The sequence below is a fragment of the Mustelus asterias genome, chromosome 8 (assembly GCF_964213995.1).
Source record: "Mustelus asterias chromosome 8, sMusAst1.hap1.1, whole genome shotgun sequence".
Classification (NCBI taxonomy): Eukaryota; Metazoa; Chordata; class Chondrichthyes; order Carcharhiniformes; family Triakidae; genus Mustelus; species Mustelus asterias.
In genome coordinates this window covers 7,347,462-7,419,550 of record NC_135808.1, presented here as the reverse complement: position 1 = coordinate 7,419,550, position 72,089 = coordinate 7,347,462, and the positions used below count along the sequence as shown (strand labels likewise).

The 72,089-nt window shown below is 43.9% G+C and overlaps 2 protein-coding genes across 2 annotated transcripts in view; both read left to right on the top strand.

Moving 5' to 3' along the window:
* The window catches only part of LOC144497821 (uncharacterized), a 12,049-nt gene extending 2,500 nt beyond the window's left edge, over positions 1-9,549 (top strand). The window contains exons 3-7 of the mRNA XM_078219259.1: positions 1,505-1,624; positions 3,047-3,065; positions 3,155-3,183; positions 3,375-3,403; positions 8,820-9,549. Of these exons, the coding sequence (XP_078075385.1) occupies positions 1,505-1,624; positions 3,047-3,065; positions 3,155-3,183; positions 3,375-3,403; positions 8,820-8,939 (317 nt within the window). The 3' untranslated portion in view covers positions 8,940-9,549. The remainder of the gene's footprint in view (positions 1-1,504; positions 1,625-3,046; positions 3,066-3,154; positions 3,184-3,374; positions 3,404-8,819) is intronic.
* A 22,233-nt stretch (positions 9,550-31,782) lies between these two features.
* LOC144497820 (uncharacterized) lies at positions 31,783-64,396 on the top strand. The gene is made up of 9 exons (XM_078219258.1): positions 31,783-31,969; positions 32,095-32,208; positions 46,456-46,528; positions 51,124-51,450; positions 51,771-51,905; positions 55,019-55,037; positions 55,151-55,185; positions 62,072-62,124; positions 64,025-64,396. The coding sequence occupies exons 3-9, from the start codon at positions 46,468-46,470 to the stop codon at positions 64,109-64,111; spliced, it is 717 nt and encodes a 238-aa protein (XP_078075384.1). The 5' UTR covers positions 31,783-31,969; positions 32,095-32,208; positions 46,456-46,467; the 3' UTR covers positions 64,112-64,396.
* The last annotated feature ends 7,693 nt before the right edge of the window (positions 64,397-72,089 follow it).

Below are 72,089 nucleotides of genomic sequence, written 5' to 3'. Positions count from 1 at the left end.
CTCGGTGTTGAGCATTGCCCATTTGGGAATTACCAGTGACACCAGAACTCATGAAGTGTCAATGCAGAGAGTAGAGACGAAATACGGGAGGGCGGGGGGGGGGGGGGGGGGGGGGGAGGGGGGGGAGGGGGGGGGGCGGGGGGGGGGGGGCTGGGTCATAGAATCCCTACAGTGCAGCAGGAGGCCATTTGGCCCACTAAGCTTGCACCGACAACAATCCGACCCAGGTCGTATTCCCATAACCCCACATATTTACTCTGCTAGTCCCCCTGACACTAAGGGGAAATTTAGCATGACCAATCCATCTAGCACATATTTTCTCCGGGTCACCCGGAGGAATCCCACGCAGAAACGAGGAGAACGTGCCAACTCCACACAGACAGTGACCCAAGCCGGGAATCGAACCCGGGTCCCTGGTGCTGTCAGGCAGTAGTGCTAATCACTATGCCACCGTTCCGCCCCAAAATGTAGGGCGAGCAGACAGCAATGTCTAGAGGTAGAAGGAGGCATCTAGATATCGCCCTTTCATTGAATTGCTCCTAGAAGCGCACTACAGTCGCAATTATCCAGATTCCATTTCTATTTTGGTCGTTATAGCCCGAGCCCAGGACACATTATTTTACTTGATTTATTTTTGTCACATGTATTGTGATACAATGAAAAGTATTTTTTCTTGCGCGCTATATAAACAAAATATACCGTTAGTAGAGTATATAGTGGAGAAGGAAAGGAGAGGATGCAGAATATAGTGTTAGAGTCATAGCGAGGGTATAGAGAAAGATCAGCTTAGTATATGATAGAACCATTCAAAAGTCTGATGGCAGCAGAGAAGAAGCTGTTCTTGAGTCAGTTGGTACGTGTTCTCAGACTTTTGTCTCTTTTTCCGGACGGAAAAAGGTTGAAGAAGTATGTCCGGTGTGCATGGAGTCCTTGATTATGCTGGCTGCTTACCTGAGACAGCGGGAAGTGTAGATGGAGTCAATGGATGGGGGGGCCGGTTTGCGGACTACGTTCACGACCCTTTGTGGTTTCGTGCGGTCTTGGTCAAAGCAGGAGCCATAAGCACAACAATCCAGGTTGGCTCTCCAGTGCCTATTGGAGGGAGTGCTGCACTGTTCGAGGTGACGACTATTGGACGTAACGTTGAACCTAGTGAATGTAAAAAGTCCCATGGCAATTTCAAGACAGATACCTCCCATGTCCTGGCCAATAGCTGCCCCTAAATCGCCATCTTAAAACAAAAACAAATTATCTTCTGAGTTTCGCATTGCTATTTGTGTGAGCTTACTGTACGCAAATCGGTTGCGTTTCCTACATTGCAAAAGTGGATGCACTTCCAAAGTATTCACCCGGCTGTAAAGTGAATTGGGATGTACCGAGGTCGCGCAAGGCGCTATTTATGTTTTCATTTATGTATATATGTTTAAAATCGTGCCTTTCCAATAATGCAAAACAACATCTTCAGATCAAAATTTAAAATTTTAGTTTCATCTCCTTATTTCAGCCAAGACTCCAGAGAAAAATAACAGGAATCCTTCCCTGATATTTGGACTGGGAGGTGCTTCAGTTTTGCTGAGTATAACCGTCACTTTTCTGATATGTGGACTGTCCTGGCAAAACAAAGGTGTGTGTCCCTGTCAAACCTGCTTTAGTAATATGTTTTTGCTATAGTACGGGGCAATTGCTCTTGCTTCTATGAGATCCAACCAGGTTAATTCTTCCAATGAATTTGTCACTTTTTCTAGTGTGATCGGAAACCCGATTAGTATGAGCAATTATTTTAAAACACACTTAGGTATTTCCTTCAGAATTACACAATTGTTCCAATTTAGAAAGGCACCACTCGGCCCGTCGTGTCTGCGCCGGCTTCCCGTAGGAACAATTAACCTATTGTCACTCGTTGACCTTCTCCCCATTTTCAGCTAATAATCCAAATCAATCTTGGAAACCTTGAGTAAATCTGATTCACTCACAATCTCAGGCAGTGTATTCCAGATCCTAACCACTCGAGTGATAAAATATTTTCCTCCTGTCGCCATTGGTTTTTAGCTACATCACTTAGATTTGCCAATCATTTAAATCTGTCCCTCTTGTTCTCGATCCTCCACTAAAGGTGCCATCGTCACTATCTACTCCTGCCAGGGCCCTCGAGATTTTGAATACATGAAAAATCTCATCATAGCCTTCTCGTCTCCAAAGACAACCGTCCACCTTCCTTACTCACTATGAAATGCCTAGCCCAATACATGAAAAAGGAAATATCATCATAGAAACAGACAAGACGATGGCCTAGTGGTACTGTCCCCAGATTATTAATCCAGAAACTCAGCTAATGTTCTGGGAATCCCGGTACCAATCCCGCCCGGCAGATGTAGAATTCGAATTCAATAAAAGATATCTGGAATTAAGAATCTACTGACCATGAAACAATTGTCAGAAAAGAACGTCTGGTTTACTGATGACCTTTAGGGAAGGAAATCTCCCGTCGTTGCCTGGTCTGGCCTACATGTGGCTCCAGAGCCACAGCAATATGGTTGACTCTCAGCTGCCCTCGGGTAACTATGGATGGCAATAAATGCTGGCCACCCAGTGACACCCGTGACCCAAGCACAAAAAAACCATGCAGAAGGAGGCATTCGGCCTATCGAGTCCACACCGACTCTCCGACAAAGTGCTCTACCCCATAACCTCACATATTTACTACGCTAATCACCATAACCCACGTATCCTGGGACACTAAGGGGAAATTTAACATAGCCAATCCCCCTAGCCCGGACATCTTTGGTTTCTGGAAGGAAATAGGAGCACCCGGAGGAAACCCACACAGACACGGGGAGAATATACCAACTCCACATGGACAGTAACCCAAGGCTGGAATTGAACATGGGTCCCTGGCGCTGTGAGTCAGCACCATACCCATGCACTCATCCGTGCATATGTATCACAATCAGTTTCTCTATGTTAGTGTTAAAGATCAATTTTATGATGTTTTAACAAGAAGCAGATTCAAACAGTTATATTAACATCTACATTATTTTTCTTTCAGTTATCCTGAGACTGAGAAGGTAAAAAATATCAAATCTTATCAAATTGGTGATTATTCAGACCATAATGTGCAGAATTTTAAATTTAAACATCATTTTGCTTCTTGCAGACAGCACGGTGAAATCGATGCAATACCTGGTACGTTAAATTTATGTATTTTGCATTAATTACTATTCCTAGCTAATTGAAAACAAATCTAAACTAAAAAATACATTTACAAATAGTTTCATTCGAATGAATTCAATCTCTGTTGCTACGTGTGCCTATGTACGTCTGTTATGTTTGTGGCACTGTATGTCTCTGACCCTCTCTGAATGCTATTCCCACAGCATCAGCCGATCTACAGCCAGCGACACAGGTAAGAACGATTGGATAACAGCATGTTTGGTATGTGCAATTAGATGGTTCTGATAAGCAATGTCTTTCTGCTACTTTACTATACTTTATCTCCTGCGATTGATATGCTCTATCCCTTCTCCGCTTTAATATCCTGAATATGCTTGTGAAGTTTTGATTCCACAGATGTGCGGGTTAGGTGGATTGGCCATGCTAAATTGCCCCTGAGCGTCAGAGGGATTAGCTGGGTAAATAAGTGAGGTTATGCGGATAGGGCCTGGGTTGGATTGTGGACGGTGCAGACTCGATGGGCCGAATGGCCTCCTTCTGCAGTGTATGATTCTATTCTATGACTCTGTTACATATGTGCAGCAAAATGGGAGGAATGCTTATACATTCCTATTGAAGTGGCAATTTCTTTACGATGGTTGCCAAACTTCTTGAAAACTTAAAATCACTTTTAGAAAACTCGCAAAGGCAAGGTCTCTATTCAAAAGACATAACTGAAATTTATGCAAAGCACAAAAATCATACGAGACAAACAAACATTAACCTAAGGCCATGGGAAGCCTTCCGATGGTCGAATAGCTCTGGTTCAGTGGTACAAGATCCCTCCAAAGATCTGAGGCACTGAGCCAAAATACAGTACGATTACACCTTCTGTTATCTAAGATACACGTTCTAATTAGCTTAGATTCAATTTCATTCCGTGTTAACATGTCAGTCCAGTACAAGGCAGGTTACCTCAGCCAATTGCGATATGCTTCTTGACATAATGATATTCTATTTGTCCGTTTCATACCGGACATCTTCCCTTTGGCAAAGCCCACTTCCTGGTTGCTGTGTTGTTAAGGACGCTTCCACTGCTATTCCTTTCCCATAAGTGCATTGCCAAGACAATCAGATAAGCATCACTCCGGGCCCATAAGAAATATACTTTTTCATGTCTGGATAATAGATGCATCTACTCAATACATTATATTTCAATAAGTGCTCGAGGATTTGAAAATAATAATGTTCATTCTGCTGACAAATGGATTTCTGGCTGTTGAACTTTTGAATCTTATTATTTCTGCAGCATTTGCATTTTTGACTCACGTGAACAAATACATTTAAATATTAAAATACATTTAATATATTAAATACAGAGTCACTTAATTTTCCAATATGGACTTTAAGATCATATTTATTTCCTTTCAATACTCTTATTACATTCATATATGAGCAAACTGTTAACATTGTCTTGTTAGAATCATAGAATTATCGAATACCTACAGGACAGAAGGGGACCATTCTGCCCATTGAGCGTGCACCTTGGCCCTATCCCCAAAACCCCATATGTTTACCCTGCTAATCCCCCTGACACTAAGGGGCAATTTAGCATGGCCGATCAACCTAACCAGCACATCTTTCAGTCAGTGGGAGGAAACCGGAGCACCAGGAGGAAACCTATGCAGACACGGGGAGAATATGCAAACTCCACACAGAGAGTGACCCAAGCCCGGAATTGAACCCGGGTCCCTGGCACTGTGAGGTAGCAGTGCTAACCACTGTGCCACCGTGCTGCCCCTGGTGGAATCATTTTAATCCTTCCCCACTACATTGTCACTATAAACTAAAGATCTGCCTGTGGATCTGCTAGCTGACTTAAAGCCCTTTCCACACGGTGGCACAGGGGTTAGCGCTGCTGCTTCACAGAGCCAGGGACCCGGGTTCGATTCCCGGCTTGGGTCACTGTCTGTGTGGAGTCTGCACGTTCTCCCCGTGTCTGCATGGGTTCCCTCCGGGTGCTCCGGTTTCCTCCCACAGTCCAAAGATGTGTGGGTTAGGTGGACTGGCCGTGCTAAATTGACCCTTAGTGTTAGGGGGACTAGTTAGGGTAAATGTATGGGGTTACGGGGATAAGGCCTGGGTGGGATTGTGGTCGGGTGCAGACTCGATGGGCCGAATGGCCTCCTTCTGCACTGTAGGATTCTATCGATAAATCTATGGATATAAAATTAAACCAGATGTAACCACGATCAATAATGATGCTTAGAAGATGGGTCGCTCATTAACTCCAGCCCATCTAGTGGGCTGAAAGGCTCCTCTCCGTTTTGGTTCTAAGGATTGATATCTTCCCAATGGACATTGACCCACAACATTCAAACCGCCCCCAAAACGTCCAGGACTATATTGAATTGCTAAGCTCAGTCACAGAAGTCGCAAGGTCTGAAATGAGATAAGAAGACTTTTCTAAGTAAAGATCTTTCCAGAGTTTTATGTGCCAGGTTGTTGGTCAAGTAGTTCGGACAAAAGCAATGCCCCTCTTTGCTTTCTACTTGTGGTAACTGACAGAATTTCCATGTGTGGTCCAAAAATGGTAGTTAATGGACAATGGTCCTTCAACAATGTGAATTTCTCCCATGCAGGAATTTATGGAATTTCTTTACTCCAAAAAGGAATTTATGGAATTTCTTTACTCCAAAAAGGATTCATAATGCTTCCCTTTCAATCTGGGAAGAGTTACTTTCAGGTTTTCTCAAGGTTCAAGAAGCAAAAGCAATGGGTCATTCTTCACCTGATGGCATATTGCTCCTAAATACTCCTAAACCATAAGGAGATGGATTGCAAATTAACTGTAAGGATCAAAGTGCGTGAGAGCTTCAGATTTAAGCAACTCTCAGTCCATTCAGGATCTGATCCATTGCTATTCGAAATAATGCAGGAGTTAATCCGATGCCAAACGACCATAAGGCTGGAAGAAGCCCTTATGAGTCAGGATTGTCAGACGTTCCTGTGGCTTCTTGCCCACATTTATCTGTAAGTAAACTTGGCTCAGATCAATTTTGCTGAAACCTGGATTCTCAGGTTGACCGCAACTACGCTCAGGGGAGTGGGCTCCAAAATATCTTCAGCTATTTTGATTGCTGGTGCAAAACAGTCAATGTGCTCAGTATAAAAGCTTCATGGCTCTACACTTTTATCAGAATCCGACGACTCGAAAATCCCTGCTTTTTTCTCCTGATATATGTTTCCCCTGTGCGCACTTTGCAACTGTGTTTTAGCAGCTACCTTGATTCCCACACACACAAGCTTCAGCCTCTCATTTATCACAGAGAGCTGGACAATATGCTTTCATAGAGTCATAGAGGTTTACAGCATGGAAACAGGCCCTTAGGCCCAACCTGTCCACGCAGTCCTTTTTTTTAAAACCCCGAAGCTAATCCCAATTGCCCGCTTTTCGCACATATCCCTCTATACCCATCATACCCATGTACCTATCTAAATGCTTTTTAAAAGATAAAATTGTACCCGGCTCTACTACTACCTCTGGCAGCTTGTTCCAGACACTCACCACCCTCTGTGTGAAAAAATTACCCCTCTGGACACTTTTGTATCTCTCCCCTTAAACCTATGGCCTCTAGTTTTAGACCCCCTACTTTTGGGAAAAGATATTGACTATCTACCTTGTCTATGCCCCTCATTATTTTATAGACCTCAACAAGGTCACCCCTCAGCCTCCTACGCTCCAGAGAAAAAAGTCCCAGTCTATTCAGCCTCTCCATATAACTCAATCCATCAAGTGCTGGTCGCATCCTAGTAAATCTTTTCTGCACTCTTTCTAGTTTAATAATATCCTTTCTACAATAGGGTTACCAGAATTGCACACAGTATTCCAAGTGTGGCCTTACCAATGTCTTGTACAACTGCAACAAGACGTCCCAACTCCTGTATTCAATGTTCTGACCGATGAAACCAAACATGCCGAATGCCTTTTTCACCACTCTGTCCGCCTGTGACTCCACTTTCAGGGAGATATGAACATGTACCCCTAGACCTCTTTGTTCTGTAACTCTCCCTAACGCCCTACACTTAACTGAGTAAGTAGTGCCCTGGTTCAATCTACCAAAATGCATCACCTCGCATTTGTCTAAATTAAACTACATCTGCCATTCGTCAGCCCACTAGCCCAATTGATCAAGATCCTGTTGCAATTGAAGAGAACTTTCTTCACTGTCCACTCTGCCACCAATCTTGGTGTCGTCTGCAAACTTACTAACCATGCCCCCTATATTCTCATCCAAATCATTAATATAAATGACAAATAACAGTGGGCCCAGCACTGATCCCTGAGGCACACCGCTGGTCACAGGCCTCCAGTTTGAAAAACAACTCTCTAGAATCACCCTCTAGCTTCTGTCAGGAAGCTAATTTTGTATCCAATTAGATACCTCACCCTGGATCCCGTAAGATTTAACCTTATGCAACAACCTACCATGCGGTACTTTGTCAAAGGCTAGGTTTTGTGGGCAGATTATCGTTAATCACGTGTACCTAGCCCGTTGGTTCTCTTGAGCACATGTTTCGCGGGAGAAACATTTTCCTTTCTAACTTTTATTTTATCCAACTGTTTGCAGTAAAATTCTTCTTCCCGAGTGGCTAGCCAGCATATGTTCCTAGTCCTCGTCGCCAGGTTTAATGTTGTATTTTGGACGTAGGATATTAGGGAGAAGGAAGGTTTAAAACAACCGAGGTTTATTTACCATGTCTGATCTCTTACATAACTGTTCGCCTCTCTGTTTCCCGTTCCAGGATGTATGGCGTCACTTCCGAAGAATACATTCAATCAACAGAGATTCAGTTTAAGTTTAAGTTTATTTATTAATGTCACAACGAGGCTTACATTAACACTGCAATGGAGTTACTGTGAAAATCCCCGAGTCGCCACTGTCCGGCGCCTGTTCGGGTACACTGAGGGAAACTTTAGCATGGCCAATGCACCTAACAAGCACGTCTTTCAGACTGTGGGAGGAAACCAGAGCACTAGGAGGAAACCCACGCAGACACGGGGAGTACTTGCGTTCATTCTTATTGGCTCTAGCTCCCGAGAGCTAGAGCCAATAAGAATGAACGCAAGTACATGACAATATGGGGAAAAGTCTTTTACATGAGGTGTGCTTAAAATCTGGGAGGCACTGACTGAGAGTGGCATGGAGGGAAATTCAATTGTGTCTTCAAAGATTGGAGATGGGAAAGTTCTCAAAAGACGATATATTTGGAGGGTAACAAATTGTGGGACAGTTATTGATTGAGTTGTTCTTGTAGATCCGACATGGACACAATGAGACAAATATGTCCTTCTGTGTTGTCGACAAAGCGCCACCAATCAATTCTCAAAGGGGAGAGTAGCCTACGGTCCTCTGGGACTATGGCGACGTTTACACACTATTTACATGTCTCAACTCATCTACCCCAGCCTGGGCCACTACTGGCGATTTTAAACTCTTTCTCCATCTTAACTCTACATCTTATCTTTTCCTGATTACATATTACGCAAATTCCTTTGAATTTTTTTCTAACGTAAGGATGCTGCAAACATCTGAACTGACATGGCTAAAGTTATGTGCACTGGCAATTAAATCTATTTCTTCTTATTTCATTGCGATGATTATTAGGTGCACTCTAATCGTGGCAGTGTTTCCCTGCATTACGCCAAAGTGAACATAAAACAAGAGAAGAAGGCAAGGAAAATGAACAATGACACAGATCATGACGAATACGCAACCATCCGCTGAAGCTGTGGGAAGAAAGTTGAAATGCTGCAATATCCAGATCTTCCATAAACCCTGCCTCGCACTGAGCCGTATCTAACATACCGATTGCCTTGTTCTCTATTACATTGCCAATAATTAAACGTGTTCAATGTTAACTGTGAATATGTGTGAATATGCAGTTGTTCCTAATTTCCCAATTGTTGAATATATCAACCTTGAAATTATTCAACTTGTCGAGACGCTGCGCCTCTTCAAGAATCGGATCTTCGTTCTCATGATCACATTGTACATTTTACCAGCATTGGGAAATAGAACAATGAAGGGAATGAGATGCACTGGGTCACGACTCGTAGGAAATGTATAAATCAATCAGTGAAAATATCATTACGTGAATATTCCTGCTAAATTCACGAGAAAGGTTATTTGCTGTCTCCCTTGGTATCTGATTCAAGTGATCTTCCCAATGTGATTACATTATTGACAACAAATAGCAATCCAAGTATTTTCCCACAATGTAAATGTATGAGGTACAGTTAACTGCTTTCGGTTTCTTATGAAAATTAAAGTACTTGGTCATCTTAACTCTGTGTTGCAGATCATAGTATTCCATTAAATTTGTAAGGAATCCTGCAATTCTGTGCTTGATATTTTCTCAGATTCATTGTCTCGAGTCACGCATGTAAGGGGACGAAGGGCTCAGTATGATTTGGAGTAAATAGTTTCCGATAATATATCAAAGGGAAAAAAGGGAAATGAGTGGATATCATAAACTTTGAAGTCTGTCCGATAATGAATACAATCATTTTATATTTTTATATCATTCTGTAAATCTGTAGTTCCATTGCATGCACCTGACTTGGCCCCATATTCCTTGATAGCCATTGGTATTCAAAGTATCAGTCCTTCTCAAATTGTTTTCAATAAATTATATTTTATGAGAGACATTTTGACATACTATAATATCATGAGCTCCATGAATGGGAGAGTGGACTAGTTGGGCTGCATAGCCTACTTCTACTCCTATGGTCTTACTGCACCGGTTATTGCATGAAGTACTTCACAACCTCTCTTCTGAATTAACTAGATCTGTTTTTAAAGCTACGTCCCCTTTTCTTTCATACCCTCAGTAGTGTAAACATTTTCTCTCTATCCACACGAAGAAATCCTATTAAAATCATTAAAGAAACACATTCAAGTCAATTCATGAACTTCTATTTTCCAAGGAGCACAAACTAAATTTATCTAATCTCTCCTTGGGGCCAATCCTTGGAACTATCCTAAAATTCAGCTGCTGCTCTGTCCCTCATCCATCTCTCTGGTAACTATAGACTTGACTGTTGAAGATATTATTGGACTGGTGAGGGGGGAAGAAAAGTGGCAAATAGAGTATTCCACTTAGAGACGAATAAGGTGGTTTACATGAGCAAGTCAAACAAGGCAAAGGATTGCACAATAAATCGGCGGATATTGAGGAAGTGAGTGACCTTGGAGCAAATGTCTCAGATTCCTGACGGTAGCAGGACAGGCCGATAAGGTGGTTATGAAGGCATATGAAACCCTGTCCTTTATTAGCCAAGGTAAGGGATATAAGAACAGAAAGATTTCTGCTACAACACTATAAACCAATAGTTTAAACCAATAGTATAAACCAACCTTCTTCCGTCGGGAAAAAGATACAAAATTCTGAGGTCGCATACCAACTGACTCAAGAACAGTTTCTACCCTGCTGCTATCAGACTTTTGAACGGACTACCTTGCATTATGTTGATCTTTCTCTACACCCAAGCTATGACTGTAACACTACATTATGCACTCTCCCCTTTTCTTCTCTATGAACTGGATGCATTGTCTGTATAGCGCGCAAGAAACAATACTTTTCACTGTATACTAATACATGTAACAATAATAAATCAAATCAAATGAAATCAAAGTTAGACCACAGCTTGTGTTATCATATGCAGCACTGACGACCTCATTAGATAAAGAATTCAATTGCACGGAAGAGCTTACAGAAGAGATTTCTGAGGATGTTGCCAGGGCCGGAAGATTGTAGCTATGAGGAAAGATTTGCTAGACTGGGGTTGTTCCCATTGGAATAGAGAAGGGTGAGGGGAGACTTGATTAGGATGTAGAAAATGGTGAGCGGCCCGGATAGAGTGGATGCTTAATTTAGCAGAGGGGTCAGCAACCACGAGGCATGGGAGTGACTGATAGAGAGGTTAGAGAGGCGGTGAGGGAACAATTCTTCACCCAAACGTTTATAGGTGGCTGTAACTCACTACCTGAAAGGGTTATAGAGTAAAAAACCTTTAACAAATTTAAAGACTGGATATTCACCTCAAGCGCGGTAACCTGCAGAGCTACGGGTAAATGCTGGAAAGTGGGATCAAGCTGGATGGCCTCTTTTTCAGCTGTCGCATTGACAATGGGCCAATGTGGCCGTAAACATTCTATGATTCTATAGTTGCTGGTCCCACATTTCCCTTTTAAGGGAATATACCTTGATCGTGCCAGAAGCATCTCTTCTATGAAGGTAGTTCACTGTCCCCTCATTGTGAGCTATTCTTTTCCTACCAACCTTTGGCTTCACTTTATTTGGTCCGGATCCATTCTTACCCCATTCAAGTTGTCTTTCACCCCGTTAATTATTCTTATTCTGGATTGTTTATTGTCATTTTCCAAAGTCATTTTAAACCTTATTATACAATTATCACTATCCCTAAATGTTCTCCCAATGACACTTGACCTACAAGGCCCACCTTACTCCTGAAAATCTAGCCCAGCAATGTCTCCTTTCTCATTAGAATGGACGCATACTGCTGTCGGAAATTCTCCTCAACACATCCTATGTTCTCTGACCCCTTTCCACTCTTTACACTGCCGCTGTGCAAATCGGCACTCAGATAATTAATTATATCTACTCTATAATCTTTGCACCACACTATAACTCCCTTGATGATTTAAACATTTCTCCATTTCTACACTTGCTGGTGGTCCATAGACTGGTCAATGCAATGTCACCTTTTTTATGCCCTAGCTGTCGCCAGATCGATTCTGTCCTTGGCCCCTCTGAGGTATTGGGCGGGATTTTACGGCCTCGCTCCGGCGAGACCGGAAATTCCCGCCCAAGGTCAACGGGGATTTTCGTTGCCAACCCTCGCCCAGTTTGATTCCTTGGCGAGGTGCTAGAGTTCCGTCGACCATCGTCTTTCTCCAGGACTACAATGCCCCACTGAATCAAAACCGCCAGGCTGACCCCTTTCCTTCCTTTCCTAACTTTCCTGTCGTCAGTAATATTCAGGATATTGCTCTGCTTGGAACCAGGTCCATGTTAAAGCCACATCATTATAATTCCAGATGGCTCATCCACCTGATTTTTAAAAATTCATTCATGGGTTGTGGGCATCACTGACCGGGCCAACATTCATTGGCCATTCATAATTATCCTTGCAATGAGTGACCTGTGAGGTCATTTCAGAGGGCATTCAAGTGTCAATAACATTTCTGTGGATCATCGTCAGATGTACGCCAGGCCAGGGAAGCACCAGATGGGTTTTTATGACAATGGAAATTGATTTCATTGTCATTATTAGACCTTTACTTCCAGATTTTTTTATTGAATTGAAATTTCACCGTCTGCCCTGGTGGGGAACCCATATCTTCAGAGCATTACTCTGGGTTTCTGAATTATTAGTCCAGTGACAATACTACTACATCATCGCCTCCCACGTGCATGCGCTTTCACCCTGATTTCGATTTTACCATTACTCCAACCCCGTCCATTAGCCTACGTAACAGTTGGGAAGACTTTGTAGAGATAGCTTCTATATAATTCAGGTAGCTTAGTTGCTAGCTAATGGGATACTTCAACACAGTGCCATGGGTTGAGAAACCCTTTCCTATTGGGTGATGATTTTTTTTCTTAATTATTTCGCGCGAATTTCTGTTATTTCTGTTTCGGATTTCTGTTATTTTTTTCTGGGAATAATTATCTTCCTATCACTCCCAGGCATCTCTTATTCACTGCCGGAATAACTGTTTGAAAGGCAGCATTGTTCCAATTGTTAATTTGCAAGCCTTTCTCTTAAATGAAACTCCCCGCCATAATTAAAGCTCTAAAGTAAGGTCATTCGTGACTGCAAAGGAGAGAGTTTTGAGCTCGCAAAATAAGTGCGTAATTATGCGATAGAAACGAGAGCTGCAATGAAAAGCACTTCTACATTTAAACACGATATGATGCTATCCATGCATTTTCAGGAACTTCTCCCCCCCCCCCCCCGACCCCCTGTATTGTGACACAAAAAAAGGCAAACCATGTCACGTTAAACCTTTAACCATCGCACAACTTTATTTTCCGCTTTGTTTATTGCAGTAAATCTATTGCACCGACTTTAATAGATTGAGCTGGGTCTTGAGTCAACAGAAAATTAGGTTAATCATTTGCCCAGCAATAGAGGAAAAATGCTTTCGAATTTGCCGGGGTACAGTATTTAGCCTGGCTGTGAAAGCAAGCAGTTGTGAGTGTTCCCGTTTAATTCGTCTCTGGTTGGCACTTTACATACCGACTGGAAAGGAGCAGACGTATGTCACTGAAACTTCCTCCATCGGCCACTAGATGGCGCCAGTTGCAGCCCTTCGAAAACGACAAGATAAAATCAAACTTCCAAGACAGAGCGATCGTACTCATCCACGCTTTGCCTGGAGGAAAGGGAGTAAAGTTAAAGCGCTCTTCTGGTGAGCACCGGCATTTACTTAAACCTGTCAATTTTATTCGGGGTGTTAGTTAATCACTGCTTTGGTAATGTTCTTAACAATTCAAAAGAAAATTTGTTATCAAAATCCAGAGAGATTTGTAAAAAGAAAGGAAGTTAGAGCAGGGACTTGATTTTTTAAAAATACTTTCAAGGGCTTTGAATATTGCCCATCCCTAATTCCCTTTAGAAGGTTGCCTCCTAAAAAAGTTGCCTTCTTGAAATTCTGCAATCGACGTGTTGAAGATTAAGAAAGTCGGGTGGTTTGACCGAATGATAACGAAGGAATAGCAATTAGTTCCAAGTCAAGGTATGAACTCAGAGGAACCTTGCTGTGACCGTGGTGCCGCGTGCCTGTTTCCTTCCTCTACTAGCTACTAGCGGTTTGGCAGATGCTGTTCATAGAATCCTACAGTGCAGAAGGACGTCATTCGGCCCATCGAGTCTGCACCTAGACCCTATTCCCATAACCCCATGCAATTACCGCAGCTAGTCCCCCTGACACTAAGGGGCAACGTAGCAAGGCCAATCTATCTAGCCCGCACATCCTTGGACTGTAGAAGGAAACCGGAGCACCCGAAGGAAACCCGCGCAGACACGGGGAGAATGTACAAACTCCACACAGTGACCCAAGCTGGGAATCGAACCCGGATCCCTGACGCTGTGAGGCAGCACTGTACCACCGTGCCTGCCGAGGTTTCCCCAGCGAGTTGCTGCAGTGCATGTTACAGACAGTGCACAGAGCTCTTACTGTACGCTGGTGGTGAAAGGAATGAACGTTTAAGGTGGTGGATAGTCGAGAAAGAGTGTTTCTTTTCCTTGAGTCTCGTTTCTTCATGTAAGAGCAGAATCACACAAATAACTTGGAGATAGAGGACAGGCTTTGTGGAGTTACTCGCTGCAGAATTCCCAGCCATTAATCTACCCGTCTAGCCATTGTATCGATATGGCCAGTCCACATGAATGCATTTTCAATTATGGTTCCTCGAGCAGGTTGATGGTTAAGGACATGATGACAGCAATTCCATTGCCTATGAAGTGGAGCTTGTGAGACACTCTTGTTGGAATGGTTGCATCCTGGCACCTTGTGGCATGAAAGCTACTTGCCATAGTCCAAGTCTGAGTGTTGCCCTTGTCTTGCTGCACCTGGACACTGACCTATTGGTTGCGGAGTTGAAAAAGAAAGTGGTCGCACAGTGGTTGCCTCACAGCACCAGGAACCCGGGTTCGTTCTGGTCTTGGGTGACTATCTGTGTGGAGTTTGCACATTCCCCCCGTGTTTGCACGAGTTTCCTCCGGCTGCTCAGGTTTCTTCCCACACTCCAAAGATGTGCACGTTAAACGGAATGGCCATGCTAAATTGCCCATCATTGTCCCAAGATGGACAGGTTAAGTGGATTAGCCATGACACATGTGTAGGGTTACGGGTTTAGGGCGAAGGACATGGCTTGTCAGACAGTTAGTGCAGACTCGCTGAGCCAAATGGCCTCTTTTGCATTATAGGGATTCTATGATTCTATGCATATTGTGCAGTCAGCAAAAATACCAACTTCAGATATCTTGAAACAGGGGAGGTCATTTATGGACGGTGAAAGCAGGCTGAGCCTAGGATACTGCCTTGAGGAACATTCAGCGTTTCAAGAAAGCAGCTCACCACGACCATCCATTTCCATTTGTAAATTTCTTATTTCATCATCGCAGCCTACTCTCCTTCCTACTTTGGTGGCATCTGCAAATTGGCTGTGGTACCTTCAATCCCTGCATCAAGGTGATTAATATAGATTGCATATAGTTGGGGCCTAAGGAACGAACCCTGTGGCACCCCGCTAGTTGCATCTTGCCAAGCAGAAGAGGAACCATTTATCCTGACTCTCTGCTTTCTGTTGGTTACCCAATCCTCCATCCAAGCTAATAAATCACCCCTAGTCCCATGTGAACTATCCTTGCGAATTTAGCTTTTGTGTGGAACCATCTCAAGTGTCTTCTGACGTTCAGACCTACAAGACCACCATTATCCTCCTGCTTGCTACATCTTCGAACAACTCAAAAAATGAGTCAAACATGACTTAGCCTTCATAAAACCACGCTGGCTCTATGGGTTGCATTTCGACTTTCTAAATGTCCGGTTATTACTCCTTTTATAATAGTTTCTAACAATTTCCCAACGACGGTACAGATAGAGTGAATGCAAGCAGGCATTTTCCGCTGAGGCTAGGGGAGAAAAAAACCAGAGGGTATGGGTTAAAGGTGAAAGGAGAAAAGTTTAAAGGGAATATTAGGGGGGGCTTCTTCACGCAGAGAGTGGTGGGAGTGTGGAATGAGCTGCCGGATAAAGTGGTAAATGCGGGGTCACTTTTAACATTTAAGAAAAACTTGGACACGTTCATGGATGAGAGGGGTGTGGAGAGATATGGTCCAAGTGCAGGTCAGTGGGACTAGGCAAAAAATGGTTCGGCACAGACAAGAAGGGCCAAAAGGCCTGTTTCTGAGCTGTAATTTTCTATGGTTCTATGGACAGATGTTAAACTAATTGGCCTGTACTTTCCTACATTTTGCCTCCATCCCGGTTTGAATGAGGGTGTTATATTAGCATTTTTCCAATCCACCAGAAGCATTCCTGTATCAAGAGAATTTTGGAATATTGTAACCAATCCACTATCTTCAACACCACTTCCGTTAAGACCCTAGGATATAGGCCATAAAGGCCTGGGAACCTGTCTGCCTTCAATCCCAATAGTTTGCTCAGAACATTTTCCCTAGTGACGATGATGGTTCTTAGTTCCTCCCTTTCTATAACTACTGCATTTTCTATTACAATTGTGATCGTACTCATGTCCTCCATCGTGAAAGCGGATATAATGGGATATCACAGGAATAGACTGAAATGGACCATCCGTTCTTCACTTCAGGTTGAAGATGGTTAAAAATAGCTCATCCATCTCTGCAGCACTCTTGTGCTTATCCATGCCATTATCCAGGATGGGGTCATTAATGGAGCCTGCAACTCCCATTAGATATTCAATTGTTCAACACCATTCATGACTGGTTGTGATATCGCTTAGCTTTGATTATAGCCAGTTTGCACTCCTGCACCGTAACTACACCAGGTTCACAATTCACTCCCACTTTTGCCTGGGACATCCCCTGTCATGCTTTCCTACGCTCCTAATCGGGCCAGGGCGGTTGCTTTGTTGTGATGTTAAAGTGAAAGGAGGTGCTGAAATACAGCTGCTGATTGGCCACAGTAACTCATAGTGGCTATGTCCTACGCGTTTAGATCTTTTCCACACCTGTCCAGTTTAGCACAGTGGTAGTCAGTGCCACGTAACGCCGTGTGTTTCATTTCAAAGACAGGACTTTATTTCCTCAAGGGCTGTGTGGTGATCGTTTCTGTTAAGAATAGATAGATTTTGCAAAAGGTTGACTGGTGATGATTGTATGTAGTCAAGAAGTTTCATTTTAATGAAATGAAAGTACTGAGGATACTGGAATCTGCAACAAAAACAGAAAATGCTGGAAACTCTCAGCAGGTGTGACAGCATCTCTGGAGAGAGAGTAGAGTCAACGTTTCCAGTTTGCATGGCCCTTCGTCAGAGCTGAAGCCAATAGAAAATAGGATATTTATAATGTTAGGGTGAAGAGAGAGTGGGATTGACAAAGATAACATAGACAAAAGAGACAAAGGGAGTATAAATGGCGGTGATCATGGCTCAGAATGGTGTTGCTAGCAGCCATTAAGAGGTCATTACTTTTTACCTCAGGTTGGGTCCCTCACCACCTGCTGCAGGCAGATATGTCTCGTTCAACTCTCTAAGTAAGTAACTATATGACTCGGCCAACTCAGTAAGGAGTAGTGCTGCCATGTTGAAGACCTCACCCGAGTAAATTCTCTTCCCTTGCGACCCTCGGCGCATCTACCAAGTGGTGTTCAACATGGGAGAGTACTGACCATTGGCTAAGGGAGGACGATGGGTGATAAACAACGGAGATTCCCCATATTTGAGCTGAAACCATGGAACTACATGGAGTTCAAGGTCAATATTAAGAGCTCCAAGGCCCTCCCTGTGTATATCTATAACACTGCGCCACCAATTCTGGTCCACCTTTCCTTCTATTGAGGTAGTGATGGAGCAACCTGGGAGCTTGGGTGGAATTTCGATTCCGTGAGCATGGCTATGTCAGGTCGTTGATTGTCTGGAACTACTCTCCCAATTGTAACACCATTCTCCAGATTTAACTGACTGGGATTTTGCATTGCCTTCTAGGCTGGCTCTGCCTTTGACATGCGCAGTGCCTGGGCTGATATCAGATGGCCAGTCCAATCGTTCCTTGTGGCGTTTTGATGCTCCACCATTTCAAAGGGGAATTATGGTTCAACATCCACCACATTACTGTAGGCTTCAAGTCACATAATAGATCATATAGGGCATGGGTGGAAGAACTTCTACCAGGAAAGGTGACAATGAACCAAATGGACCTTCATGCCAATCCCGGTCTTTCATTGTCACCGTTGTTTTTTATTCAAACTTTTTATTTAATTAACTGAATTCAGATTCCTTGGTGATATTTGATCAGGTGTTGCATTGGCCGTAGTTCAAGCCTCAGAATTGCTAGTCCACTACAGAAGCCATAGACACCCTACATTGGAGAAGCAGGCCATTCAGCCCATCGAATCTGCACCGACAACAATCCCACCCAGGCCATATCCCCGTAATCCCACATATTTACCCCGCTAATCCCTCTAACCTACGCATCCCGGGACAGCAAGGGGCATTTTACCATGGCCGATCCACCTAACCAGCACACGTTTGGACTGTGGGAGGAAACCGGAGAACCTGGAGGAAACCTACGCAGACACGGGGATAACGTGCAAACTCGACACAGACAGTGACCCAAGCTGGGCATCGAACCCAGGTCCCTGGAGTTGTGAGGTAGTAGTGCTAACCACTGTGTCACCGTTCCATCCCTATCTAACCTCTATTCTTCCAAACACTATCTACTATCCGAGGGAAGAAGGATGCAAACTTCCTCAAAACGTGCACAGGGAAACCTCTTCCATTAATACTTTTCTAGCCCAACCAAGAATGAAGTGGTTCTGAATCTAGATTAGTGGAATGATGTTGGGTGTGGGAGAGCATATAATGATAATCATAATATAATGAGGTGCTAAGTAGTTCTGGAAAGGGGAAAAATAATACCCACGGGTCAAATTACCCAGTAGAAGGAGGCTAAATGGAGGCAACCTCTCACGACCGGGGAGTAAATAGGACGTTAGAGACAAAAGAAGGTCCCGAAAAATTCCCTCGAGGGGACTTTTCTCTTTGATTCTGGAGGGCAGGATATCTTAGAGTCATAGAGTCAGAGAGCAATACAGCTTGGGCATAGGCCCCACAAGGTCCATGCCGATCATAGTGCCCTCCCAGCTAGTCCCAATTTCCCGCGTTTCGCCCAGAGCCCTCTAATCCTTTCCCATCCATGTACTTACCCAAATGCTTTTTAAGTGTTGCTATTGTATCTCTCTCAACCACTTTCTTTGGCAGCTCATTCCATATATGCATCACCCTCTGCGTGAAGAAGTTGCCCCTCAGATCCCTTTTAAATCTTTCCTCTCATCTTAAACTCTTTTTACTCTTTAGTTTCCAATTAATTCTGGTGGGCCCCAGTTCCCCTTGAATTCCTCAACAGGAGCAACCTCACCCGGTTACACAGGGAAGACGTCAGCGCTTGTTGGCACTCTGATTGGGTTGGCAGGCTGCTCGACATCTTTTATTGGACGACAGGCGGCCAATGAGAGGTGTGCCGCTGGTAAAACTGTTGCCCCACTGCCGACAAGGGCCAACTTGGCCGCCGCTCTTCAGACTCATGGCCGGGGTCGGACCCCTCTCGTAAATTTCAGCCCATTGTTCCATCTCCACGACCTTCCATGGGATTTCCTCCTGCGCTGTCCAAATCTATGATTCAATGACTGAGAGATATGGGAGCTAGCCGGCTAAATGGAATCAAGGTGCAGAGCAGCCTTGATAGAATTGAATGATGGAACACGTTCGAGGGGCTGAATGGCTCCGATTCCTCCATTATTGTGAAAGATCATGAACTCTCTCTCTTCCTCTCTCACTTTTTGCACATACTGCAGCGGGTGTTGAGAGATTCCAGAACTTTCTATTTCGTTAACTTTGCCCGATCTGCTTAGCAAAATTATTAACGGGTTCCCGTGACATATATTGCAGAAGAGGCCATTTGGCCTATCGAGTCTGCACCGATTCTCTGAAACAGCATCCCTCCCAGGTCCTCCGCTCTACCCGTAAGCCCGGGCATTTACCATGGCCAACCCACTTAACCTCCACATTTACCACGGTCAATTAACCGAACCTCCAGATCTATGAACACGAAGGGGCAATTTAGCATGGCTAATCCATCTAACCTCCACATCTATGGACTGTGGGTGGAAACCCACGCAGGGGAGAACGTGCAGAATCCGCACAGACAGTCACCCAAGGCCGGAATTGAATGCGGGTCCCTGCCGCTGTGAGGCAGCAGTGCTAACCACTGGGCCACCGAAACGCCTAGAAGTCCCTGATTTTGATTTTACAAAGCAGTCAAGGAGACATCCAGGAATTGTAGCCACAAGGCTATGAAGCTGAACACCTGAAATTAGTAAATGGTGGCGATACAGTCCATAAAAGACAGCTCTAATAATAAAAATGGTAAGTACGTAAAGGCACGATTATTATTGACCTCCTCCGCCTCTAGTTACACACTCTCTGTGCGAGCGAACACTGTTTGCAAATGAAGTAATGCAAGCAAAACCGGCAATCGGAAACTAGGGAAATGTGGGGCAACCAGCAGCATTTCTGCTCGGGGAGATCAAGATTTTGCACTCTGTATTCTAAAGACGCCCCACTGCCGACAAGGGCCAACTTGTCCCCCCCAGCACCCCCCCCCCCCCACACCCCCCCCACCCATCCACCCCACACCACCCCCCACCACCCCCACCCCCAACCCCACCACCCCCAAACCCCCCCCCCCCCACACCCCCCAACCACCCACCCCCACACGCTTAGCCGTACCGCTGCAACCCACAAACAGGTCATTGGTGAGCGCAGCTCACACCATTGATCAAACTGCATAAACAACCCACACTATTCGTCAAACTGAATAAACAACTCATTGAAATTGCCTTGCAAGATGAGGGGTTTGGAGGAACAAAGCGCTATGGTGAGGGACAGAAATGAGTCATTGGGGGGATTTGTTTGTTTAATTCTCTCAGTCACACGCATTCCTCCAAATATGGACAATTTCTCCCCCTCCCCCTCCCTTTCTGAACATGATTTTTTCCAACTCTTTCCCAACCTATTCGACTTTCCTTTCGCTCTCACTCAGTCTCTTACTGTCCCTTTCTCGCCTACTCTATCGGCCTTTCTCTTGGGATTTCTCCCTTCCGCACCATCACCCCCTACCCACCCGCCACATCATCTCACTGTCGCCCACTCACTCTTTTATTGACACTAATAAACATTGCTCTCCCTGCCTCACTAATGTTCAGTGTTTCAAGAGTGTTCCCCAAGTTATCTCCGCCAGAAGCGTTTGGGAAGTTTTGCCCACAACTATCCCTACAAGCGCCAGTCGCCAGCAACAAAATAAAACACAGGAAAATTGGATATCCTATTTTCAGGATGAGTTGCAAGAGCAACGCTAAGGTCACCAAGTGATCAGGAGACCCACCGGATCGCCGATTTGCACCCTACCCGCCCACCGCCCCCCCCCCCCCCCCACCAATCACTTCAATGGAGAGTAAAATGGGCGGTGGCGATGGCCGAGTGGTATTATCGCTAGACTATTAATCCAGAAACTCAACAAATGATCTGGGGACTCGGATTCAAATCCCGCCACTGCAAATGATGGAATTTGAATTCCATAAAAAATATCTGAAATTAAGAATCTACTGATGACCGTGAAACCATTGTTGATTGTCGCAAAAACCCCATCTGGTTCACTAATGTCCTTTAGGGAAGGAAATTTCGCCCTTACCTGGTCTGGCCGACACGTGATTCCAGAGCCACAGCAATGTGGTTGACTCTCAGCCGCGCTCAGGCAACGAGGGATGGGCAATAAATGCTGACCAGCCAGCGACGCCCATGAATGAATAAAAAAAAACTTTCTCTCCGAATCCCCCCGCCCCACTGTCGCCCACACGCTCTTTTATTGACACAAATAAACGCTGCTGCCCCTGCCTCACCGATGTTCAGTGTTACATTAATGATGTCCAGGTTATCTCCGTCAGCAGTGTTTGGGCTGTTTTGCCCACGACTATTCACCCCTACGAAAGCCGGTCACCAACAATCAAATAGAAAGAAAGCAGGAAAATTGGGCCTCCTATTTTCGGAATGAATTGCAGGAGCAACGTTAAGCTCACCAGCCGAGCGTGAGACCCACCGGATCGCCGGTGTGCAGAATACCACCTCCCCCACCGCACTCTGCGACCAATCACTTCAATGGAGGGTAAAATTTGGGGAGGCGATGGTTGAGTGGCATTATCGCAAGACGAGTAATCCAGAAACTCAGCTAATGTTCCGAGGACCCAGGCTAGAATCCCGCCATGGCAGATGGTGGAATTTGAATTCAATATAAAAAATCTGGAATTAAGAATCTACTGATGACCATTGTCGGGGAAAACCCCATCTGATTCACTAATGTCGTTTAGGGAAGGAAATGGCCTGTATGTGACTCCAGAGTCACACTAATGACTGTCAGCTGCCCTCCAAGAGCAACTACGCATCGGTAATAACTGCTGGCCAGCCAGCGACGCCCAAGTCCCATGAATGATTTTTAAAAAAATGTGACTCCAGGGCCACAGCATTGTGGTTGACTCTCAATTGCCCTCCAAGGGCAATTTGGGATGGGCCAGCCGGCGACGCGCCATGTCCCACGAATGAATAACAAAATAGGACCTGGATGTGATCGGGAATCCGATCTGGTTAGATTTATTATAAAGGGTGTGAGCTTCAAGCTGTCCCAAGTTTCTCTATTAACGCTTATTGTCGCTATTAACTGTTGTCCTCCAGGGGTTATGGTCGCACACTTTCTGGAGGAGGCCCCTAATTTTATACCCCATCTCTTTCTTACTGTGTATTCTGTTCCTAAACTTGGTTTGCACCACAATATTGGGGGCGTTACACTTCTCAAAGTGTACAAGTGTAGTTTGTTTTAGTGCAGTTCCACCGAGCAAATGACCCATATTTCTCCAAAATCGTGGGGTGAGGGCAGCATTTAATGGAACGCAATGACTGATAGTCTTTTGCGCCATTACTCTGTTTCAATGCACCAGATATTTTTCCGACAGAAGTGAATAATAACTATGATTTCACGCATAAATTGAACTAGATTGTATTCCCATCTGATTTTGTCATCTTTTCTTGGAAGTATAGATCTGGGATTTAGAGACATTTGTTAAATATGATTCTCAAGGGATGTGCAGCTAAGACGGCGACAACTGTCAGATCAGCGCTGATCTAACTGGAAATTGAGGGCTGAGTGGCCTACTCCTGTTCCCAGTTTCATTTTATTAGCGTTGGCAATTTGACCTCTTGCTCATGTTCAGAATCAGGCATATTCTCTGAGGCGCAGGTTACAATTGATTGCTGTCTGTGCTAACATGCCCTATCCGCATACAGAGAAGAGCGCCGGCCACTGCATCTGGGTGGCATGTCTTTCTCCAAGCAGATTTGAGATCGGTCCCAAATTGGCGAATGGAGCCAATATCTAGGTCAGTTCTACCAAGTTGTCTTTTCTGATGCCTTGAGGCTTGAGAACCCAGCATCCTAAAATTCCTGGAACTGTACATTACCGGGCCGAATTTCACATTGATTGAGGTCAATGGATTCCAAGCATCCCGAGTCATGTAATGTGAAACCAATATAACGTTACCATCAATCCGAACGAAGAATTGGGTGGTGGCCCTTTGGATGCATTGAGTCATCGCTTAAGGTGGAGGAGACCAGTCGGCAATTCTACGCTTGGAGGCTGCTTCGCCATTCATTATGGACATTGCTGGTCATCAAACTCAATAACCCGATCCCACCTTCCCTCCATATCCTTTGATCCCCTTCACCCTGTGCTATATCTGACTGCTTCTTGAAAACATACGGATGTTTTGGCCTCAACTACTTTCTGTGGCCGTGAGTTCTACTGGTTGACCACTTTCTGGGTGAAGAAATTTCTCCCCATCTCTGTCCTAAACGATCTGCCCTGAAACCTCAGACTGCGACCCCTGGTCCTGGAAACCTTTACCATCGGAAACATCCTTCCTGCATCTACCCTGTCTAGTCCTGCTGGAATTTTATAGGTTTCTATGAAGTCCCCTCTCATTCTTCCGAATTCCAGCGAACACGATCTCAACCGACTCAACCTCTCCTTTTCTGTCAGTCCTGCCATTCCAGGACTCAGTCCAGTAAACCTTCACTGCACTTCCGATAGAGCAAGAACATCCTTCTTCAGATATGGAGAACAAAACTGCACACAAAATTCCAGGTGTGGCATCACCAAGGCTCTTATGTAACTTCAGCAAGACAACCCTGCTCCTGTACTCGAATCCTCCCGCTCTGAAGATCAATATACCGTTTGCCTTCATTGCTGCCTGCTCTACCTGCATGTTTACCTCCGGTGATTGTTGTGTGAGGGCACCCAGGTCTCGTTGCACATCCCCCTCTCTTAATTTAAGCCATTCAGATGGTGATCTGAATAGATAGTAATTCAGATGCACTTCCAGTTCTGTCCACTGCAATTCCTGTCGCTGCAGGGATTAGGGAGCGGTCCAATTTTCGAAGTCAGGGATCGACCTGCAGCCAGTTGAGGTTTATATAGGCTATAATGGCCTCTGGGACAGATAGTGTTGGTGGGGGAGTGTTCCCGCGCGGCTTTTCGGATGTCAAGAAGGGAACTCCCGTCATCCGAAATATCCTGGCGTGGGTGGGGGCGGGGTAGATTGTGGGTTGTAGGGAATGTGTGGGGGGAGGTAGAGCGCCCGATGTCCATAGGGGGTTGCTGATGGAGGTCACCCCGTTTCCTGCTCGAGGTCTTAACATAATTAATATTCGAGTTCTCCCATACCCCCAGCCTAGAAATGGCGATTAGGCTGGAAAGGTTTCTTAAAAGGTCAATAATTGGCCACATTTGTGCCTCAGCCTCGCCCGCCCTAGTGTGAAATTTGGGAGAGGACGGGGTGGGCGGGAGCCCAGCGGGAGCTCATCCGAGGAAGTTTACACTTACCATACTCACTGTGTTACCGTGCCGCCCATGGTGAAGTTTACACTCACCATGGGCGGCACGGTAGCACAGTGGTTAGCACTGCTGCTTCACAGCTCCAGGGACCTGGGTTCGCTTCCTGGCTTGGGTCACTGTCTGTGTGGAGTTTGCACATTTTCCTCGTGTCTGCGTGGGTTTCCTCTGGGTGCTCCTGTTTCCTGCCACAGTCCAAAGATGTGCGTGTAAGGTTGATTGGCTATGTTAAAGTTGCCCTTAGAGTCCCTGAGATGCGTAGGTTAGAGGGATTAGCTTAGAGGGATTAGTGGGTAAACATGTAGGGATATGGGAGTAGGGCCTGGGTGGGATTGTGGTCGGTGCAGACTCGATGGGCCAGATCGCCTCTTTCTGCACTGTAGGGTTTCTATGTATACTTCCCTCCACCCTACCGGCGGGGAGCGCAGAATTCTGCCCAATATTTTCCGACGTGTAGAAATGGAGTCTCCATCCACACTTAGCTGCTGAAATTCGAGAGCATGTCCATGGGAAGGAATGCTTGCTCAAATTTGTCTCTGACGCCCATTCATAGCCTACTCACTCTTACTATCAACTGCGTAACCATGGGCAGTCGGTTCCAACAACTCAGTATGTTTCCAAGTCAGGATGGAGGGGAACTTGCAGGGGGTGGTGTTGCAAATAATCAAAAACAGAAAATGCTGAAAAATTTCAGCAGGTCTGATAGCATCTGTGGGGAGAGAATAGTGCCAACGTTTCGAGTTTAGATGGCCCTTCGTCAGAGGTGTTCCAAGTGTCTACTGCCCTTATCCTTCTAGATGGAATTGGTCGTGGGTTAGGAAGGTGCTGTCTTAGGATCTTTGGTGAATTTCTGCAGTGCATCTTGTAGATAGTACACACTGCTGCTACTGAGCAGCGATGGCGGAAGAAATGGATGTTTGTGGATGTGGTGCCAATCAAGCGGGGCTGCTCCGTCAGGGATGGTGTAAGCTTCTTGAGTATCAGTTGCCTTTAAACATGCAGTTCAGCTGGCCTTCTGAAAGTGCCTTGAGCCGAAGCATTTGATCTCAAAGTATTTTAAATGAGCACATCGGGAGATGCTCTGCACATACAAGAAAGCGTGTGTGAAACCACATTCCAATACTCAACAAGCCATTGAAATGAAAGGCTCCTAGTGAGAAGTGATTTCCATGGTATGGATGTCCTGCAATACAATAGGATTGTTTTATAATTTCACTTTTGTTTTATATATGCAGTCAGCATTTAACCATTAGTGTACGGCAATAGGCAATGCCTAACAACACAAAATGTCGTAAATGCCATGGATTGCATTTTAGAATATATCTAATATACCTTCCCAGTAAGGAAGCTAAATATTTTCGAACTTTGCATTTCATTTCCATTTGCAAATTTTTACAGTGCTGGAATTGCATCATGTGCAGTCATTGAGGCTGCTACCAGAAGAATCGACTGCAATCTCCAATTTAGGTGGCATAGTGATTACCACTGCTGCCTCACAGTGCTAGGGATCTAGTTCAATTCCCGACTTGGGTCTGTGCGGAGTCTGCACGTTCTTCTCGAGTCTGCGTGTATTTCCTCCGGGTACTCCGGTTTCCTCCCACACTCCAAAGACGTGCTGTTTAGGTGGGTTGGCCATACTAAATTTTCCTTTAGTGTACCCGAACACTGGTGTGGAATGTGGTGACTGGGGGATTTTCACAGAAACTTCATTGCAGTGTTAATGTAAACCTACTTGTGACACTAATAAATAAACTTTAAACTAGTGCATCATATTCTGGCCGTAGAGAAAAGAGAGGAGCAAATGGAATGAAGTACCGCGACGTGCCAGCATGTGGCGCTGTTTTCCACACAAAATAAGGGCGCCTTTGCAATAAAGTTACTGCTGGGGCTATGGCCCTGCTGAATGATTTCACCACTGTTTGAATAACGGAGAGAGAAATGTCATACTAGTTTGTACATACACATGCGCTGGCCGATTTAGCCAGACCTGGATCCGAGATTATGTTGATAAAGAATAACGCCACAATTTTGCTGGTATAAACAAGCAATAACTGAATCCAAATTGCATTTGACATCCTGCTCGTTGCAGTCGCATTGACAGCCTGTGAAGAACTGAGGTGAACAATCGGATAAAAAACATGATATATTAAAATAATCGGCAATAAAGCATGTCTGTTTCCCGTTTGTAGCACGCACTAATGCTAAAGATATGAATGGAAAGGCTTGGCAACATAAGTAGGCCATTCGGCCCATCGAGTCTTTCGTGCCCCTCAGTCAGATCATGATGGATTTGTCCCTTGAATCCTGCCTCGGTTTCATAAGCCTTAACATCTCCGTGAGTTAGTTGGAGGATTTAGTTGGTTTGGTGGATAGCATATGGTTACTAAATCATATTGCCCACCTTTCCGGTGGGCATTATCCAATAAACTTTAATACAAATCAGCCAATAGACACCCTGTCATTAGCTCCAGCCAATAACAATGCACATCTAGACCTCATGGGATTTCACTTGTCGTTAATTACGGACGTTCCTCCCTACTGTTGCCCAGCGCCACAGAACTCGGGACAGTGAGATGTGAGAATGATTCCCACCGAATTGAATCCACGTGACACTCGTCGGACCCAGAGAAATCCCTTATGCCTGCCTAACACTTGCGTTATCAGCTCTGAGCTGTATTCATCAAATTGGGATCGTAGCCATCCCGACAACTGCTAATAATGCAGCCTGCTTTCAGTAGCACTATTGTCCTCTGGAATGCAGACCCTATCTTCTGCCTCATCCGTCAAGCCCTGCTGTGTTTTGCCGTTGGCTGAAGCTTTCACAAAATGTCACTAAAAGCAAACCACATCCATTTTATAAATTCAAAATGCATGTTTTAAATGAGAAATACTCGTTATTCATATAGAACTCTCTTCTAATAGCAACAGCTCTTGTCAGCGCTCTCCATAGCCGAGGATCATTCTCTCTTAAGTCAGTATTGTGTTTGTGTTCTTAAACCCATGGTTATGTGTTTTTATTAGCCTAATTAGCCCTCCTACATCACACCCCCAGTATCAGTGGTTTACGGACTAGTTGTTAGCAACAGGTGCATGTGTCTAAGAATGAAATAGTGAGTTGTTTTAGTAAATTATATAAAGGCCCGGTACGCTATGTTGTGGTCTGTCTCTACAGATACTGTCAAACCTGCTGAGATTTTCCAACATTTTCTGTTTCTGTTTCAAATTCCAGAATCCGCAGTATTTTACTTTTGTCACAGGATATATGTCTGTGCCAATTGTGCAGTAGGCATGCTCAGATTACAACGCATTGTGGAAAGCACTTGTATGAACTTGCTGTACTGCGGCAACAGTGGCGTTGCAGTCACCTTTGCTCGTCAGCCTGAAGGAACGTGTTGGTTTTCTACAATTCACCTCTGCTTTTTAACACTAGTATATATGCCGCAGTTACTTTAATCATCAGGAAGAAACGAGAGAAGGAATTTCAGATCAATGTCCTTCTAGGATGCACATCAGAGATTCAGGCCCCTGATTATTGTAAGTTACATATTGGAAATCCCAGTTAAGTATAAGAACATAAGAACTAGGAGCAGGAGTAGGCCATCTAAAGAACATAAGAACATAAGAACTAGGAGTAGGAGTAGGGCGGCACGGTAGCGCAGTGGTTAGCACTGCTGCTTCACAGCTTCAGGGACCTGGGTTCGATTCCTGGCTTGGGTTACTGTCTGTGTGGAGTTTGCACATTCTCCTCGTGTCTGGGTGGGTTTCCTCCGAGTGCTCCAGTTTCCTCCCACAGTCCAAAGATGTGCGGGTTAGGTTGATTGGCCATGGTAAATTCCCCTTAGCGTCCTGAGATGCGTAGGTTAGAGGGATTAGTGGGTGGGATATGAGGGTAGGGCCTGGGTGGGATTGTGGTCGGTGCAGACTTGATGGGCCGAATGGCCTCTTTCTGTACTGTAGGGTTTCTATGATTTCTATGATCTGGCCCCTCGAGCCTGCTGCACTATTCAACAAGATCATGGCTGATCTTTTTGTGGACTTAGCTCCACTTACCCGCCGCTCACCATAACCCTTAATTCCATTACTGCTCAAAAATGTATCTATCCTTGCCTTAAAAACATTCAATGAGGTAGCCTCAACGGCTTCACTGGGCAGGGAATTCCACAGATTCACAACCATTTGTGTGAAGGAGTTCCTCCTCAACTCAGTCCTAAATCTGCTTCCCCTTCTTTTGAGGCTATGCCCCCGAGTTCTAGTTTCACCCGCCAGTGGAAACAACATCCCTGCTTCTATCTTATCTATTCCCTTCATAATCTTATATGTTTGTATAAGATCTCCCCTCATTCTTCTGAACTCCAATGAGTATAGCCCCAGTCTACTCAGTCTGTCCTCATAAACCAACCCTATCAACTCCGGAATCAACCTAGTGAATCTCCTCTGCACCCTGTCCAGTGCCAGTATATCTTTCCTCAAGTAAGGAGACCAAAACTGTACTCCAGGTGTGGCCTCACCAGCACCTTATACAGTTGCAACATAATCTCACTGTTTTTAAACACCTTCCCTCTAGCAATGAAGGACACAATTCCATTTGCCTTCTTAATTACCTGCTGCACCTGCAAACCAACTCCTTGAGATTCCTGCACAAGGACATCCATGTCCCTCTGCACAGCAGCATGCTGCAATTTTTTACTATTTAAATAATAGTCAAATTTGCTGTTATTCCTACCAAAATGGATGACCTCACATTTACCAACATTGTACTCCATCTGCCAGACCCTCGCCCACTCACTTAGGTTATCTATATCCCTTTCCAGATTTTCAGTGTCCTCTGCACACTTTGCTCTTCCACTCATTTTAGTGTCATCTGCGAATTTTGACACGCTACACTTGGTCTCCAACTTCAAATCATCTATGTAAATTGTAAACAAGTATAGTAGATGAAACAGCAGAAGACAAGTAAACAAAACAGCCAGATGCTACAGGTAGGACATTTGACCAGACCCACAGTGACACACTGGTTAGCACTGCTACCTCACTGCGCCAGGGACTCGGGTTCAATTCCCGGCTTGCGTCACTGTCTGAGTGGAGTTTGCACGTTCTCCCCGTGTCTCCGTGGGTTTAATCCGGGTGCACCAATTTCCTCCCACAGTCCAAAAGTCGTGCTGGTTAGGTGGATTGGCCATACTCAGTGTACCCTAACAGGCACCGGAGTGTGGCAACTAGGGAATTTTCACAGTAACTTCATTGCAGTGTTAATGTAAGCCTACTTGTGACACTAATAAATGAGTTAAAAAAATTAACCAACATGCCCTTACCTGCCTTTCACGTTTGTTAATTTGCCACAATCTCTAATATCTGCCTTTTCCCCATTTCTTCTTTCGAAATGCGAGATTGAATCACGAATTATTTACTCATCGGTTTGAATACAGAGACATTCATAAAGACGTTTGCGATTTTCTAATTGTAACAAATATTCCTTTAATTTGCATTTCCTGTCGGACTGAAGGTTACAATGTGCTGCTTTAAGTATGTTATTTAAGACACGCTGCCTATGAATTTCAACATTCACCATCTATGTGCAATCAGAAAAGGCTATTGCGCAATGGTTAGCACTGCTGCCTCACAGCGCCAGGGACCCGGGTTCGATTCCCAATTGAGTCACCATCTGTGTGAGTTTGCACATTCTCCCTAACTCTGCGTGGGTTTTCTCCGGGTGCTCCAGTTTCCTCCCACACTCCAAAGATGTGCAAATTAAGCGCATTGGCCGTGCTAAATTCTCCCACACCGTAACCGAACAGGCACCAGGCTGTGGCGACTTGGGGATTTTCACAGTAACTTCATTACAGTGTTAATGTAAGCCTACTTGTCATTAATAAATAAACTTTAAATTTAAAAGGAAATAATTTGACCTCACAACAGCATGAGACTATGCTGGTCAGGTCAAAACACCAAACAGGGCCGTTCCACCGTCCACACTAAATATCCCATTAGGTTTCTATCATAGAATGGAATCATAGAATCTCCATAATTGCAGAAGGAGGCCATTCGGCCCATCCAGCTTGCAGTCCCAGGCTCTATTCCCTGCTAGCCCTCCTGGCACTACGAAGCAATTTAGCATGGGCCATCCAACCTAACCCTCACATGCTTGGAGTGTGGCAGGAAACGGCAGCACCTGGAGGACCGTTAAACCGTCCACACCAAATAATGCATCACTGTGCAAGTATAAGCATTTGTGAATATATTATAAGGTAATCAACAGATCGCATTGGGTGTCTACCATGGAATAGAATCATAGAATCCCTACAGTGCAGAAGTAGGCCATTCGGCCCCTCGAGCCTGCACCAACACCCAGGCCCTATCCCCGTAGCTCCTGCTAGTCCCCCTGGTACTACGGAGCAATTTAGCATGGCCAACCCAGTCTAACCCGCATACCTTTGGAATGTGGGAGGAAACTGGAGCACCCGGAGGAAACCCACGCATCTCAGAACCACACCCGAAACATTGACTTGTCTTCATTCTTCATCGATGATGGTGTCCCTGCACAAATACAACCAAGTTATTGGGTATATTCATCGCGCTCTCGACATGACTATCAAATGTGCTGGTTGTGGGGATGCCGAGTTAATATCAATTTCACAGAGGTTTGGTATTTAACCTAGGTTCACCAGCGCCAGAAAGAAGAACAGGCAATGTTGAGTCGAACAGAATGAGATTGGGTAAAGACCATGAGGGTTTCCTTTAAACAAAAATCGAATGTACTGCCCCCTGTCACTTAACGAAACCGTCAGCATTGGCGGAGGCAGCTGTGGACGACACAGTCACGGTGATGCAATACATCTGGCACACCAGGGGGTTTCAAATCTAGCAACAGCCCTGTTGAAGGATGGGACAGCAGCAACTGTGTCCACACTGACAGCCTACACATATTTCAACGAGCAAAGCTTTCTCCAATTACCGTGAGCAAACACCTCGGTGTGAACTGACTTCCGAATCGACAACTCCTAGGGAAAATATCCCGTCAACATCCAGGTTAAAATCCATTCCATTAACCAGGGCTCGGGGGGGATTTCGCTGACAGGATAACTCTTGTTTAGAATTTAGACGAAGCAACGAATCAGCATTAATCAGTGATGTTTTGTATTGTATTTATTTAGATTTTTTGGAAGCATTTGGGTCCACAACAGGATGATCTGAGGAGGCTCAGGAACGGGCTGCTTATTCGAAAGAGTTTTCACGTGCATCTTGTATCTATCATTTTCACACAGAAGGTAGTTATTTTTTTAAGTAACTTTTCTTATCGGGACTGGTAGGTGTTTTAATCTGTCTCGAGATGCATTCTAAATATGGTAGGCATATTTCACACGTGAGTACTATTTCCAGCGACATTTAAGAATCACGTTATATCAGACAAAATGCCAAGTATAATTCTATCCCTCTGTCTGCCCTGTGACGCACATAGAGGCCAGTGGCAAGTTCTCTCCTTGTGGTAGAGACGGGCAGAAATTAATCTTATCCAGTGCTTGCAATTTGGAATTACAAAATGCTTCTTATTTTGGAACCAGCTCATCTATTTATTTTTATTGCAAATGCATCTCCTGTTCGGCTAAAATATGGACATGGGCAATTTGATTTGAGTGCCTGAAGCGTTATTGACTCACAGGGTAATAGAGGTCTTCGGCCCATCGCGTCTGTGCCGGTTCTTGTCACATTACAGAAGACGTTAATTGCTCCTTGTTATAGCTTAAGTTTGACAGATGCGAATTTAATATCCCAGATAAAAAGAGGTGTGGTCAATTCCGTGCAAACTATACTTAAACTCCAGAAAGAAACTTAAACTGCTAGATTGTTAGTCAACATTCAGTCCTCTCAATACCGCTACCATCCATTTTGTGTTGGTTTTCATATTCTTTATCAGGTGAATTGTTCGGTGAAATTCAACAAATATGTTACATTTAATGAAATTTGATAAAGGCTAATATGAAGAAACTGACTGATTTTGGAAAATTTTCAAGGTTTTCAGCCAAATTCAATTAAGTTGAGCTAAGTTTCTTGATTGCTGGGTAGACAACATCTTTACAAAAATAAAATTATTTGTTGTCGCAAGACCATTAAAAACGAATGAGAGTTCAACAAAAGCGTTGATAAAAAATATCTTAGTTAGCTGAGTAGGTAAGTCCGATAGATATACAGATAGGCAAACAGAGAGACAGACAGAGAGATAGATAGATGAATATATATTATATATAATATATATGTGTGTGTGTGGGTGTATACATATATGTACAAACACACACGCAAACACAGACACACGCACACACAGATAGATAGGTAGATAGATAGATAGATAGATAGATAGATAGATAGATAGATAGATAGATAGATAGATAGACAGATAGACGGATAGATAGATAGATAGATAGATAGATAGATAGATAGATAGATAGATAGATAGATAGATAGATAGATAGATAGATAGATAGATTGACACATGGATAGGTACATAGACAGACAGGCAGGCAGACAGACTCGTACATCGATCCAGAGAGAGATACATTGATACATAGAAGAAGAGAGCGACGGACGCCCGGTTAAGTGGATAACAACATCAGAAATAGGAGTAGGGATAGTCTATAGGGACCGTTGAGTCCGATCTGCCATTCGAATCGATTATGGCTGAATTTGTGCTTAACTTCATTCTCCCCCCGCCCCCAACGACCCCACCCCCGCTTTATTCTTCAACTTCCTAAGAGAAGAATCTCAGCCTTAAATGTATTCAGTGATTCACAATCCGTTGAATGAAGAAAGTCTAATTTTCTCAGTGTGAAATAATAGGTCCTTATGGTTAAATTCCGCCCGCTTTTTTTAGATTCACCAGCCATTGGAAACACGCCACCGGAATGTTAAGCCAGTTTACGCAGCTCTTGTCAAAGGATAATGCGTTCATCGCAGGGATCAATCTAGTGAATCTTCGTTGTACTGCTTTCAATGAAACTTTATCTTACCCGAAACATAGACCGTCCAGCCGACAGGTAGATAGACCGAGACATTATGGACACATGGAGAGATAAATCATAGAATCATAGAATCACTACAATGCAGAGGGAGGCCATTGGGCCCATCGAGTCTGCACCGACCACAATCCCACCCAGGCCCTATTCCCGTGACCCCAAATATTTACCCTGCTGATCCCCCTGAGGCTAGGGTCAATTTAGCATGGCCAATCAACGTAACCCGCACATCTTTAGACTGTGGGAGGAAACCCACGCAGACACGGGGAGAATGTGCAGACTCCACACAGTGAGTGATCCAAGTTGGGAATCGAACGCGGCTCTCTGGCGCTGTGAGGCAGCAGTGCTAACCATTGTGCCACCACACTGCCCAGTTTAAAGTTTATTTATTAGTGTCACAAGTAAGCTTACTTGTGACATTTACTTGTGACACATTAACACTGCAATGAAGTTACTCTGAAAATCACCTAATCGCCACACTCCGGCGCATGTTTGTGTACACCGAGGGAGAATTTAGCATGGTGAATGTTCCTAACCAGCACATCTTTCGGACAGTGGGAGGAAAACGGGGCACCCAGAGGAAACACATACAGAAAGGGGGAGAATGTGCAGACTCCACATAGACTTAAGCTGGGAAATGAACCCGGGTTCCTGGAGATGTGAGGCAGCAGTGCTAACCATTATTCCACAGTGCAAGTGCCAACTATCTTACAACATTATAGTTAGCTGTCATTTTCCATATAATTACGAAATGTAATGCACATAAATTCTTTTTCAAAATACATTTTTGGTGCTAACTAGGTTATAGTAAAATGCCACGTCCAGTGTATTAGATAATCTCTCCAGTGATGGATAGTTGACGGGCAAGATGTCCAATGTCAAACTAAACTGTAAGTGATGTTCAGAACCTATCCAAAAGGCTCTGCCTTTGTTGGTGCTTTGCCTATGCTTCATGTTTAAATATCTACTTAGGGAACTACAGGATGTTACAGTGCATGCTTCCCCGGTCTTTTTGTGGTATTTTGTGAGAACGATCTTATGCCTTTGCTACTATGTCTCCCATACCCTGTTGATAAATGACCTCAAATATTTAACCAATGTATCTTCTGGAAGGCCTTTTCTTCAGCTGCTCCCGCGCCAAAGTTTACTAAATTATATTAGCACGAATGCCTTACAGCTCCAGGGACCCGGGTTCAATTCTCGCCTCCGCTCACTGTCTGTGTGGAGTCTGCACATTCTCCCCGTGTCTGGTGTGTTTCCTCTGGGTGCTCCTGTTTCCTCCCACGGGTTAGGTTGACTGGTCATGCTGAATTGCCCCTTAGTGTCAGGGGATTACCAGGGCAAATGAGTTGGTAAATGAGTAGGGCTTTTGTCGGTGCAGTCTCGATGGGCCGAATGGCGTCCTTCAGCACTGTAGGGATTCCAAGATTCTATGAACAAATTTAAATCATTGTATGTTCACCACAGAATCGACGACTGCTAAAGAAAATCGGACATTTTTTTCTATGAACCGAAGTATTTCCACTCCCTCAAACTTTTCTGTCAGGTGAAGGAATCTGACCTGCTCCGATCTCTCCGTATAATTATAGTATACTCTTCGTAGCATCATTCTTGCAAACCTAAGAACTGGTCTCTTGGATTTCTATTCTCTAATTGGATACCATATATGTGGTCTGGTCAACGTTTTGAAGAATTTCCGTGCACTTTTGCCCTCGCACGTCATACTCTTCCTTACAGAATTTAAAATGGTGTTGTTTTCTCTCTCTCTGACTTTATCATCCAGAAACAGCACGTTGAAAGGATTATATATTTTACTCTCGAGACCTCAATGCTCCTCCATATCCTGGGGACTTTCCCATTGATTATATGCTGCCAATGTTGTTTTCCACCTTAGAAATGCCACCCCTTCTCTGCAAAACAAACACACACACACAAACAAACACACATACATATGCACACACATATACACAAACACACATACACACACATCCTCATCGTTACGGCAGCTATGCCCTCCTTTAAATTGCTTGGTACTGTTAAGATAATCTCTTGTAAGTTTTGAGATTTTAAGTAACATGCACATTTACGAATGATTATTTGTTTTCTGTTGGCTTCATGGAACACTTTTTGCAACAAGGAATGCTGGACTACCAAGCCTCCTTACTTGGTATGGGGAATTAAAGTGTTAAATTATTCAATCTCGAGTTTAACAGCACAATTCCGATATTCAATATGCAGTTGAAAATTTGGCTAGATCTTCTTCTACCTCCTCCGTTGCTGATCCCCACATTCCAGCGACCCAATTATATCGATTTGATGCGAGCACCCCCTCTGCCCACCACCACCAGTAGGAACACTTCTACAAACCACATCCGCTGCCAAACCAATTCACTTTCTAAGTTAGTTCTGGAAATTACTCCACATTGTTCTCCAGCATTTTTTAGAACCTTCTTTGTCTTTTCAGAGAAGATAATCTGCCACGTCACCCGGCCTAGTGTACATGTGACTGCAATCCCCAAAAGTGGTTGACTCTTAGGGTGCTCTGCTATGCATCAGTATGTCACGGTGTTGCAAAACAACTGGGGCAAAACAGAAAAATTGAGACAGGTAACGATTAACCTATCTGCAAAACACAAATCGTTGTTTCAGAACATCACTCAGCTGTTCAAGTCCATGTAATCTTCCAAAACATTTCTTTAAAGTTTACAAGTCTATTTATTAGTGTAACAAGTCGGCTTACATTAACACAGCAATTTAGTTATCCTGAAGATCCCCTAGTCGTCACACTCCGGCGCCTGTTCGGGTACACTGAGAGAGAATTTTAGCACAGCCAACGCATCTAACCAACAGGTCTTTTGGACTGTTGGAGGAAACCAGCGCACCAAGAGGAAACCCACACAGACACGGGGAGAACGTGCAGACTCCGCACAGATAGTGACTAAAGTCGGGAATCGAACCCGGGTCTCTGGCTCTGTGAGGCAGCAGTTCTAAACACTGTGCCACCATGCCGCCCCAACCTTAAAGAAACAAGTTGATGCCAAGGAAGAATAACTGCATCACAGATTGACATTGGATACGAACAAACGACTTAGGAACAGGAGTCGTGCATTCGGACCCTCGAGTCTGCTCTGTTATTCAATATGATCATGGCTGATCTGATTATACCTTCACCTCTGTCTACCTCTCCGTCCACATACTCTTTGACATCCTTGTCAATCAAGAATCTGTCTAACTGTGCCATTGACAACGTATCACATGGTAGGTTGTTGCATGAGATAAAATCTCACGGGATCCAGGGCGAGGTAGCCAATTGGATACAAAATTGGCTTGACGACAGAAGACAGAGAGTGGTTGTGAAGGGCTGTTTTTTCAAACTGGAGGCCTGTGACCAGCGTTGTGCTTCAGGAATCGGTGCTGGGTCCACTATTATTTATTTATATTAATTATTCGGATGAGAATTTAGGGGCATGGTTAGTAAGTTTGCAGATGACACCAAGATTGGTGGCATAGTGGACAGTGAAGAAGGTTATCTATGATTGCAACGGTATCTTGAACAGTTGGACCAGTAGGCCGATGAATGGCAGATGGAATATAATTTAGATAAATGTGAGGTGATGCATTTTGGTCGATCGAATCGGGGCAGGACCTATTTAATTAATGGTAGGGCGTTGGGGAGAGTTATAGAACAAAGAGATTCAGGAGTACATGTTCATAGCTCCTTGAATGTTGGTAGAACTAACGTGGGGGGGAGCAATACGATAAATGGCAGAACCATAAAGGATGTTGATACGCAGAGGAACCTGGGTATGCAAGTCCACAGATCCTTGAAGGTGACGTCACAGGTGGAGAAGGTAGTGAAGAAGGCATATGGCATGCTTGCCTTTATACGACGGGGCATAGAGTATAAAAGTTCGGGTCTGATGTTGCAGTTGTATAGAACCGCATTTGGAATACTGCGCCCAGTTCTGGTCGCCACACTACCAGAAGGACGTGGAGGCTTTAGAGAGAGTACAAAGGAGGTTTACCAGGATGTTGCCTGGTATGGAAGGGCTTAATTATGAGGAGAGATTGGGTAAACTGGGGTTGTTCTCACTGGAAAGACGGAGGATAAGGGGTGACCTAATAGAGGTGTATACAATTATGAAAGGCATAGATAGGGTGAACGGTGGGAAGCTTTTTACCAGGTCGGTGGTGACTTTCACGAGGGGTCATAGATTCAAGGTGAGGAAGGGGGAGGTTTAACACGGATATCAGAAGGACGTTTTTTACACAGAGGGTGGTGGGGGCCTGGAATGCGCTGCCACGCAAGGTGGTGGAGGCGGACACATTGGGAACGTTTAAGACTTATCTAGATAGCCACATGAACGGAGTGGGAATGGAGGGATACAAAAGAATGGTCTAGTTTGGACCAGGGAGCAGCGCAGGCTTGGAGGGCCGATGGGCCTGTTCCTGTGCTGTATTGTTCTTTGTTCTTGTTCTTTGAAAGTGGAGACACGTGTGTATAGGGTGGTGAAGAAAGCATTCGGCATGCTTGGTTTCATTGGCCAGAACATTGAATGCAGGAGTTGTTGAATTTGTATAAGACATTAGTAAGACCACGCTTGGAATACTGTGTACAGTTCTGGTCGCGCTATTATAGGAAGGATATTATTAAACTAGAAAGAGTGCAGAAAAGCTTTGCTAGGATGCTACCAGGACTTGATGGTTTGAGTTGTAAGGAGAGGCTGGATAGACTGGGACTTTCTTCGCTGGTGCGTAGGAGGCATGGGGTAATCTTATAGGGGTCTATAAAATAACGAGGGGCATAGATGAGGTAGGCAGTCAACATCTTTTCTCAAAGATAGGGGAGTCTAAAAGTAGAGGGCATAGTTTTAGGGTGAGAAGGGAGAGAATCAAAAAGGGTCCAGAGGGGCAATTTTTTCACTCAGGGCGTGGTGAGTGTCTGGAACGAGCTGCCATGGGCAGTAGTAGAGGCGGGTACAATTTTGTTTTTTAACAAGCATTTAAACAGTTACATGGGTAAGATGCGTATAGAAGGATATGGACCAAATGCGGGCAACTTGGGATTAGGTTAGTGGTTAAAAAGGGCAGCATGGGCAAGTTGGGTCAATGGGCCTGTTTCCATGCTATAAACCTCTATGACCTCTAAACATCCAGCCTCTACCGCTCTCTGGTGAAGGAAGTTCCACAGGCTCAGGACCCTCTGAAGTACAAAGAAATCTCCTTACCTCCAACCCCCCATTTTTAAACTATGTCCCCCTAGTTCTCGTCTGCCCCACAAGAGGAAACAGCCTCTCAGCATCCGCCCTGTCAAGTCCCCTCAGGATCTCTTTTGTTTCCATAAGATTTGCTCTCATTCTTCTAAGCTCCAATAGATACAGGCCCAACCTGTGCAACCGTTCCTCATTGGCAAGTCCCTCATCCCTGGAATCAGTTGACATTGGCAGACTCACAGAAGCTAATCTTTCAGCCGGTATCCCTGGCTATATCCTATTTAATAGAGCTAACATCAGAGCAGTATGCATTTGTCTGACTATGGCGAGTGGTATCTCAGCATTCAATCTATTCCACTGGAGGTTTCATTGCATCAGGTAAAATGAGGGGGTTTGTCTTTCCTACAAAGAAGCCAATAAACTAAGCACACATTCCTGTTGAATACACGTTTTAAGAACCCTGAGGGAAACAACATTGCATAATGCACTCTGTAGTGGGGCTGCAGTGTCCACAAGCCAGAGTGGTTAGTTGGTCATGAGAGTAACTCAGCTAAATGAGCTTTGAAGGACATAGCTACCAGACTGGGCATTCCCCACCTTGTATTTTCTCTTTCAATTCAATTAACAAATATGAGGACATCAATGACGATATATTTCGGGGAAAAATAAATGCCTAGGGAAGGGGCGGGTGTGAGGAATCCAAAGATTACAACTGTCTGATGGCTATAGAAATTGATATCAAAATTAAACAGAATAATGGAATTTATCATATATGTTAGGTTTCTATTACAGTAGATAATTGAACAGCATACACAAGATGCGAAGGAGAAATTAATAAAATATGACAAAGCGTGTGCATGAAGGTAAATGGCGAAGTAAAATAAGAGGGTCCACCCTATCTTTCAGAAAGGCGCAAGAAGACAAGTTGCCTTGAAAGGAAAGATTGCCTCAACTGGGGATAAATAAAGGAGATCTGCTTGTGCAGGCTAGAGGCTTGGACAAATGTACATGTCTTCACAAAACAGAGGTCTTTGCCCATGTCATAGAATGATAGAATTGAGCCCGGGTCCCCTGGCGTTGTTAGATGGCAATGCTACCGAATGTGCCATAGTAAAAACAAAGCGGGGGCCGCTCTGTACAGAGTCGATGGGCCGAATGGCCTCTCTATACACTACTGGGATACTATATCAGGGCAGGGAGCGGCGGGGAGGGGGGTGGGAGAGGGGGAGGAGAGAGTTGTGGTGGGAGAGGGGGAAGTGCAGAGAAATAGCACAGAATGAAACAAATAATGAGGGTGCATTTGAAAGGTTAGCAGCGTTAATAGTAGAAAAGTCACAATAAATGTGATTCATTCGTGGCTGCTGAGGGAAATAAGGCTGGAAACAGAATATGTCGTCCTTGGATTTATCGCTGTCGTACAAACCCCAACAATTATGCAAAAATATTTGTAAATAAGGGAGTAGGTGCCCATGGGAGTATTCCATCACATTCTCAAGGCGACACCTCAGGAAGGATGCCCATATCTTGGAGAGGATGCAGAGGAATCTTCCTTGAATTATATCAATGGATCTACTATTTATCAGGGACTTTAGCTATGTGGGAGATTCGGGGTTGGGCCTGACCTCCTGAGAGTAAAGATAAGAAATACAATAGCGGTGTTCAAAATTCGAAGAGATTTTGATAGAATTAATATGGAGACACTGGCTGGAGGCTTGTAATCAGATAGCACAGATAGATGATTGGCACAACCAAAGGGAAAATCAAGAAAATGACTGGCTGCCAATTATTCTGATCTGGAATGTGCTGCCTGGTAGGGTGGTGGATACCGATTTAACTAATGGATTCATAGCACCCCGAAGTTGCAGAAGGATGTTATTCGGCCCATTGAGAATGCACTGAGGCTACAATAGAGATTCTTACCCAGGCTCTCTTTCTCTGCCCTATTCCCGTAAAGCCACACACTTACCATGGCTAATCCATCTAACCTACCATTTTGGGGCATTAAGTGTCAGTTTAGCGTGGCCTACCGTGCACATCTTTGGAGTACGGGAGGAAACCGGAGCATCTGCAGACACAGCAGGGACGGGCAAACTCCACATATACAGTCACCCAAAGCTGGGATTGAACTCAGGTCCCTGGCGCTGTGAGGCAGTAGTGCTAACCACTGGGCCACAGTGAAGTAAATGCATCATTGCAAGAAAAGAGGAATACGGTCCAAGTTTGGTGGATTGGCCATGAAAAATTGCCTCTTAGTGCCCAAAGAATGCGTCTGGTTTGTGGATTAGCCATGATAAATGCTTAGGGTAAGGGTGAAGGGTGGGGGATGGGTGACGCATGTTGAGTAAGATGCTTTTTCGGAGAGTCCGTGCAAACTCTATATGCCGAATAGCCTCCATCTGCACTGTAGCTAATCTATGATCCTATGGTTCTATGGCTATGGGGACATGGCGGCAGGCGGCGATGGTGGTGAGGGCGGGAGTGTGGGGTGGGGGGTGAGAGGGGAGCTGGTTGCTGTGGAGGAGCTGACCAGCCACGTTTTTTCAAGAAGAGGCATAGGCACGATTTGTAGATCCACTGAGGATGACATGATACTTTAGTTTGTTGCTTTGCGCCATCAACTACTTGAATGTAATTCTGTTGTCCTTTGGTCAAAAGCTGATGTTTGAGGTTGCAGCCTACGTGACTCAGCTGCCATTGGCAGTTAAACCCGAGCAGGACTGTTGAGTTCAGTGCTTCCTTTCAAGAATAGGGTCACCGAGTGCTTCCATCATCGAGCAGGCCTGTGCGTACGTTTATTTAGGTCAGGTGCTGGCCGCATGAAGGACAAAGCATATAGAACGCCTGAAGAAGCGTGCCGTGATCTGCAATGTAGTCGCAGAAATTCATACAACCCAGTTTACCACTGTAGCAAAATGACAGGAAGAACAAGTTCACGAATGATTTATTTTGCAATTGTGATTTTTATTAATGACTTAGAGGAGGGGGCTGAAGGGTGGATCAGTAAATTTGCTGATGACACCAAGATTGGTGGAGCAGTGGATGAGGTGGAGGGCTGTTGTAGGCTGCAAAGAGACATAGATAGGATGCAAAGCTGGGCTGAAAAATGGCAAATGGAGTTTAACCCTGATAAATGTGAGGTGATTCATTTTGGTAGGACTAATTTAAATGTGGATTACAGGGTCAAAGGTAGGGTTCTGAAGACTGTGGAGGAACAGAGAGATCTTGGGGTCTATATGCACAGATCTCTAAAGGTTGCTACTCAAGTGGATAGAGCTGTGAAGAAGGCCTATAGTGTGTTAGCTTTTATTAACAGGGGGTTGGAGTTTAAGAGCCGTGGGGTTATGCTGCAATTGTACAGGACCTTGGTGAGACCACATTTGGAATATTGTGTGCAGTTCTGGTCACCTCACTATAAGAAGGATGTGGAAGAGCTGGAAAGAGTGCAGAGGAGATTTACCAGGATGCTGCCTGGTTTGGAGGGTATGTCTTATGAGGAAAGGTTGAGGGAGCTAGTGCTGTTCTCTCTGGAGCGGAGGAGGCTGAGGGGAGACTTAATAGAGGTTTATAAAATGATGAAGGGGATAGATAGAGTGAACGTTGAAAGACTATTTCCTCGGGTGGATGGAGTTATTACAAGGGGGCATAACTATAGGGTTCGTGGTGGGAGATACAGGAAGGATATCAGAGGTAGGTTCTTTACGCAGAGAGTGGTTGGGGTGTGGAATGGACTGCCTGGAGTGATCGTGGAGTCAGACACTTTAGGAACATTTAAGCGGTTATTGGATAGGCACATGGAGCACACCAGGATGATAGGGAGTGGGATAGCTTGATCTTGGTTTCAGATAAAGCTCGGCACAACATCGTGGGCCGAAGGGCCTGTTCTGTGCTGTACTGTTCTATGTTCTAAGTGGTCAGTAATGTCATAACCGACCAGTCATCAGTTAAACATTTGCAAACTCAATCTCTTGAGGTGCATACAAAGAACAAAGATCAAAGAAAATTACAGCACAGGAACAGGCCATTCGGCCCTCCAAGCCTGCACTGACCATGCTGCCCGACCGAACTAAAACCTCCTACCCTTTCGGGGACCGTATCCCTCTATTCCCATCCTATTCATGTATTTGTCAAGACGCGCCTTATCGTATCTGCTTCCACTACTTTCCCCGGCAGCGAGTTCCAGGCACCCACCACCCTCTGTGTAAAGAACCTGCCCCGTACATCTCCTTTAAACCTTGCCCCTCGCACTTAAACCTATGCCCTTAAGTAATTGACTCTTCCACCCTGGGAAAAAGCTTCTGAGTATCCACTCTGTCCATGCCCCTCATAATCTTGTAGACTTCTATCAGCTCACCCCTCAACTTCTGTCGTTCCAGTGAGAACAATCCAAGTTTCTCCAATCTCTCCTCGCAGCTGATGCTCTCCATACCAGGCAACATCCTGGTAAATCTTTTCTGTACCCTCTCCAAAGCCTCCATATCCTTCTGGTAGTGCGGCAACCAGAATTGAACACTATACTCCAAGTGCGGCCTAACTAAGGTTCTATAAAGCTGCAACATGACTTGCCAGTTTTTAAATTCAATACCCCAGCTGATGAATGCAGCCATGCTGTATGCCTTCTTGGCTACCTTCACCACCTGCATTGCCACTTTCAGTGAGTGACTGTGTGCCTGTACACCCAGATCCCTCTGCCTATCAATACTCTTAAGAGTTCAGCCATTTACTGTATATTTCCTATCTGTATTAGATCTTCCAAAGTGCATTACCTCACATTTGTCCGGATTAAACTCCATCTGCCATCCCTCCGGCCATATCTCCAACCGATCTATATCCTGCTGTACCCTCTGATGGTCCTCATCGCTATCCACAAATCCACCAACCTTGGTGTCATCCGCAAACTTACTAATCAAACCAGTTATATTTTCCTCAAAATCATTTATATATATTACAAACAGCAAAGGTCCCAGCACTGATTCCTAAGGAATGCCACTTGTCACAGCCTCCATTCAGAAATGCACCCTTCCACTGCTACCCTCTGTCTTCTATGACCGAGCCAGTTCTGTATCCATCTTGCCAGCTCACCTCTGATCATGCGACTTCACTTTTGCACCAGTCTGCCATGAAGGACCTTGTCAAAGGCCTTATTGAAGTTCAGGTAGACAACATCCATTGCCCTACCCTCATCAATCATCTTCGTCACTTCCTCAAAAAACTCGATCAAGTAAGGCACGACATCCTCTTCACAAAACCATGTTGCCTCTCGCTAATTAGCGAGTCCAGTTATCTCCAAGTGGCAGTAAATCCAGTCTCAAAAAATCCTCTCCAATAATTTCCCTACCACTGGCGTCAGGCTCACCGGCCTGTAATTACCTGAATTATTCTTGCTACCCTTCTTAAACAAAGGAATAACATTGGTTATTCTCAATCCTCTGGGACCTCCCCTGTAGCCAGTGAGGATACAAAGACTTTTCTCAAGACCCCAGCAATTTCCTCCCTTGCTTCTTTCAGTATTCTAGGGTATATCCCATCAGGCTCTGAGGGCTTGTCTACCTTAATGTTTCTCAAGAACCCCAATGCCTCCTCCATTTTGATCTCAACATGACTCAAACTATCTCCACACCCTTTCCTAGACTCATCATCCACCAAGTCCTTCTCTTTGGTGAATGCTGATGCAAAATACTTATTTAATACCTCGCCCATTTTCTCTGGCTCCACGGATAGATTCCCTCCCCTCTCCTTGAGTAGGCCAACCCTCTCCCTGGCTACCCTCTTGCTCTTTATATATGTATAAAAAGTCTTGGGATTTTCCTTAATCCTGCTGGCCAGTGACATTTCATGACCCCTTTTAGCCATCCTTACTCCTTGCTTAAGTTTCTTCCTACTTTCCTTGTATTCCACACTTGCTTCGTGTGTTCCCAGCCCCCTAGCTATGACAAATGCTTCCTTTTTCTCTTTGACGAGACTCACAATATCTCTCGTTATCCAAGGTTCCTAAAACTTGCCATACTTATCCTTCATCCTTACAGGAATGTGCCGGTCCTAAATCCCTATCAACTTACACTTGAAAGCCTCCCAAATGCCAGATGTGATTTGTCCTCAAACATCTGCCGGATAAAGTGGTAAATTCGGGGTCACTTTTAACATTTAAGAAAAACTTGGACGGGTTCATGGATGAGAGGGGTGTGGAGGGATATGGTCCAAGTGCAGGTCAGTGGGACTAGGCATAAAATGGTTCGGCACAGACAAGAAGGGCCAAAAGGCCTGTTTCTGAGCTGTAATTTTCTATGGTTCTATGGTTCTATCTGCCCCCAATCTACATTCAGTTCCAGCCTAATATTGTTGTAATTAGCCCTCCCACAATTTAACACCTTCACTTGAGGACTACACTTATCTTTATCACGTGTTACTATTTTATTGAATTCTGCAATATATAATACAAATTCTGCGGATTTCATAATCTATATCGTCCTTTTATCTCGAAAAACAATGCGTTACTATGATTTTATTTGCGAGGAAATGTCTGGCGCTGCTTTCAACTGAAAACCCAGACAATTTTTTACACACTTTCAGATGGGATTAGAGAAACAGCAGCATGACTATCGTGTCGTGTGTCTTTCCAAGTGGAAGGCTGTATATTTCAGAGACTTATGTCAGTAACTAAATCTCAAAGCCGCATGGACTATCGACAGCTCTAAACGGAGACCCGTTCACGCCATGGATGAAGTGGCAGTTGGGTGATGAAAAGTGTACATTTTTAAAAGTCACTTTATACTGAAGGCCTTGTGGACCATAAAACCATAAGATATAGGAGCAGAATCAAGCCATTCGGCCCATCGGTTCTGCTCCGCCATTCGATCATGGCTGATATGTTTCTGAACCCCATCCTCCTGCGTTTTCCCTGTTACCTTTGATCCCGTTATCAATCAGGAACTGGGGGACTTAGTGGATTTTGTAGTCGGTGCTAAATTATATAGAAAAGGGTGCAAAATAGCAGTTACGCCTTTTTTTTGTTGTTGCTTTAGTTCTGAGGATGTGGACTGGAGTTGATATGTAGCCTGGCATCTTACGTCTTCCTGTCTTCGCCAGGCTCGTTAATTTCGTTGACGTCTGACTTCCTGTCAGATGTGAGCCTGTCAGTTTAGCCATATACTACAAACCCAATCTGCAAAGTTACCAGCAAACCGCGGTGCTGGCTGTACCATTTCTCGTTGTAGAGCTCCATGCTATCTCACGCTGAAGGCTGATCTTATCGCACCCTGCCATTCAGACTAACGAAGTTTCTTTTCCTGTTTGATAGCAGTCCGTAGCAATGGCGACAGAACGGTGGGCAACGACCTCTCTATTTCTCCTGATTTCGAGTTGTCTAACGGGTAAGTGAATAGTCGCGCTCTGATTGTTTGAATATTGCAAGAAAACCATGGGAGGCGATATTTTTTTATCGCGAGACTATTAATCCAGACACTCAGCTAATGTTCTGGGTACCCGGGTTCGAATCCCGCCACGGCAGGTGGTGGAATTTGAATTCAATAAAAATATCTGGAATTAAAAATCTATTGAGGGGCAGCACGGTGGCACAGTGCTTAGCACTGCGGCACAGTGCTTAGCAGTGCTGCCTCACAGCGTCATGGACCTGGGTTCAATTCTGGCCTTGGGTCACTGTCTGTGTGGAGTTTGCACATTCCCCCCGTGTCCGCTTGGGTTTCCTCCGGGTGCTCCGGTTTCCTCCCACACTCCAAAGATGTGCAGCTTAGGTTGATTGGCAATGCTAAATTGACCCTCGTGTCAGACGATTAGCAGAGTAAATATGTGGGGCTATGGGAATAGGATATGGGTGGGATTGTGGTCGGTGCAGACTCGATGGGCTGAATGGCCTCTTTTTGCACTGTAGAGATTATATTTTTATATTTTTCACCCGCTCACGTTGTATATCTATATTCATATATTTGGAATGATTTTTGCAGCAAATTATTAAACCACGTGCTTACATTTCTCTGTTTTATTTTCGATGTCTGTTATCTAAAGAAATGTTTTGCTCAGTTACCAACCTGGGACTAATAACACACAATTGTTAGTGAGTTTTTTTTTAGCGACTCTGTGGTCTCTGCAAATCAAAGAATGCATCCAACTTAGTAACTGCCGAATCATTTAGCCCACGAATAGTCCCTCGGTGCGTTTCTGAAATTACTCAATCCTAACTGTTGATTCTCACACCTAACACGTTTATTCCTTCCACTCCAATTGCCAGTAAAATGTTCCACCTTCTTGAGACGTATAGGGAATAAATTCCTACAGCATTTCCGATTTTTTGTGCTGTTTGTAATTTGTGAAAATCCTAAAATCTTGTAACCGATATGCAGACTGACTCCAGTTAAATAAAAACAAATTATTGCGGGTGCTGGAATCTGAAACCAAAAGAGAAAGTGCTGGAAAATCTCAGCAGGTCTGGCAACATCAGCTTTGACAAAGGGTCACCTGGACTCGAAATGTCAATTCTTTTTTCTCCTTGCTGCCAGACCTGCTGAGATTTTCCAGCATTTTCTCCTTTGGTTACAGACTGACTCCAGTTTGCGCAACCCATTATAATTTTAGATCATTGGACCATATGCTCTTTTAGATATTCTTGTCAAAGAAATCCCAATTGTCGATAGTTCCTCAAAGTTCATTCAGGGTTTAACCGTGCAACTCTGTACCTCTTCTAATGACTGGAGATGCTGTTGCAAACAATGGCACCTGCAATTCCCCTGATACAATCTCACCAGGCAAGCTATGGTTTTCAAATCGCCAATCTAGAATGTTTGGTTTTGCTTCCTGCAGTGCAACCAAGTTGACAGATACTTTACACAAATAATTGCTGCAAATGATACAATTAATCAGAAGTTACAGAATTACCCTTTCTAATAATCATTTGCTCTAACGTTTGTGTTTAATATCAAGATACTTTTAAATAAGGATTTGCAAAGCATTGCCAGCGATATTATCGAGTTATGTCTAACGTCAGATGTTAACAGCTCAAATCAACTTTGGGCTCCAATTCTCCCGGAATTATTGGGAAGAACATGTGATGTAATTCATATTATTTCTTCTTTTCAAAATCAGCCAATGCGTTGATAGAATTGTTTTGCCAGAAAACAAACATGCAACCAAGTGTACAGTTTAGAATAGTAACTATAATACTTTGTTGCTTATCGTGGAAGAATACCTTCTGTCAAGTCAGAAATCGTATTGTCACAAATTTCGGGTAGGGATCAGAGAGAAATGAGCGTTTCTTGTTAATTGTCTAAATAATGTTCATCATATTTCTTTATTATTGCTACATGCAGCCGAAAAATCGGTAAGTTTCATCTCAGTCCAAGCATGCAGTCATTTCTTTTAAGGATTACTTTACAGGATGTGAGCGCCGCTGGCTAGGCCAACATATATTGCCCGTCACTAGTTGCCCTTGCCAGGTAGCGGTGAGCTGTGTTCTTGAACCGCTGCAATCCATGTGCTGTAGGCAGACCTATAATGTTGTTAGGGAGAGAGTTCCAGGATTTTGACTCAGCGACAGTGAAGGAACGGCGATATATTGGCAAGTCAGGGTGATGATTGGCAGTTGATGGTGTTGCTATGTATCTACTGTCCGTGTCCTTCTAGATGGTAGTGGTCGGGGGTTTGGAACCTGCTGCCGAAGGAACACTGACGAGTTCCGGCAGTGCAACTTGCAGATGGTACACAAGCTGCCACTGTTCGTTTGTGGTGGCAGAATCGAATGCTTGTGAAATGTATAGCAGTCAAGCAGTTTGCTTTGTCTTGGATGGTGTCAAGCATCTTGAGCGCTGTTGGACCTACAGTCATTTAGGCAAGTAGAGAGCATGCCATCACATCCCTGTCTTGTGTCTTGTGGATGGCGTACAGGTTTTGGGCAGTCAGGAGGTGAGTTAATCGCCCCAGGGTTCCTAGCCTTTGACCTGCTCTTGTAGCTACAGTATTTATGTCGCTAGTCCAGATCAGTTTCTGGTTAATGGTAATCCCCACGATGCTGATTAAAAATAATCCAGTGAATTAACACGAAAACTAAACATGGAGCTTTCTTCTGTGTGAATACATTGGAATGATCGTATTTTTATATGCCACATCCGATATATTTATAGATAGCTGTTCTTTTCCTTTGAGGAGAGCAGCTTTTAAGCAAAGGCATGACACCCAATAGGGTTAACGCCCTAGATTGTAATATTTAAATCTAGAAAGTAAGTTCAATTCAGTTATTTATGGACATGGTATGGAAAAGGAATCCTTGATAGAAGCCCAACTCAGCACATATATAAAAAAGCATTCAATCTTCAATGAAAAATCCAGTTTATGTTTACAGGAGAAACAAGGGCCTCACTTCAATATGTGAGCAGCAATTCAAACAGGTTCACAAAGAAATATGTGTTCCTGCATTGATCCATTTCTTCATGGTTGCTTGACACAGGAACTGGGCAACTGTGATCGGCCAGATCTCTGAATATATTTGGGCAAATGTTTCGTTTCCCTGAATTTATGTTTATGATGTGGACAGTTTTCAATGATTTGTTGTGCACTGTAGTATTCTATGATTCTGTTAACATTCAAGACTATGGGCCAAGTGTTGTCAAGTGGGGTTAGTTGGACAGGTCCGGGCCTTTCATGCGGCGGTGCCGACTCGATGGGCCGAATGGCCTCTTCTGTGAGTGTTCTAGTTTATTGTTCCATTAACGCAAGGTATTAATAGCAAATGCCAGCATAGAATCATATAATCCTACAGTGCAGAAGGAAGCCATTCGGCCTATCGAGTCTGCAGCGACCACAATCCCACGCAGGCCCTATCCCCATAACCCAATGCATTTACCCTAGCCAGTCCCCCTGACACTAAGGGCCAATTTAGTATGGTCAATCCACCTACCCCGCACATCTTTGGACTGTGGGAGGAAACCAGACCACCCGGAGGAAACCCACACAGACACGGGGAGTATGTGCAAACGTCACACAAACAGTGACCCAAGCCGGGAATCAAGCCTGGGTCCCTGGTGCTGTGAGGCAGCAGTGCTAACGACTGTGTCACCATGTCGCCCATTTCGAATTATATTCTGGCTCTATATATTAACGAAACATCTTTTATCATAATATCCTGTTTCTGAAATCAGATATTCGTATATAATTATCTAAGGATAAATGTATTGAATTGATTTATTATTTTGTAATATCAATTCAACAATATAAAATTAAAATGATGTTTTTGATTTTCTCTTCATTATTTTCTATTTATACCTGTCATTCCCTCTTTCCTTTTCCAATACTTCCTCTCTCGTATTTTTTAATCATACATATAATAATTTATTTCGAAACTAATGATAACATACTGTTGAACTAATGCAGAGGGCAATCTGAGGTTGCATGATTTTCAACTCAAGACTTCCCAAAGGTCTTGAAGTTTTAAAGTTTATTTATTAGTTTATTTACTAGTGTCACAAGTAGGCTTACATTAATACTGCAATGAATTCACCTAGTCGCCACACCCCAGGGCCCGTTCGGGTATACTGAGAAAGAATTTAGCACGGCCAATGCACCTAACCAGCACGTCTTTTGGGCTATTGGTGGAAAGGAGCTTCATGGCCAATGAATGCCGACTGAACCATAATCTTTGTTGCTCCATAGGCCAACGCGCCAAATGCTTTGTTCACACCGAGATTCTTCAATTAGGACGAGATCAATAGTTCACAAGAGTTTTTTTGTTTTTTCTATTGAGCATCAAATTTTCTCTACTGCACTTTGTGGGGAAAAACATTCCCTTATTTACTGCATCAATATTTTCTTAGAATAATATGCGCCTACAACTTGCAATTATTTGTGTCACAGGCGAAGGTGCCACAACTAAACAAAATGGTATTGGTTCAACATGCGCGATACACCATTTTTTGCCTTTGCAATGGCTAATTAATCTTTGTCTTTCTTTGTAAATCACTAGGTACGGAGGCCGCCACTTCTCCCGTAGTGCAAAGACCCGGTTCAGTTCATATATTCCAAGGTGAAAGCGTGATTTTGAATTGCAGTTTTCAGTTACAAGGGCTGGGAACCTACAGCTGGAGGAGGGATGACAACCCCATAGATTTTGACTCTCCGAGGTACAAGAACAGAATTGTTAAAGCGGACCAGCATGCTTTCAATTCGAGGAAGGATGCATCCATCCGTATTAAGAATATGACAGAATGCGAGTCCGGGATATATTACTGTGAGATTGAAATTTTGGGGAAACCGAAGCAATCAGGCAACGGAACCTCGGTGACCGTACAGCGTAAGGAAATCTAACCAGAAAGCATTGCAGAGCTGTTCGCACTTTTAAAATTTTCCCTCATTCGTTCCATCATACTGTTGTTACTCTGCTTTTGTGAAACTCGTTTTTGGTTTCCGAATGGTTAAAATTCCGTCCATGTGTGGTTCTACTTCACTCCCTCCCCATGTCCATATTGCTTGTACGCCTTTGCCTTCCTCTCCGCCTGCCTATCTTCCTATCCATTTCTAGCTTAATGTCCCTCTGTGTCGCTGCTCTCTTCGCTGTTGTTCTTTCGGTACGAATTTATGAAGTAGCAACTTATGTGTTATTTCTTTCTACAGATGTTTGCGACAAATCACTCCCTGTAAACAACTTTCTGTTTGACTGGATGTGGATCGCAGTGGCAGGGGGGGTCACCTTGCTTATTATCCTGGTACTGCTAATGGTGATAATAGTTCTGGCTCGACGAAACAAAGGTATTTGAAGTATTGAAAATAGTAGCCATATCGTGGCATTTTTTACTATCATGCTTCATTCTACCAGAATATCATTACAATGCAACATTTTTATAGCAAATGTCAAGTGAATAATCAATACATTTTGCAGTAAACAAGGGCATGCATGATACCGAAGCTTTTCATACTTGAAGTATGCAGTTCCTTCTGGTCTGCGTATTATAATAAAGCATGGTGTTTGGTCACTACAGAAAGCACAAGAAATAAGCTTTACTCGATCTATGGATGTAGAAACATTCATTATATTTATTGCGCGCTGTGCCCAAAGACAGATCCTTGCCCCATTGTCTGCTGATGCTTCATCATGAAGCGTTTCCTTGTCAGTTCAATGTCTATCAGTGAACGTTTGCCATTGCCTTTCACTGTCAGGGGTAGGATGAAGGGGCAGGTCCCAAGGCTACCTCAGTTGGGAGTGCAACAGAATCCACGTTGTTGGTGTTATAGAAACATAGAAAATAGGAACAGGAGGAGGCAAATTGGCTCTTCGAGCCTGCTCCGCCATTCATCACTACCATGGCTGATCGTCCAAGTCAATAGCCCAATCCTGCTTTCTCCCCATAACCTTTGATCCCGTTCACTCCAAATGCTTTATCTAGTTGCCTCTTGAATACATTCAATATTTTGTCATCAACTACTTCCTGTGGTATTGAATTCCACAGGCTCACCACTCTTTGGGTGAAGACATGTCTCCTTATCTCCGTCCTAAATGGTCTACCCTATATCCTCAGACTGCGACCACTGGTTCTGGACACAACCAACATCGGGAACATCTTCCCTGCATCGACCCTGTCTAGTCCTGTTAGAATTTTATCAGTCTCTATGAGATTCCTCCCTCATTCGTCTGAACTCCAGCGAATGCGATCCTAACCTAGTCAATATCTCCTCATACATCAGTCTGCCCATCCCCGGAATCAGTCTGGTAAACTTTCGCTGTACTCCCCCGAGACCAAGAACATCCTTCCTCAGAAAAGGAGACCAAAACTGCACACAATATTCTAGGTGTGGCCTCACCAAGTCCTTGTATAATTGCAACAACACATCCCTTCTCCTGTACTCGAAACCTCTCGCAACATACCATTTGCCTTCTTTACCGCCTGCTGCACCTGCATGCTTACGTTCAGCGACTGGTGCACAAGGCTTATCCTGAGGCACACTATTTAGCTACCTAAGCTAACGAGTCCTCCTTAGAACTTATACCAGTTAGGAAAGATTAAGGAGGCAAGGATGTGTTTTCGACGGAAAGGGAAGATTCGGACCCACCCCAATTTTCAAAATTATGAGAGACTGTCGCATAATAGGCAGCACGGTAGCACAGTGGTTAGCACTGCTGCTTCACAGCTCCAGGGATCTGGGTTCGATTTCTGGCTTGGGTCACTGTCTGTGTGGAGTTTGCACATTCTCCTCGTGTCTGCGTGGGTTTCCTCCGGGTGCTCCGGTTTCCTCCCACAGTCCAAAGATGTGCGGGTTAGGTTGATTGACCATGCTAAAATTGCCCCTTAGTGTCCTGAAATGTGTAGGTTAGAGGGATTAGTGGGTAAATATGTAAGGATATGGGGGTAGGGCCTGGGTGGGATTGTGTTCGGTGCAGACTCGATGGGCCAAATGGCCTCTTTCTGTACTGTAGGGTATCTATCTAATAGTATCGTCACTAGACTATTAATCTGGAGGCCCAGATTAAAGCTCTGGTTCCAACTCACAACGTGGCTATTGGTAGAATTTAAATTCTATCAATAAATCTGGAATATAAAGCTGCTCTCAGTATTGATGACCACTAAACCAACACCGATTTTCATAAAAGCCCTTTGGTTCACTCATGTCTTCTGGAGATGTAAGTTTGCCTCGGTACGTGACTCCAGACCCAGAGCAACATGGTTGATTCTCAACTCCCATCGAAAATGGGCGAGCAAGCCACTCATTTCAAGGCCAATTTGGGGATGGGTAACAAACGCCAGCGACGTCCACATTGCATGAAAGGATTAAGAAACAAACAGTGTGCAAGCGTTTGACAAGTGAAAATTTAGAGACTTAGCATAGGCTATTTAAGAGGCAGACCAGAACTGGGGGCCATTAATATAACCTGACCATTAATAAATTAAATCGTGAATTCGCGGTAACCCGCTTTACCCAGAGAGCGGTTAGAATACGAAACCTGTTCCCACAAAATATAGTTAAGACTACTGGTACAGAGACATTTAATGGGAAACTAGAGAACCACATGAGAGACAAAAACAAGTACAAGAACCCGTTGATGGGGTTAGATGAAGAAGGGTTTGAAGAGTTTTTTGTCGATCAAAAAGAACAGCATGAAGCAGTGGAGTCGAATGGTCTGTCCCTGTGCTGTAACTAGCTTCTAATTTTCAAACTAGGGTGCTTTTGCAAAGTATTATTTCATGGGATAGCATGAACGGCATTTATTACCCATCCATAATAACCCACTTCAGAGGCCAGTTAAGAGCCAACCATATTGGGTCTGGAGTCATATGTAAGACAGGTCGGTTTAGGATGACAGATTTTCTCCAGGAGAATGTATTAATAAACCAGTAGGGGATTCCTTTTACACCAGTCGATGATTGTTTTCATGGTCCCCAATACTGAGGCTAGCTTTTAACTCCAGACTTATTAATTCATTTTATACGACACCAGCCGCTGAGATACCATGGTGGGACTTCATTGTCCTCCGAGCATTAGCCTGGGTCTGTCGATTGCTCGTCCAGTGTATTGCTACCATGTGCTGAATCACCTTTTATTTTTCAGAAAACATGAATTGCAGGGTAATAGTTTAATACGTCTTAATACTGTAACGTGTTGCCGGGAACCTGGTACCAGGGAACATTAAAGGAAGTGACATTAACAAGTAGACGAAAATAGGTTAGGAACAGTAGATATTGATTGTGAGTAAGATCATAATGTTAATTCCCCATTCATGCACATTTACAGTAAGTCCATTTTAGCAGAGATACACGATTTTAATAATTTTGAGATCGCATTGTGGTCAATCATTGTTTTGGATATCAATTGTCAATATTAATAACAGTATTAACCACGATTATATTTAATTATTTTATTTTTTACAGCTTACGCTTTACTTGTCAGGTAAGACAATCAATACTTCCTTGCCAATTTGTAATGACATAATGACTTATTCCGAATGTTTGCCCACGATGGAAAATTACAGCACATCTGCTAAATATCTTTTTGTTCTGCAGAGAATGTTCTTCTTTTGATTGCGCAAAAGAACCAGGTAAGTGATCACCATCTTTATTTGATCAAGATGTTGTCAGTTGCTTGTATTAATATAAAAAATCTGCAGGCTGTGTGGATGTATGTGCATGTATGTATGTGTGTGTGAATGTGTGTATGCATGTAAGCAAATGTGAGTGTGTGTTAGTGTGTGAATGCGTGTATGTGTACGTGAGTGTGTTTATATCTGTATGTTTGTGTATGTGTCTGTGTGTGTTGTGTGTGTTTCTGTTTGTGTGTGGGTGTGTATATGTGTTTCTGTTTTTGTGAGTGTGTGTGCGTATGTGTTTGCGTGTGTGAGTACATGTGTGTTGTGTGCGTTTGTGTGTGTCTATGCGTATGCTGCTTCAACTCAAACAAACCACTGGGTTTGAACGCACAAAGATAGACAGAGTACGCAAATAAAGGTTTATCATGCATCATTGTGCCTGAAATAGATCAACCTATATTGATCCACCGATTGTCATTAGTGAGCAAAATAAGGATTTGTCCTTGTTCAGAGCAGCAAGGAATATTTATTCCTTTCTATTGGGAAATAAACAGATTGGAATTTGATCACATGACAACTAAATTTTGAAACTTAGAAGAGGTGGCCTTTCAGCAGTGAGATGATTCAGCAAAAGTTGCTTTATTTCAACATAGCAGTCACTGAGTGAGCTCAGGGTGATTCTGAGATTTCTTTTCATGACGTGTAAAGGAATCAGAATTGAAATTTGGAAAGTTTTGCTTAACATAACCCTTATATTTAACATCAGAATAAAATACGTTTTGAAATGTAATTTCCATTCATGCTCACTTACACATTTCCTCAACATTGTGGTGACAAGCTGGAGCCATGACGCTCAATATCAGTTTCAGAGGCGCTGTTAAGACAAACTGTTCTCGCCTTGTACAGGCAGAAGGTGGTGAAGTGGTGAAGTGTAAGTTACATTCACGGTAGTTATACGGCAAGCCTTTATCACAAAACGGATACAAGCAAATACTTTTTAATGAAAGCACAAAGCTTCCTTAAGTCTTTTTTTCTTTAGAGAAATACTCTTAAATGAAAACGCAGAAACACCAGTTTTCGCAACAACATCTACGCTCTCATAACGTCGCTATCTATTTAACAAATTCAAGACTTCAAGCCTTATTTTCTCTCAACCATTTTGAAGTAGGAATTCCTTCTCATGGTCTGGTCAACTTTTATTGCCATGCACTCCTGCGGTATGTGAAGCAATATCAGCATAGTTTAAATAAGAGCATAAGAACATGATAAATGTGAGCAGGAGTAGACCATTTGACTCCTCGAGCCTCTTCCATCATTCAATGTGATCTGGCTGATCTGCTGGCTGAACCATATGTGCCACTGTAGTGGCCAGCCCCAGTATTCAGAATTTGCTGAATTGACTAGAAACTTTTTCGGTCAATTTCAGCTTTAGTGGCAACAACTGAGGCTGCAAAGGGTTAAGCCATTCCATTTCTGTAAATCACTACAACACAAAACGACAGTGAACAGATGTAGGTTTAAATATAACAATACGCGTAAAGTACACTCAATAAGAAGAACATCTGTCCGTCTGTTAGTCTTCCCAAAACAAGTACAAACTCCAATATGTACTGTAGGATCACATTTCAAAAAAATCTTCAGATCTTTTTTACTCTTCCCGTACTTAAGAAAACGAATTCATGCAGAACTATTTTGCTGCCTTTGTTTGCTCGAAAGGGTTAACCATCCATTCTTCCTCTAGGCACGATCACTCTTTACAGCTTTTGTACTCCCGAATAAGCCATTGCCGGCCAGCTATTTTCCTTTCTGTTGCTATAATCCGTTCCCTTGTGCTTCTATTTTTAACAATTTCTGCTTATTCTCTTCCTTTCTAAACTTCTCGGATGTGATTACAGCCAACGACAGTATGTGACCCCGCTTGTACAAATAAAGCATCGACCTGTTTCAGACTACATTACTTCCCGGTGAGGATATTCCCGTATCGGTCACAATAACTTGGTCACATCCTTTCCGCTTCTTTGCACAGGCGTGAGCAACAGATCTTGCCGTTCACATTTATTCGCTGCCAGAATATCCACATCGTCAGTTATTCTTTCAAACGGTTCTCCTTCCCGTATCAGAGGCAAGAGATGATTTCCCTTAATTTTATAATTTTAATTAGCATTTTGTGTGATGTGTTCAGCAAGAGTTCTTCAATGGCTTTTCCTCGGCCGAGCCGTAGAATCGCGAGAACCATATAATCCCGACAGTGCAGAACGAGGTCATGTGGCCCAACGTGTCTCCACAGGATTCTCCGAAAGAGCATTTTACCCAGCTCGCCCCACCCCTACGAATCCTCGTAATCCCACACACTTACCATGGTTAATCTACCTAACATACACATCTTTGGACACTAAGGGGCAATTTAGCATGGACAAACCACCTAACCAGCGCATCTTTAGACTGGAGGAAACCGGCAGATTCAGAGGAAACCCACGAAGACACGGGGAGAACGTACAAATTCCACACAGACGGTAACCTAAGGCTGGAATCGAAGCCGGGTCCGTGGCGCTGTGAGACAGCAGTGCTTACCAGTCTGGACTTGGGTGACTGCCTGTGTGGAGTTTGCTCATTCTGCCTTTGACTGCGTGTGCTTACTCCGGGTGCTCCGGTTTCCTCCCACACTCCACAAATGTGCAGCTGATGCACCCATCTGATCTGCTGAGGCACAAGGTCGCATAATGAGCCTCCAGCCCTTTCTAATTATTGCTTCATGTTCGCCACTAACTCATGACAAGAAGTTTTGGTAGTTCAGGTAAATGGAACCAGAATGAACGATGCATCAATTTTTTACTGAACTAAAGTGCATTTCATTCCGTGGAATTGTAAACCTACCGCAAAGAGCAGCGATTAAACTTGTTTTGAGAAAAATCGACTGAAGTGACAAACCGGCTGGTGTTCTCTGGATTGAGCGCATTTTAAGCGCGTTATTTCTTTCCGTCTGTTTATGGTCGTTTTGTGTTGATAATCGATCGGTCCGGGAGGGATTTTACGGCCTCGCTCGGGCGAGACGGACATTTCAGTTGTCGGGCCCTCGCCCACGCGGATTCCGTGGTGGGCGAGGTGGTAGAGGCCCGGCTGTTTCGTAGAATGAAAAGGGTTCATCCCTTCGGAGCCTCGTTGTACAAACAGCAATCCAAGCGTTTGACCAGTGTATTTTCTATAACCACATGCTCACTTTATGAATTGGTTCCTCTGTATACTGATATAAATAGGTTGCTTTTGATGATATAGATACATTCTGACTTTGTGTTTGATGTTGAAATTAACCGAACGAGTTTCTGATCAACTCAAAAAAATTTGAACACTGTGGTTGGCCACTACAGCGGATCAGCCAGGATGCCGTTGAATCGCTCTTTAGAGAAATGAAATGTTGCTCGGGCGAGGCTCGTAAAATCCCACCCGAGGCCAATGGAGAATTCCGTTCTGCGAGTTGCGCCCGCCCAGATTCCGGGGCGGGCGTGGCGGTAAAATTCCGGTCTTTCACAAAACTAGGGAAATACTACTCACACCTTGCCCCGTTCGTCAAACCAAGACAATTCAAATTTGACAGACCAAATACGATTGCAACACAAATCATTTATAGCGAGAAGCCAAGTGCAGACATGATGCAATGGCTTTAAGCAGGAGGAACCAGATGGTCTACTCCTGCTCATATTGGTGATGTTCTTGTGCTCGTATTTAAACTATGTTGCTATCCTTCTGCATACCATACTTGTATATGGCAATTTAGAATTGACCAGACCATAACAAGGGACTCATATTTTAAAATGGCTGAGAGCAAATCGGACTTGAATCATTGAATGTGTTGAATTGCTGGAGACGTTTTGAGAGGGTGAATGGTGTTGTCAAGCTTAGCGTTTGTCCGTTTTAACTTAATATTATCTAACGAAAAATGGTTTAAGGAAGCTAATGTGTTTTAATAATGTGTTTGATTTTATACGTTTCTGTGCAAGGAATGTACTTCAATTATTTCGTTTTACCACTTCTCAAGTATGCTGATTTTTGCCTGTACTGTTTGCTATAACAGCACATCTGAAACTACCATTGAGGTGCATGACTAACACTTGTTACCTACATACTGAGGAAATTTGTAAGCGAGCCTGAGTGGAAATGACTGTAAAATGCCTTGACTTTTGATGTTAATTACAGGTATTGTTTAGATGACCTTTCCAGATTTGAATTCTAAAGCCTCATCAGATCATGCAGGTTATCATTTAACACATTATTTGCTCTACCCTAACTTAGCTGCTTGCACAGTTGAGCCATTGATTATAATAAATGCCTTGCAGAGCGTAAATCTATAATTTTCTCCTTCACCAACTACATGTAACACCGTCGTGACCTGTAACTTGCTCTTGTGTTCATCGTGATGGCCAGCAGTTCACGAACTACTAGGTCATTAATCTTTTTTTTAAGACGTCCACCGACAGTCACCATGGTTACTTGAACATATTGGACAGAATATCTAATGGACCCGCCACAATGGCTCTTTAGCGAAATGAAATGTCGCTCCGGCAAGGCTCGTAAAATCCCACCCGAGGCCAATGGAGAATTCCATTCTGCGATTCGCGCCCGCCCAGATTCCGGGGCAGGCGTGGCGGTAAAATTATGGTCTTTCGCAAAATTAGGGAAATACTACTCACACCTTGCCCCGTTCGTCAAACCAAGACAATTCAAATTTGACAGACCAAATACGATTGCAACACGAATCATTTATAGTGAGAAGCCAAGTGCAGACATGATGCAATGGCTTTAAGCAGAAGACATGCAGAGAAATAAACAGTATGACATCGTTGAGCCTCTTTTGAAGCTTAAACATAGGTAATCCTTTTGAGCTTGACTTTCTCCAAGATTTACTAAGGGAAGTTCAAGATCTCTACAGGTCTCTGGTCACACTTACTGGGCGGAACGGAATGGTCCCAGCAGTGAACACCATCCTACCATCACCATTTTTTGGATTCACCCATTCGGATTATGTATGAATTCGGTGGTGTGCTGGTTGCTCTCTGGGCTCCAAACTCCACCCAGAGCAACATCCTACTGCACTTTCTGATGCTCGCCTATTCAGACGCCGGCCGCTCTCCAGTCCTGGAAGCAGCAGCGGGAACATCAGCCACGCTGTTCCTGAAGAAGGCCCGACCATGGTGAACGATGAGTTCGCCAAAGGAAGTTGAGTGGGGGAGGATCTCTGCGGCCAATCAGTGTGGACCGGGGGAGGGAGATTATTGTGTAGGGGAGGGTGGTGCCCTTCGGCGGATCCCTCCCTTACAACTGGCCGGTCCCTCCATTTGGCACAGGGAGTACCAGAAGGAGTGCCTCTCCATGGCATGATCGCAGTGTTCGCCAGGTAGTTTTCCCAGATGGCGTAGTTGAATGCCATTCTTAAAGTTACAAAGCCTTCTTGAAGTTTTCTTAAAGTAGAGCTCAGCGCGGGCCGTGCAAACTTTTAATCCATCTCATTATTGGCTCCAAAAAAAGCCAAATTCAAACTGAACCCAATACACAGCTCCCCACATGAGAGATGTACAAGATCCAAGCGGACAAGAAAAGGAATTGCACCTTATCTTGGGCTTGCTTATTCAAAAGGCTAAGAACCAGCGGCGACGGCCCTTTCATCGCCTTTGAGTGGCAATTTAAGTCCCTCAATTGGCTTCCAGGTGGGTTACGGCTTTGTACCTTATACGGTCCCGCTCCATTAAACTCTGCCGCGCCTCCCCGCCACCCTCAGGCTGAGTACAAAATTTTGCCCACTGTATGAGAGTGGAATTATGAAGAAGATCCCGAGAAATGAAACACTCCTGCAGAAGGTTACATAATAGCAAATTCTCTATCCTGTCCTATTGCATTTCCTATCAGCCGTTAGGCTGTCTCTGCTATCAGGTTCCACAGATGTGATGTCTAAACAAGCTAACAGATACAAATCACACAAAGATCTAGAGTCTCACCGGCAGCTGAAGGGCAAAGTCAGCCAAATTGCATTCCAACACATTGAACAGTGAAGCACCCTAGATTTTAACTAGCTACAGCTCACAAACAGAAGGAACTATGAATCAAAAAGCCAACACAATCATACACATACGAAATCTGAGTCTCACCTTAGCTACATATCCACGGCTAGAGTACCTTACAACTTCAAAAGTACTTAATTGATTGTAAAATCTCTTTGGAGATCCAGAGGTTTGCAAAACTTTCCTTTCTTCTTTAAAGTTTATTTTAGACGCTGAGCAGGTGAGTTGGGAATATCTCTAAGCATGAGTGCACATAGACCTTCAACAGGCAAGATAGTTCCATTCGCAAGTGCAACATTGCTGAAAAGCTACTTGCTGGAACACACTCGAGTGTGCGTCGCGGCAATGAAAATATTTACTTGTCCAAGAGATCAGGTGAAATTCAGGTTTGATTTTAATTCGATTTATTATTGTCACATGTATTAGGATACAGTGAAAAGTATTGTTTCTTGCTCGCTATATAGACAAAGCATACCGTTCATAGAAAAGGAAACAAGAGAGTGCAGAATGTAGTGTTACAGTGATAGCTAGGGTGTAGAGATAGATCAACTTAATGCAAGGTAGGTCCATTCAAAAGTCTGACCGTAGCAGGGAAGAAGCTGTTCTTGTGTCGGTTGGTACGTGACCTCAGACTTTTGTATCTTTTTCCGGTGGAAGAAGGTGGAGAAGAGAATGTCTGGGGTGCATACTAACCTTGATTATGCTGGCTGCTTTGCCGAGGCAGCGGGAAGTGTAGACAGAGTCAATGGATGGGAAGCTGGTTTGTGTCATGGACTAGGCTACATTCACGATGAGATGAGCTTCCTTTAAAATATGGATTAACCATTATCTCCCTTTGCACGAAACAGAAGTACCTCAGAGAAAGAAAGTGCGGGAAGTGCGAGATCACGTCCAACATCAGGTAAATGTGTGTCTGACTATTTTTTTAAAGTTTATTTATTAGTCACAAGTAAGGCTGTGAAGTTACTGTGAAATTCCCCTAGTCACCGCACTCCGGCCCCTGTTCGGGTCAATGTACCTAACCAACACGTCTTTCAGATTGTAGCAAGAAACCGGAGCACCTAGCAGAAGCCCACACAGACACGGGGAGTACGTGCAAACTCCACACAGCGAGTGACCCAAGCCGGGAATTGAACCCAGGTCCCTGGCGCTCTGAGGCAACAGTGCTCACCACTGTGCCACTGTGCCGCCCCAAAACATGTCGAGGTCCCACCACACGTGAAATGATACATCTTCACAGGCACATTTTTGTGCAATGGTATTGATTATATAAAAAACATTTATCAAAAAATAAACCAGGTAAAGCCATTGGAGTAACGGCACAGGTCTACCTGAGCAACATGCCATTTACCTGGGCTCTTGGGTGCCTGAACTGCCTGCAGTCCTAAACATGGACACCTTCTCTGTGGCGCTGCTGGGGCTACCGGTTACTGGGTTACTAGTCAATTCGATTAGCCCACAGCATTCTGAAGTGGGACTTGCTCATCATATCCATGGGTGGCTAGTTTATACATTCAGGGGCAAATTAAAATTGAAACCCTTTCTTCCCAAAATATCTAGTTGGCACCCTGTAAAGGGTAAATTCCATAAGGCCAGAAGGAATAGGAGCCGGAGTAGGCCAGTCGGCTAATCGAGTCAGCTCGGCCATTCACTGAGATCATGACTGAGATGATATGATAATTCTCAACTCCGCTTTCCTGCCTTATCTGCATAACCCTTGTTTCCCTTACTGATTAAAAAATGGTCTATCTCAGCCTTGAACATACTTACTGACCTATCCACCACAACCCTCTGCGGTAAAGCTTTTCACAAATTCACTAACCTCTGAGAGAAGAAATTCCTCCTCATCTCTGTCTTAAATGACGACCCCTTACTCTGAGATTATGCCCTCTGGTCATAGAATCTCCCACAAGAGGAAACACCTCTCAACATCTACTCTGTTAAACACCCTGAGAATCCTGTATGTCTCAATAAGATTGCCTCTCATTCTTCTAAATTCCAGTGAGTACAGGCCCTACCTAGTTAGCTTATTCTCATAAGAAAATACCTCCATTGCGGGGATCAACCTAATGAACCTCTTCTGAACTGCCTCCAATACCACGAGATCTTTTCTTAGATAAAAGGGCGAAAACTGTCCAGTTAATCCCGGTAGAAGACATTTTAGATCGCAAAACACAATTTAGAGCTCTTGAGTGTTTTGTCCCTAACAGGCTAGATTTAAAATGTTTCCAACACAATTGTTGTTCTTCGAGAGCTTTGTAAATAACGATACTCTGTGTTGGAGGGCCTGTTCCTGTGCTGTACTTTTCTTTCTACTTTTCTTTATGCAGATGTGGCTGAGACATGCGAATTAAGTGTAATATTAGCTCTGTAATATAATCTAGCATTACGTAAATATGATTTTTATCTGACTGTTGCTCCTTCAATTTGAAAGCTTTTTTCTTACTTTACTCAGACGGGGACTGTTGCTCTGATTTTGGCGCCTTCTTTATCTGTAGCTCCATACCATGTCCTACACCTGCGGTCTGCATTCCTGTTATTTGAACAACAAGGACTTGGAAGTTTTACAGAAAGGAACGTGTCATCGAAATTTTTCATTTTGTACTTATCAGTAAAGCTACACAAGATAAACCAATAGTAAAGGGAACAGTAATTTAGACTTCATTAGAAGAGAGTGCTTATTTGTTGGCAGGTGTACACTGGTTGTCAACAAATGCTGCATAAAATTAAACGGGTGAAAAAATGCGTTTCTTTTTACCGCGAGGCTGACCAAGGTAATGTTTGTGTCCTTTCTCCAAAAGCAGGATGATAGTTACCTTCACTGTCACGGTAATGAAGCCAAAGCAATGAAAAACCGCCCAGCGCTGCCAAGGAGGAACATGCAGTAGATCTCCGCATTGTTTGATTATTATCGTGTCTCTATTTCACCGTCCGGTCTTATCAAAATAACTGTAAGATAAAAATAATTACTTTCAACTTTTCAGTTTTTTGTGGTAATTAGTTCTTGATTGTTGGTGTACAATATACGCTGCATTAAATTTTAAATATATGACTTTGTTTATTTTTCAAATAGAATTTCTTTGAAGTTGCTGTTCCCGTGGCAACCTATATACTATTATTATTCATTATTATTAATATGATACTTTAAAAAATAAATTATGGTATGTTGCCGTATCTGACTAGTGTAAAATTTATTGCCCATCCCTATTTGCCTTAGGAAAGTGATGATGAGCTGCCTTCTTGAACTCTTACAGTCCCTGAGCTGTAGGGACACCCAGAGTGATGTGAGGGAGGGAGTTCCATGAGTTTCACTCAACGACAGTAAAGGAAGAGCGATAAATTTCCAAGTCAGGATGGTGAATGACTTGGAGGGGACCTCCAGGTTATGGTGTTCCCATGTATCTGCTGCTCTTGTCCTTATAGGTAGTAATCGGCGTTTGGAAAGTGCTGTCTAAGGAACCTTGGTGAGTTCCTGCAGTTCATCATGAAGATGGTACACCCTGCAAACACTGCATATCTATGGCTTGAGAGGAGGGTGGAGGGGGTTTAACATGTTATAGATTTTACTTAATAATCTGAACTATTTAGAAGTAAACCTATTACTTTGCAACTGAACAATTCACGAACATAGAAATGCGACTTAAATGCAAGCTTAATTGCATGAAACAACTTCGCATTATGTAATATTTTAGCGCTTTTAAATAAAAATGCATTTCAGTTTTGGGATTTCTGCTTATTTTGATTGGAATTGATGCTGTACAGTTAAATAATTTAAAAAAGTAAGTGTCAGAATAGTATATATATTTGCAGAGCGACTCATCTACCGAACAATGTCTTAGAGAATTTTGCAAGGGTGAGTGGGGAATAAAGCAAACGCCTAGAATTAGGGAGAAGGATGGAGGGAAGGGCAGAATGGATCAAAAGTTTATTTGTTGACTTAGGCCAGTAAATTCCACTGTTTAGAATGGAGATGAGTGGTAGGTAATGATCGTCTAAATGCAATAATGGAGGCAAAAAAAACTATGGTGTAATTCCAAAGAGTTAAATTACAATTCAAATACTCCGAACGGGGCTTATGAAGGTAATATAAACGAGTGTTGTGGTTTGGTGGCATGCTCTTCGTATCTAAAATTATCTTTGAAAATTATTTAGAAGTTGAAGGTTTTGAAATAGCCTTTCAAAGGAAGGATGCAGCAAGGTGGAGCAAGTCTCTTACAATGGGGCGGCACAGTAGCACAGTGGTTAGCACTGCTGCTTCACAGCTCCAGGGACCTGGGTTCGATTCCCGGCTTGGGTCACTGTCTGTGTGGAGTTTGCACATTCTCCGCGTGTCTGTGCGGGTTTCCTCCGGGTGCTCCGGTTTCCTCCCACAGTCCAAAGATGTGCGGGTTAGGTTGATTGGCCATGCTAAAATTGCCCTTAGTGTCCTGAGATGCGTAGGTTAGAGGGATTAGTGGGTAAATATGTAGGGATATGGGAGTAGGGCCTGGGTGGGATTGTGGTCGGTGCAGACTCGATGGGCCAAATGGCCTCTTTCTGTGCTGTAGTGTTTCTATGAATCGGGACGGGCCGGAATTTTACCGCCACGCCCACCTCGGAAACACGCCCGCCAAATTTCGGGACTGACGAGACTCGCAGAATCGAATTCTCCGTTGACCTCAGGCGTGATTTCACGAGCCTCACCCGAGCGAGGTCGTAGTCACTGAATAAATGGCCATGATCCATCATTATGGCGAAGCTGAAGATGCTGCGTGCTTGGCATCTTTACATCTGTGAGAGATCATAGAATCATGGAATTATAGAAAACAGACACAAGGAGAACGTGCAAACTCCACACAGACAGTGACCCAAGCCGGGAATCGAACCCAGGTCCCTGGAGCTGTGAAGCAGCAGTGCTAACCACTGTGCTACCGTGCCGCCCTACCACTGTGCTACCGAGATGACGGGAATGCAGCCTCATTTGGAGATTAGAGACGAACAAGCCAATTCTAGGGAGACAAAACCTACCACAAGTGTTACATGTGAAGTTATCCCTTGCCGTTGCAGGATGATCTTTGCTGCCTTGGGGCTTCTGAAACCACATACTGTTAGGGTGGCGTATTCCTGCCCACAGCTGCTGTTGCGATATGCGTTGATCGTCAGTTTGACATGATTGATCATAGAATTATTGAATCCCTACAGTGCAGAAAAGGCAATTCAGCCCATCGAGTCTGCACCGGTTTTCTGACACCCAGGCGTCTTCGCCGCCCTAACCCTGCAACCCCACACAATAACGATGGCTCGTCAATCTAACCTAGACATTTTGGAACACCAATGGGCAATTTAGCATGGCAAATCCAGCTAACCTGCACACCTTTGGGGTGTGGGAGGAAACCGGAGCGCCCGAAGGAAATCCACACAGACAAGGTAGAAGGTGCAAACTCAACATAGACAGTCATCCAAGGCGGGAATTGAACCCGGTTCCCTGGAGCCACGAGGCACTTTGCTAACCATTGTGCCACCGTGAAGCCGATGTTTAGGGCTTTCATGTGTCTTTTTAATTGAATTGTTGAATCGAGCTTTGGGCGCTCCTCTGATTACTCAGCACTGGCTTTCTCTCCATAAAACATGGGGATGTGGCCGTGTTTCATCCAATGCAAATACCCAAGGCAGTGAAGGCTTCGTCACTTGATTTGCAGTAGCATGCTTATCCTCGAAGGGACTGCTTCATTGGTTACCTTATCTTTCCAAGGATGCATCGTAAACACTAGATATGGACGTATTTCTGCCTTTGTTCTTGTAAGCTGTCCAGTTGTCGCTACCTTGCAGAAATGTGTTGAGGATTCAGGGCTTGTAGATAAGTATCTTGGTTCTGTGGGTCAGATTGTTGTTTAATCATGCCACTTTGTTAATGGATTTCTGTTGATGGCTGCCTTTTCATTGTTCTGCTTCATCATGATGCAAGTTGTCTGTAATCGTTAAACGAGATAGTATAATTTACTCACTGTTTCCAGTGGTGAGATATTTACACTGATCACAGGGGGAGCTGTAACAATCTATTCCGTTCCTACATTTTACCTGGCACTTTTGGTGACGCAGGGATGAAGCAGACGATCCATTAAACTTTGGAATTATTCTTACGTCTGAACAACGAGTACGACATTACGGTGTACAAAGGTTCTCTGATTAGGATGCACCACAGCTTTGTCGTGGTTTCCAGTTTTGATTATTTAAGGAATTTCCTGTCTGATCGTGTGTGGAGATACATTCCTCTCATGATGGCAGGGAAAGCACAGGACAGTAGGACACTTAAAAAGCTACCAAACAGAAGCAGCCGTGCTTGACCCCATTCTTGATCTGATAACTGTTAGAGTGGAAGCCATCGAACTGAATGGTGCCACGCATGTTATCATGCAATGACCATATTTGACAGTGAAATATTTGTTGGAGGGCAGCCAATTTCCTCTGGTATCAGTAGATACCCGGCCTGTTCACCGTGTACAATGGTTTAGTGTGATCCGCAAAAGCAGGTTATAGTGGCTTATGCTATTCTGTGCACTTCTCTTGAAGCTGACGGTGGGGTGGGTGTGAGGGAAGATCATATCTACCCTGAATCTATCGCTGTGAAGCCACATTGTGCCTCTGTTGGTTAGCTGCTGGAGCCTAATTACAATGAAGGCCTTCCCAGTGATGCGGAGGAGTGAGATGCCCCAGAAGTTTTGCAATCTGCTCGATGCTAAGATGTAGGCCTACCAATTGTGCCTCTCCATTTTGCTGCTTTTTCTAAGATTTCTTTTAACAAGCGAGCCATTTTTCGATTTGGGAATTTAGGAGTAATTTGGATCATGATTTCTGCCAAACATGGGTTATTGGAAATGTGGTATGTGCAAAATATTTATATTTGTTTTGCTGCCTTTTTGTGATACTTTAGTTTATTATTTTGTACAAGAGGAGAGAGAAATTCATTACTTTATCTTTGACTGTTGAATGACGGAAATCATTCAATTAATTTCTAAACATCACTATCACAGTATATTCAATGAAGAAATATTGCTGAGTGGAACTTGACCACATACAGATGAAATACTGTTTCACCAAAACTCTTAATGACAAAGCACGAAGAAAATCTAGCAAATGCAGTTTGAAAAAGGTAGAATTGATTCAGCTTGACGCGAGTAAAATTGGGTAACATTGTGTAGCGAGAGCAATTGCTTTCTTTAGCATAAGATCATTGTTCTGAGCATCAATCAGTAAACCTACTTTTTACCCATTACTCTTGCCACATTGGGGGAACCACGCAGATGCTACAACAATGGATGAATGAACACCGCTCGACAATCACCAGGCAAGACTGCTCTCTTCCTGTGGGGGAGCACTTCAGCGGTCACGGCCATTCAGCCTCTGATCTTCGGGTAAGCGTTCTCCAAGGCGGCCTTCACGACACACGACAGCGCAGAGTCGCTGAGCAGAAACTGATAGCCAAGTTCCGCACACATGAGGACGGCCTAAACCGGGATGCTGGGTTTATGTCACACTATCAGTAACCCCCACAGCTTGCCTCCTGGGCTTGCTGGCTTTCCTGTCTGGAGACAATACACATCTCTTTAACCTGTGTTTAATGCTCCCTCCACTCACATTTCTGTATCTTTCAGAACTGGTTGGCTGTAGGGATTCGCATTCTAATCAGTATTCTGAAACTTGATTTTGTGTCTCTGTGCCCTGTTTGAGAGCAGATTTCCACTCCATCTGATGAAGGAGCAGCGCTCCGAAAGCTAATGGTATTTGCTACCAAATAAACCTGTTGGACTTTAACTTGGTGTTGTTAAAACTGTTACTGTGTTTACCCCAGTCCAACGCCGGCATCTCCACATCATGACATCTTGCAATACAGATAAGCTGGTGAGAATTGTAAAATATAGTGAAAGTTAAAGCAAGAAAAGCTGTGGTATCAGGGAAATTTTAACTTAACCTCCCCTTTGGAAACTGAGTGAACTTGCGTACAACATTCGTTTTGCACGAGCTCAATATTTTTCTCCAATTGAGTCAAATATTGAGTTTCATGACTCTCCTGAAAAGCGCCATGGTGTGTTCTTTTACTTTAAATGCATCAGGTTTCAGTTAAATCCGCATTTCCTTTTTTCCATGGGATGGCAGTGACGCTGGAAATTCATCCATCCATTTTTTACCCCCCCATAATTGCTTCCGAACTCTGTGGCTTGTTAGACAATTTGCGAACGCAGTTAAGTCGTGGATTTGCAGTCAGATGCCGGCCAGGCCTTGTATGGATGGCCTCTTTTCTCTCATGGGTTCTTAGCAACAATCAATTATATTTTTCACTGTCGCTATTAGTTTTATATCCCAGATTTATCAATGGGACTGAGGTTCCACCAGCTGGTCGCCAAAGCAAGAGCCTGGACTTCTGAATTATCAGTTAGCGATATTACCACTCTGCCCCCACCTCCCAATCTTCAACATATCATTGGAACCTCACAAGAATCCATCTTCGAATCGAAAACATTTTATCTTTCTAAAGTGATTCCAAGCTTGAAAAGTGCGCGATCAAAATATAAATGGTTTACTTGTCTATCACTTAGCACTTATTTTGCCTCAGAAAAAGAACTTTGTGTTACAACACTTTGATTCGATACTTCAAAAGGAAAATTTTCAATCTGTCTTGCAAATTTCTGCTCTGCTCAATTAGCAATGGAAACATTACCTCGACATCGGGCTCAGTTATTATATTGTGGTTTAAGTTTGTTCCGTGTAAATGCCACCCACATAAGCTTTTGTGCATCTGATATCTCCAAGCTAAAATTTAGACAGGCTTATTGTTGAGACATCTTGCTTAATAATTTATTGCAATGCGTGGGAACAATTGACCTTCATCTGCGATCAAACGTGCACGTAACCATGGGTTATATGATGATTGAACTTTCAGTGGTCACATCCGGGCGTCAACAATAAAATTGCAGCTTTTACAAATGCTGAATGGTTTGATTCACTGTAAAACCAAAAACCACAAAGATCCTAAGAACTTATAATGTAACTGTATCTACTAGTCTACAGAAGATACATTTAAAGTGGAAGAACTCCTCTGTCACTAGAACAGAGGACGTCGAGGGGCCATTTACTAGTGGTATGTAGATAAATAGGCTATTGCCAATTCACTTATAGCTTCATTTTGAAGATCCCAACTATCTAGCCTTTGGTCCTCCATTCGCCAGTAACCGTTCTGCAAGTACTGATTTAATCCTTCGTACCCTTTGATGTGCTAGTGCCCAAGCAGACCATTCCACCCTCGCTCTCTGACCTTTCACCTTGGCACTACCCCCATCTCCACTCCCTAAATTCCAAAGAACTCAACTTGATGGAATATGGTGGGCACCTAGCCTAGACATCCACTGCCAGGTGTGACTAGGCCACTTGAAACATTATCGGATCCTACTGTCGTCTTCTAACACTGCTCACTATTTCAGAATCATTCTGAATTGCAAAGAGAGCCCCCACCTCCTTTCCCAACGGCCAACCATCTTCTTCAAATCCCCTCCCGTGTTTCCCACTCTCAATTCCAACAACATGTGTGAAGAGTTCACGGACTCCTTTGTTACAGAAATTGAGACAATCGGATCCGCTGCCTCTGTTTATCATTTGCTTCCGTCAGTCCATTTGGTTGAACTTCTTGCAGTGCTGTTCCCGGCTTTCGACGTGAACTCACACCTTTATTTAGTTTCTCTCCTATCTACCCATATGCTCTAGGTTCATCATGGCAATGAGAACCACTTGCTGTTCCTGTGACCCTATTCCCACTAACCTACTGATTATCCAATTCCCCCCAACCCGCTGCCACTCAGCTCCCTTTGTTAGCTGATATTGTAAATGGCTGCCTCTTTTCAGGTGTTGCCTGGCTTTGCTATATGGTATAGAATAGAATAGAATCCCTACAGTGCAGAAGGAGGCCGTTCAGCCCATCGATTTGTGTGTTCTGTTTCGCATTTGTCCTGGATTAAAAACACTGAACCTGACCCCGACCTTCCAGTTGTTGTTGAATATCTAAGAGTCAGTCAAAACAAGCGAATTGTGAGAGTTGTGGATGGATCAAGTCAGTCTACTGGTTAATGAATGTACATATACGGGAGACCCCAATCTCTATGATTCAACATTTCTTCAGTACATTTATATAGTATTTTTGTCGACGTTACAGTGTTAATCGTGGTAACAGAATATACCACACGCCCTTATTTATAGTTTCGATCTTGTTTATTTATGTCTATGCAAAATTGATAGTTCCTCTACCATTCCCTGGTTCCTCTATTAATCTCGTTCCTCATATCAAAAGTGCACGTATTCCGCCCCTGCCAACATCCTGCTTCCTCTTTATTGACGCGTTCCCAACAGCAAATAGCAAATTGTTTAAAAGAAATACAAATGTAAAAATAATGCCGCACCCAGAGACTTAGCAAACAGTCCCCTTACGTCATGGTTGGAAATCTTTTCTTTCCATCATATCTTAATTATGCTGTTTGTCTTAAGTTAATTTTGTCTAAGTTACGTCTGCAAGTTCAGCAAAGCAAAGCCAAATTTTGCAGCATATATGTATTAATGGTGACCTACTGTCCCTTCTCCAACCACCCTTACCTCTCGAAAGTCCTTAATCCATTCCCATCTTTCCCAGAATTCCAAGCTCGAATCCCTCCAATTACGTTTCAGTTTGGATTAAAGTCATAAATGATATCCGATGTGACAAAAGTAATGTGTCCCTCCCCGACCTTCTGAACTTGGTTGCAAATTCTAATACGGTTTACCCGTACAATCCTTCGCCAATGCCTTTCCACTGCCGTCCAACTGGATGGGACTGGTTCCACGTTGTTCCAATCTTACAACCAGTGA

What these genes read in the sequence shown, in the direction of transcription:
- LOC144497820 (XM_078219258.1), top strand. Translation starts at nt 46,468, where the DNA reads ATGGCGACAGAACGGTGGGCAACGACCTCTCTATTTCTCCTGATTTCG. An exon ending in GATTTCGAGTTGTCTAACGG is followed by an intron (nt 46,529 to 51,123) that starts GTAAGTGAATAG and finishes GTAAATCACTAG; the next exon opens with GTACGGAGGCCGCCACTTCT. An exon ending in AACCTCGGTGACCGTACAGC is followed by an intron (nt 51,451 to 51,770) that starts GTAAGGAAATCT and finishes TTCTTTCTACAG; the next exon opens with ATGTTTGCGACAAATCACTC.